The sequence below is a fragment of the Periophthalmus magnuspinnatus genome, chromosome 11 (genome assembly GCF_009829125.3).
Source record: "Periophthalmus magnuspinnatus isolate fPerMag1 chromosome 11, fPerMag1.2.pri, whole genome shotgun sequence".
Classification (NCBI taxonomy): domain Eukaryota; kingdom Metazoa; phylum Chordata; class Actinopteri; order Gobiiformes; family Gobiidae; genus Periophthalmus; species Periophthalmus magnuspinnatus.
Window position 1 is genome coordinate 16,034,393 of NC_047136.2, and position 72,089 is coordinate 16,106,481.

Here is a 72,089-nt window from a genome sequence, read left to right on the forward strand (position 1 = left end):
AGTTGCACAATGCCCCTTTAAGGTTGACTCAATACAACCCACTCACACATTGTCCACATGTTTTTGAAGGCATCTCCACAGCGTTGCTTTGGTAACCACCTCCATCATGCCTGGTTGTTTACTGGAGCACAGAGCAGAACAAAGACGTCACATTCATTATCCTAGACTCTCTCCTGCCACCGCCAGAGCACCCACCAAATCTGCTCCCTACACACTCCCCGCACACTCCACACATAGAGTGCTCCCTCCATCTCCCTTCACCTCCCTCCACCCCTCACGCAGAGCTGCACATGAAATTGCTTACATTATCTGTTGCAATGTTTTGGCAATGGCCTGAAACATATTAAGTCGAAAATGAATGGTGTGGTCTGGCCTTCGGTTCCTCTTGCCCGAGTGCTTCAGTATGCTACAGCTGGTACCAGGCTTGGTGCTGATGGGAGTATTTTGGTGGAAGGGGGGTGTCATATGTGTGGGACAGGAGGAGAGTGGGCAACAGGGTGCCCTAACAAAAGATCACCAAGCATGCCCTGTGTGGGCGGGGGTGGTCCATGAAGGTGAAAGGCCAATTCAGTCAAGAGGTATTTAAAAGTCATGTTATGCTTTACTGTATTTATTTATTATCATTTCAGACATATAAACTATGATATGGCACACTAATAATTCCCTGATGATGGAGCCGAGGAGGCTACATGAAAATATTATTGTTTCCTAGAATGTTCCACAATAGTGCATTAAATTTAAACAACCATATATAGGTCTGATTTGTCATTGTCGTGCGGGAAGAATGCAGCATTTGGGGCACTAAAGATGCGTTTAAAGCCATAATGCACAATACTCCAGGTAATGAATAAACATCTCCATCAGGAAAGTTATGCAATGCGCCTTTAAATACTATATTATGCAATGATAGTAATTTGTTTTTGACTTTCCATTTCAAAGTTTGGATTGTTTGATGCCCTCTACTGGAAGTGAAGTTTTCTGAAGATATTTGGACTTAAAAAATGCAGAGGAGCACATTCTGGTTGTTACATAATAAAGTAAATATCTATGTTTTGGTTTGAAACAGCTTTTAAATATTGCTGACTCAAAGTCTGAAAGTCATATTTTTGTTAGGCAATGTCAAAAAGGCATACCTCATTAGGACATTTTTAAGGTGATTCTGTTGGATGTTACCTGTATTTAGTATTTATACAATTATGGTAATACTTTGTCTCTACATTTACATTTGTCGTTGGGGCAAATTGTCTCCAGATCTTGGTCAGAACTACCTTAGCTGGAGCATTTGACCTATTGTCCATGTTTTGGGTTGATGGGGGAAAATGGAGAGCCCAGAGAAAACCCACCCAGACACAGGGAGAACATACAAACTCACACAAAGGCCCAGGCAGTCGAACTTGTGAAATTCTTGTTGTAGCTGAGTACTAACCACTCAGGCATCATGCAGACTATTCGTCAAAGTAACTCCTGTGCATGTGTGCCTGGCATCATAGGCTCTGGGAGTCACACAGTTTACATGTTAGCGAGCTGTGATGATCATAAACAGACATGTTGCCAAGGTAACAGCAGGTGAACAATGCAGCAGAATGTGCACTGTTTGTGTATGTGCTTATTTACATATTCTGTTCCATTGGTATGCCAGTATGGCAGTGTAGTGCATGTGTGTCGTGGGGAGGGGGAGGGGGGGTTACTCTCCCTCACTCTCTGTCTCTCACACACATGCGCACGCACACCCCCACACACACCCCCCCACACACACACACCACACACACACACACACACACACACACACCCCATCTCTCTCTTTTTCATACTCTCTCTCCCTCTCTCCCACTCTGTTCTTTTTCCTCATTGGTGTATCCCTTAATAGGTGTGTGTAGGTAGTATTTGGATGGGGGGTATAGGTGTGTGTATTGGGGGCTCTCTCACTCCATCTCCCTCTCTTTTACTCCCCCCTCCTCTCTCTCACTCCCCCCTCCCCTCTCTCTCTCTCTCATTGGTATGCCAGTGTGTCTTTTCCCCATGGAGCCGAGGATGGGAAGCATCTGTCACCTCTGCACACATCCACACTTAACCCTTACCATGCCACACAGCTTATAACCACGTGAAAAGGTTCACATCCAAAACATAGACAGAGATATATTTTATACACATTAGCAAACACAGATACATTTTCCAAATCCATTCAAGGTTATTTATATAGCACATTTAGACCAACTTCAGCTGATCAAAGTCCTTCACATAAAAGTAAAAAAGTACACACGATACATAGGAAAAGAACAATAAAACACCAAGATATCTTGTTTAGCTAGTTTTAATTCCTAGAGAGAAATGGTGGGTTTTCGGTTTAGTCTTTAAAGCAGTTTAAAGAAAAGGGGCTATCACCCCTGGTCTTAAGTCTGGCTTTGGGCTCAGCAGCAGGAGCTGGTCAGCTGATGTCAGGGCTCTGGGTGGAGTATAGGGCTGCAGTAACTCCCTCAAATAAAGTGGACCCATAAAGGGCAGACATTTAAATAGAATCAATTAAACTGTCTCTTAGCTTTTGTCAGCAGACGTGCTGCAATATTCTGGACATTCTGTAAACACTGTCAGCAGCCCTGGTTGACCTCCGCATACAAAGAACTACAGTAATCCAAACACAACATTACAAATGTGTGGATTTCTTTACACAATCCGCCTCTGGAAGGTAGAGTCTTATGTTAGCAAGCAGCCGCAACTGAAAGAAGCTGGACTTTATGACACAGCTACTGTGCTTGCCCAGTTTGAGCATGGAGTCCACAATCACCCAAAATCCCTCACTGGAGAGTAACAATAACAGGCCAGAGGACCAATCACACTGTCATGCCCAAGCTGTGGTTATATTTTGATTCAAGTTCAGGAAGTTTTTGCTCAGCCAAGTCTGCACATCCCCGAGACAGTCCTGCAGAGCTTTGATTGTGGTCTGGCTGACACTGACATTGGCTGACACTGGCAGAACAATGAAATGCAACATAGTGATTTCTAAAAGCATCACCAAGGGGAAGAATGTACAGAGCGAAGAGAGCCGGTGCTAATGTGGAACCCTGGGGTACACCATACTCTGAGGGACACACAGAAGAAATACTGTCCTAGGTTCACAGAAAAAACTTCTATCTGACAGATAGGATTGAAACCAACAGAGTGCTGTACCCTTAATGCCCACATATGCCTCCAGGCAGGACAGAAGGATGCTGTGATCCACTGTGTAAGTCTATTAGCAAAAGAAATGCAGATTTCCCAGAGTAAACAGTTAAAAGCAGGTCATTAAAAACTTTTTAAAGAGCTGTTTCAGTACTGTGCTCGGATTTGAAACCAGATTGGAATGTTTCACCAAGTTCATTCGATTAAGGTAAGGTAAGTCTATACTTGGTTATATGCAATCTTCTCTAAAACCAAAAAGGGCAATTTTTAGACAGGTCTAAAGTTAGAAAGAATATTTGGGTCAAGATTGGGTCTTTCTGATGAACAAAGCATGCACCACAGCAAGTTTCAGGGCAGTAGGAAAACAATCAGATATCAGAGACAAGTTTACAACATTAGCAATTTAATGTCCAAAAAAAAAAAAAAACTTCCGTGAACAGAGCTTTAAACAAGGCACTGTCTCTACCTAGTTTCACCTCCAAGGGAATGTTGGCCATACGGACTCCCACAGTCTTTATGTGTTCTCATGACCTGGCAATCCAGACAATAGACATTTCAACAACATGAATATAGTCTTAGTGGTTGAAATGAGTTTCCTCTGCAGGGTGGCTGGGTCCCTTAGAGACAGGGTGAGGAGCTCAGTCACACGCGAGGAGCTTGGAGTAGAGCTGCTGCTCCTCCACGTCGAGAGCCAGCTGATATGTGTCACACACATTAGTAGATGCTGCCTTCGATAGTCATGTTCATCATCCACTTAGCAACTCGGCTAGTCTGGGAAGATTTCAGAAGTACCCTTTTATTTTTTACTGTACCGTTAGCTTTAACCCTCAGAAACCTAGCCATTTATAGAAAAACAAGAACCATTTCAAACTTCATTTAAAAAAAAAAAAAAAAAAAAAAAATATAGGCAAGATTTTTTTTTTGGGGGGGGGGGGGATCTAAAACATGATTACATGCACTATGTTTCAGTGAAATGAGCAGTCTAATCTGTCATATGGATTGTAAGAGTCTTCCATTACCCCCTCCTCCTTCCTCCCCCACGTCCTCACACAGAGCTGGGTGCCCTGCCTGCCTGCGGTGCCCTGCCTGTGCCCTGCTTACATGGGTAAATAAATGGGGGCTCCTGGCAGTGGGTAAATAGCGCTCTTGAGGCCCTGGGACCCAGATGGCACACAACACTGATTTACCTTGCTCTGTTTAATTACTACAATCAACTCTGCCTTCCCTCAATGAATCACCAGCGACCTGTTCCACCAGCGCAGGTCTGCAGAAGGACTGGAGATGTATGGAGCAGCACAGGGGAGGTTATTTATGTCATTGTTATATCAATGACATATAGGAACAAATGAAGCTAATGAATTTAACCAGGAAGACAGTATTTACTCGTGCTACCCAATCACAGCCTGCTACCCTTGCATCTCAACCAATCACCTCTAAAGAAATTCACATTCTTGGAGGGCAAGGGCCTTTATGCCTCTAATAAACATTCACTGTTTTTGGAAGAAATATTTAAAATAGCAATCCACAAGGAATTGTATGTGATTATAATCACAACTGAACCTGGGTTGCCAGTGCCTTAACTTGCAGATAAAGGACACATGCAAGTTTTCTTCATTCTTAGTATTAGGACAGGCCATGCCTGTGGAAGCTCAGAACGTCCAGAATTCACTCACTGAGCTGCAGAGGCTGCACTAGCACTGGTTAATGATTGGGTGAAAGTGCTGGTATTTAGGTAGTGAGGAATCAGATCAGAATCAGAATCAGAAGACTTTTATTGCCATAGTCTGTGAACACAGTTCACAAACTAGGAACTTGCTTCGGTGAAGAAGTGCAACATAAACACACTGAATAAATACAAATACAAATAAGGGCATGCACAAAGTTAAAAAGATATGCTTAAAAAATCAAATGAAACACTTAAAGAGAGAAAATATATACAACAGCAGCATCAGAACAACAGTGCAAACATGACTTATTAAAGTGACCGGTATTATAAAGTGACACAGAGAGAGTAACAGAGAGAGTCCTTTTAGGTTTAAACCAACTGGATTTCAGTATTGAAACTGGAGGGTTGAATGGGGCCTAGGAGAGATCACTAGATTATTCGAACATGCATGTATGACATACAAACCCTCTTCAGGCATGTTTTTGATGAGGTAATAATGTTTTAACATGGTAGAAAGCTCCAAAAGTCGATTTTTATAATATTATTCCCACTTTTGTTGTGGGGGTCCTGGTTTGGTTGCAAAGTTAGGTATAGGTATAAATGTACAATAAACTCTTTGTATTTTCAGCTCACACTTGTCCATAAACCTGAGCAGACAGTGAAGTGGACAGTAGCAGTGTGTTAGACAGTAAAATAGTGATGGCAATGCGTTTACTGCCCGCTGCAGCGTGGTTAATGGGGGCGTTTATTGTCCTGTGATCTGCCTGGGACCGAGGCATCCATCCTGCTGCTGTCAGGAGGACAAGGGCCTTATGGAGAACAGAAGACCCTAGAGGGATTCCACTCACATGCATTTTTCTATTAACATGAACCGCTCGAGGTCCCCAGGATAATACGGTATGACCTAAGCTTTTAATTTATTCATTTATTAGCCTGACAACAAATGTTGTAAGGGCTGCGTACTATAAGAACATTATGAAGAATAAATAGTAAATATGGTATTTCTAGGATTTGGCAGATTTTCTTGTTTACAATGTGAGATGTTTGTTGTAAACTGTTAATAAAATTTTTTTTTTGATAACACTGTTAATCATTAATCAAAAGGCCAACTGAATATACTTGTTACTATGCTACTATGAATACAGGCGGATTTTTTTAAATACAATTTTTGAATAATAATGTAAAATGTTGTATGCTACTGTAAATGAATGCTGGATAATATAAGTGGTAAATGGTAGCGCTTTTTCAGCTTCAAGGCACAGAAAGCGCTTTACATCAAGGCAAGGCAAGTTTATTTGTATAGCACAATTCATACAGAAAGTAATTCAAAGTGCTTTACAGAATAAGAAAGGATACAAACATACAAACTTAATCAAAACATAAATAATCACCATAAAATTAATTTTCTAAGAGAAGATTGCAGAGAGATATGCACAGCTAAACAGAACCATTTTGAGCCTGGATTTAAACATTGTCAAAGTAGAGGCCTGTTTCAGTGGCTCATCTGCAGAGTTGTGGTAGGACATATTATTGCTGCGTATTAACTGGTCTAACGGCAGATTGTACAAATTGAACCCAAGATTGACCCCTGGGGCACCCCACAGGTCAGGGACATTTCATCTGAGACACATTTTCCAGTCAGTACTAGTTCTTCCTGTCTTCTAGATAGGAACTGCTCACTCTTTCACACACACACATTCATACAGCAGGTTACACAGACAGGGGACGGGGTTAAGTATCTTGCCCAATGACACAACAACAGTATTTATCCGTGTGAGCTAAAGTGGACAAACAATACCAACTGAGCTACTGTTGCACCACGCACACTGCTAATGCTGTGTATACATGGTGGATAGTACTTTAAAAAAATGTTGAATTGCACTGTACATTTTTGGATAACTATGTAAATGTGATGTGGATGAACGATAGGTACTATATATATGAACACTGGTACTAGCACTATTGTGTATAAATGCTAGATAGAACTATACTATACAACATTTATTTACAGCATTATCCTGTGCTTATTTACAGTTTTACCCTTTGGTTTAGTTAGAGTAAAAAAAACTCAGGCCAGTAAATAATACACGTGATGATAATGCAAATAAATGCCTGATAATATATTGTTTCTAAATGCTAGGGTTAACGCTGCATTCAGGGCCATTACAACCGCTCTGAACCCAAAGGTCACCCATCTTTCTCTCTTCCTCCCTTTGGTTTTCTCTCCTCCTCGCTCTCTCTTTCTCTCTCCTTTTATATGCTCTCTCTTTCCTTCTCTTGCCAATTCTGTCGTTCTCCTGTTCTTTCTCTCTCTCTTCTTCACATTCCTTATCCTCTCCTTCTCTTTCTCTCTCTCTCTCTTCTCCCCCTCTCACTGCGGCAGGCTGAGGGGCCATATGCGCTCGTGTACTGACCCCTACTGGACACTATAAGCACCTCATCATACTGCACATGAGGAACACTACACTGGTACTCACAAATTTCATTTAAAACGTGATCATTCTATAAAAACTAAAGAAAGATTTTTTTTAATTTTTATTTTATTTTATTATTTTTATTTTTTTTAAGTGAGTGTGTGTTTATATAGAAACACAAAGATTCCATAATAATAATAATAATAATAATAATGTTCAAATCTATCTTTATAAAACAACAATGGAACTAATAGGGCTGTAGGCCTTTAGAGTAAGATTCTGTCAATGGAGTCTTGATGCAGTAAAATAATAATTTCATTTAGATTATAAGGTCTTATATCGGACGGACAAAAGCAGAAAGGAGATGAGAGTGAGCAAAAGAGTTATCTGAAGCTTTGTTATTTTTGATATTTAAAAAGCCAGATTGAACTCGTGATCCACAAGTTTAATCTGTCTTTATATAAATACATTCTTTGTTAGTACGTTCTTTCTGCGTAGAGTCATTTTTGCATGGACTCCCGTGCTGGTGTAGTCTTGTGAGTACAGTTGGGGTCAGATACATAGAGATGGGTAATAGTTTTGAGAGCTTTTACCATGGCCTCTTTTTAATCAGTAATCGATCGGCAGGACATTTTCTTTAGTCGATGAAGAATTGTTCAGTCAACTACAGCTCTAGAAAGAAACTATTATGGAATATACTTCAGCTTTAGAATTTCTGCACTTAACATATAGGCATTTATATTTTTCTCTTTGCATCAGTAAATTAATATGATGTACAAATAGTTTTTATTGTTTTCAATTTTTTTTTTTTGAATTGTTGTGTACTGTAAATGTAACTGTTTTTTGTTTTTTTTAACAACTTAATCAATCATTTAAATTTGATGTTTAAATTTTTATTTTGTGTGGCAAATTCTTTAATTTTGGCACAATCAGAACTGACGCAATGATACACTTATATTATCACGTATCTTGCTTAGATCATAACCCTGGGACAAAGAGAGCAGTGTGCCTCCCGTGTGACCTTTGACCCCTATATCACGCCACATTTCTGAGTAAATATTGACAGACTTATTCTTTACATAAAAACGCCATTATATGATGAGCACTCCTGCGGGCGATAAGAGCCAGGGGATTGTGGGTAATGTTGACACAATCCAGAAGTGTGCTGTAGTGCAAGCTCAGATCACTGATAACAGCTTGTGTGTGTCCAATATATATATATATATATATATATATATATATATATATATATATATATATATATATATATATATATATATATATATATATATGTATATATATATATGTATATATATATATATGTATATATGTATATATATATGTATATATATATGTATATATGTATATATGTATGTATATATGTATATATGTATGTATATATGTATATATGTATGTATATATGTATATATGTATATATGTATATATATATATATATATATATATATATATATATATATATATATATGTATATATATGTATATGTGTGTGTGAAGATTTGATCACCATCCCTCCACTGTACACTTTTGTTATGTCCTTGAGCGCTGTATAAATAATATGAATAACTCATGCTCATGATATAATAAAAGAAAATAAAACAACAAAATGTTAAAATGTGCCTTTAGCATCAGCTTATTTTATTTTTACTGCCTAAAAACGTGAAAAACAGCATCCTAATTATTCCCCAAGATGAGTTTATTAGTGCTACTTACAACTTTCAGAGACAAGAGTGGAGTTTTGTTGTCACAGTAATGCTAATTAATAACTAGCATGCTAACAGTTCACCTCCTGATTACCAGACAGTAAAATGCTTTTTAAATAGATGCAGACAGTACACAGTGAACTTATTTTGACCTTAAGAGCTGCTTATACAATACACGTAGTATTGGGACAAGACACAGTTTGCTCAGTACATGCAAAAAATGAGTACAGGGCCTCCATCAAAAACTAATATTACAATAGACATCTGTGAAAAAAAAGTATTTGAAGTGATAGTATGTAACTTTCTGCAGGTGGAAAGTTAACTGCGTGATTCCATGAAAAGTTAAAACCACACTTATATGATATATGCCCAATAAGAGTCAGGTTTGTGGAGATGCAAGCCTGTTAACAGTAAGGATGCATATTTTTGATGTTTTTCAGTCCAATAAAAATATCCATAATTTAAAAAAAAAAAGTTTTTCTTTCTGTCCATTTTCTGGCAAAATAGTTGCTAGTACTGCTTTAAAAAGTCCTCCAGAACCAAGCGCCCACATTTCCACTACAATGATATGCTATTCATTTAAGATATGTTTTATGGAAGATTTTGCATTGTTTTATAATTCTACATTTAATCATGTTTTTGATTAAGATTTGGTCTCGACTCACTCCACACAGCAGGGATGTGACCTTTCAGTGATGGAAACTCAACAAGGCAGAAATTACAAGAGTAACAAAAGCTATCAAAGTGGAACAAAACATTCTGCTCTTGTGAATATAAATTATTAGTTGTTTTTTTTTTCCTTTTTTGTTTATTTATTTATTCTGCTACATCCCTTTGCCATTCAATTTACTGGGAACGGAGTGTTTAATGTGAGGGAAGGCTCAGGGACACAATAAAAAAATGCATAGTATGTTCTGGTGAGGTTCAAACATGTGACTGTGTGGTTGATCGGCAAATTCTAAACCAACTACACCACAGTGGCTTCAAACTTATGGTTATAAAAATATATTAAAAATATATATATATTAGCACGCACACACACACAAATGTTAAATTCTATAAATAAATGAATTAAAATTTGACATTTTACAATATTTGATTTGAGTGACACCTTGTGACGTCATGTAGTGGCAGTTTTCAGCTACCTTTTATTTTTAGTTCAGTAGAGATGAGCAGTTTCATGGCTAAAATTATCTAAATGATTCTAGTGAAGGTGTATGAGTTTAAAAACAAAGTGGAGCACTTCCTATATTACAGCATGACATCACAAGGTGGAATAGAGTGTTTTCCGTTTGAGAGAAGAACTCAGGATAAATACGCAGGGTTTGTGTCTTGAATGTGTATGAATCAAGCAAGACACAAATACAGGTATGTTTTTGATGAGGAAACAACAACATAGATCAGAAAATAGCATAATATGCGCCCTTTAAATATAATGATGTTAACATTGTTTTGTGCACTTGAAGTTACCAGTATAAACTTCTTCCAATTGCGTGTTAAAATCAGTTACCGTGGCTCCATATCTTTCTGGTGTGGGAGGAGGAATGTGATGTTTACTGATGACAAACAAGTATCCATGGGATCAGAGGCGCGGTGCGTTCAGGGACATGTGGGAAAGCTCGCCCTCTTAACATCTACTGTAAACACTGTCATGCCTTAGGGACTTTGCAGAACACCATAGCAGATAGTAAGAGGAATAAACTGAGTACAACTGTTTCCCCGATATATATGTTCTATTGTAAGATATTCTGGGTATTGTATGTGGCGTTACATTTGCACTGCGGTACTATTTAATCTTTTGGGTGGATGAGAAGTTGGCTGAGTTTTCTTTATGGTCTTTAAACCGGGAAGAGGGGGCTTTTTTACTTTCACACACCTGGGATACTGTCCCAAAAAAGGCGGACTGCAGATGGCGCTGTCGTCCATTTGTACTCCTTACCTCCATTTGTAGGCCGATCCACAGACCCACAGGTTGGCGGTGCGATTCCAGCTCCCACAGATAAATGTCATTGTATTCCTGGGCAAGACACTTTACCCCCCATGTGTGAATGGGTGAGTAGTTCCTTGATGTAAAGTGCTTTGAGTGCCTTGAAGGTGGAAACGCGCTGTATAAAAATATGACCAGATAAAATGTGTGTGTACGGGTGTATGCTGACTTTACAATATTTGGATGATAAGACCCTAAATCCCTTATTTGCGATTAGTTACTTGTTTCTGTATAAATTGAGTCTGTATTTCCAGTATTTACAGTATTTATCTGAAGGGACCAGAATCTTTCCTATGACTTTGTTTTGGCCATCGTATTGTTATGCGCTGTCCCTGTTTGAATAAACGTATATCAAAAATAAAAGGACTCTTCTGTGTACATATAACATCTTCTTAAGAACCTTAAACATAATTAGGTTTACACATATGCTTTAAAAATAACCGCAAAATGTCAAAGTCTGTGTATGTTTCAGTTAAAGAGGGCTTGTCCTCAGGCTAACCCAGAGTTCGGTGTCCTTGGCCCACATGTGGAGAGGGTGGAGTCAACAGTGTGTGCCCCTCCCCTTCTCCTCCCCTACCCCCAACCGCCACTGGCCCCTGCTCTCCTGTAAAAGTCCGGATGCGAGTTCAGTGCAGTAAAAGTACTTTGTTACTGTGTTATGACCTCCGGGCTGTACTTCCACACGCGTACATGATATGAGTGACCCGGTAATGAGAGTTAGAAGGTCATTATGGAGCAATAAGCGATGAAATATTAACATTGTTGCATATTAACAGACCTCATGTATAATCTCTTACGTTAGCCCAAAAAATTGAAATAAATAAATTAAACGCAAATACATAAAATAAATAAATAGTAAAAGGAAAACTAAAAAGTTTACTTATGCTAACTAATTCTTTTTATTGATCCAAAGTAAATTTCGGTTTATTTTTCAGTTAAGTGAATGTATATGTTAACTTTTCTGGTGGTGGCCAAATGCTAGTCTTTACAGAAATGTTAAGCTGTTAGCTGGGAAAGCTCCACACTATGGCTTTAAGCCTATCTATCTTCATGAAAACAAGCAGGTGGAGCCACCAATCCAAGTTACAGGTCAGATTTGTGGAGAGGCGACCACTCACAGTAAGAATGCATGTTTTCAAGGTTTAGAGCAATAAAAATTGTTTTAATTGAATCAACGCAAGATAGATAAGTATAATGCTATACTGTGGGACATCCAGAGCAACACTTTTGAGACAAGCATAAAAGTTACATAGTGTCTTAAACCACCACAAAAAATAAATAAATGAGATAAAATAAAAATTACAAACAAAAGCAAATATTGAGTTTATATTCTATGTAATTTGTTTTTGTTGATTCTAAGTAAATAAAGATTTTTTAAAATTGTATTTATTTTAAGGACATGCATATACTTGCACATACACAAAATAAGGAAAAATAAATTAAAAAAAATAAAAATAAATAATCCATCTTGGGGGCCACACTGCGAATATTTCAATTATTTTTATTTGTTTACATTTCTAAATCCTTTTGTTTGCGTATTAGCATTAGCCTCTCCAATGTACTCCAGGAAAGGTCCCCAGACTATAAAGAATTCACCTACATCTCCTTATAATATATATGTAAGTCTTTGCAGTGGGAATAGATGTAGAACATTTTTTTAATCAACCAGTGAAGTTTGGTCTTTGTTTTCATCACTGGAGAATTGTTAAACGGGCACAATCCCATAGCATACTTAAGAGTTTCTAGTTACTGTCTTTACGATTTGGCGAGGCATCGGTCCCAGTGAAGAGAATTAAGTTCAATACATTTTAAGATTTTTAAATTAAGTGAATGTATTTGTTAAATTAACTTAAAGTGGGATATTTAGGTCAAATAAATATTTCAAATTAACAACATTTCATAGTGTGCACAGGAGCTCAGTTATTTACCAAGCAGTGCGTTCACATCGCCACAGTGTCTACAAGTTCATGTCTCTTTATGTGGCTATAAACACTAAGATAAGGTTTTCTACTGTCATACAGCTACTCCCTACTGTAGCAAGCGTGTTTTGTGCAAATATAGTAGCATATGTCTCAGTTTAAAAAGTATTTAATTGAGTGCATGTGTGAATCTGAGTAGAACTAGTTTCCAGACTTACAATCTAGATTCAACCTAAAAAAATAAATACATAAAAAAATTATAATAATAATAAAAAAATAATAATAAAATAAAATAAAATAATAATAATGAGAAGAAAAAGAAGTAAAATAAATATCAAGACAATAACTCACTTCATATAGTTTTGATATTAATAACAAAAGTCCTCTAAAAAGACCACAAGAGCGTTTTAAACCTCACCTGAAACATCACGTCAGTTCCTCTAGTGGCCTGTAGATGGCACACTTGAATGACAAATCTTCTGGGCTGCACGTGCCTGGAGCCTGAAGTGAGTGAGCGCGCGCTGTCGACTCCTCTAAACTTTCCCGCCTCCCGTGTGTGTCCCGTGTGTGTCCCCCCCTTCCTCCTCTCCTCTCTCCTCTCTCCGCCTTGTTCCTCCAGCTCCGTGGGTCCTGGAGCAGCAGCAGAGCCGTGGCCGTGTCGTGTCCGGGTGAAGAGTTCATGTCTCGCGCTAATGTGATTTGGCGCACACGCACACTGTTCCACACGCTGTAGCCTGCGCCAGACAGGGAGAGGACAACTGGAGAAGAGACACACGGCTGTACGTACAACTTTAGTGGAGAGGTTAAACATGTTGAGCCCGGGTCTAGTCCTGGTTTATAAAAACGCGTTCACACTCCAATTTAAACTGGGATAAACCTGCTAAAATCGAGGCTAAACTGCGCCAAAAACAGGACCATACCAATGTGAACACTTCGGTTCATAAAGTGACAGAAAAAAATGGAAAGTCAACTGCATGATTTTGTGGAAATAAAAACCTAAAACCATACTTCTGGAACATTCTGGAAAGAAATGCCATAATGTTGAAAAAAGGAACATTTCCACGGAAACAAGCTGGAGGAGAACCGAGCAAGGACGCACGATTTAGTTTAGTCCTCGTATAGTCTTTTTCACACTATAAACATGAAATCTGGACCACTAAGACCTCATGGTGAGTACAGCCATGACCGCACATGAACAAAAGTATCACGCCCTTATCTTTTATAACTATTAAAACACTTACCTTTACAAAATGAGTACAGGCGGCATTTATCTCTCCTTTCCATTGTGAGATTGGATTGGAAAAATATGAGTGGGTTGTGTATTTGCACGGTTTACTGGTTTACTGTCTGCACACAGCTCAGGATAACATCACTATTTTGTAATGCGTGTGAAATCCTTGATATCCTTGATGTATTTAAAAAAAAGCTCAAACCAAACAAACGAATCACGTCCAAAAACAAGACTCTTAAGCACTTTGTTGAATCCAGATGTGTTCCTTTGTGCATTTAAAGCCATACAACAGCTAATATTTGTGGCCAGATACAGTATTTTCTTTACATATAGCTGACTTTATTTTAATTTATACAATTGGAACGGACACAAACCGTCTAAAAGTTCAGAATAAGACTTTTTATTGACTTTAGAAGAAGCATTATCAAACTACTTGTACTTGTGATGACTGCTACTAATAGTCATTGCAACTGTCCCAAAGTATTCTGCATTAATAGAAAAACACATCGTAATGTTTATCATAGCATTGATTTTTTCCAATGCCCTTGGTCACAACATTGTAATACCTTTTCTTTGTATATTTCTATAGCACATTTAGCCCATTCAGCATTCAACCCTCCATAGAACCTGTCTGGCATCTGGTTTACCGTTGTGTGTGTGTTCAGATAGTGGCCCCCAGCGCACTGCCCTTCAGCCAGATGCACTTGGACGCTAGTGGCCCCTGGGAGCCCGATCTGTAATGACTACTGCAGAGACTGTATCTGAGCAGGTGAAGCATGAGTTTGTAATATATGTCTGCATTATAGAGATAAGTCCAGTCTTTACCGTGCAACTGATAAGGGCAATGACTCCAGATATCACAGTGTAAGTGGAGATGTGCATTTAGGGACGCAGGTGAACAAATTAGAGGCAAAATAATCCAGAATTCTGTAGTGGAATGCTTCAATAATGGTCTGGGGTTATCTGGACTACACAGGGTCTAAGTCGAACACACATCCCAAAAGATACTTTATGACAAAGAAAGCAACATTAAAGCAAAATTACAAAAAATAAATAAACCATCTGAGAATTTTTAACAATGTCTAGTCAATAATAATAATGTATTTTAAATCCACAGTATGTAACTTTTTATCTAAAAAAAAATTGTTGAAAAAAATCACATTTTTCATTTTGTCTTGCAAAAAACATGTGCTTACTGTGAGTGGGCTTGCAGCTCCACAAACCTGACTCTTATTTAGCCAGGAGGAGGGACTCTTCCTGCCTGTTTCCATGGAGATATTGTTCCTTTGGCTATAATATCCCACAGGATGGCATGCAGCATAAATATCTCCATTGAAAATGTTCCAAAGTGTGGTTTTAACTTTCTATTTGGATGGAATCATGCTGGTGTTGTACCACCTCCAAAAAGTTACATACTGTATCTTTAAACATCATTGTGCCATAAAAATAATCTTTTGACTAGCTGACCAATAGAAAAAAAAATGCTGACTAGTCGACTACAAATCTTTAGTTGCAGCCCGACAAATCTGTACAACTTCTGTCTCTCCAGTTCACCACTTTTTAAAAATATTTTTTCGTATTTCAGAACAGCTCACATAAGTCATTAATCAAAAGTATTTAAATTAATTTGCAATAATTAATAAGCGTGATCTTGTGATGCAGGCGAGATAAATATGAACTATGAATAATGCAGGCTTTATGACTGGCTTTAGAGGTCAAAAGATAAATCCATCATTTGCATATTAGTTATTTTCTCTGTCTGTTAATAATAAAAATGTGGCCTTATTTTGGGACATACATCAAATAGCTGCTTTGATTAAGAATAGAAGATCACTTATTTTATTTAATGTATTCAGCTGTTAGTTTATTAGAGAAACTAATTTGTTTTTAAAATGAATGATTTCAATGTTAAACGTTGACATGTTTGGTTTATCTAATCTAATATGAAAAGCATTGTGGGTAGTACTGAGTTACATTTGCACATTTACATTCACTTGAGTATTTTTTTAAAGAAATTGCACTTTTCAGAGTACTTTTCTAGCAGCATACTTTCACTCCTACTTGAGTAATATTTTTTATTGAAGTAAGAGTACTCTTACTTGAGTAAATGTTTTGGTTCCTCTTCTCACTGTTAGTAAATGGACATGAGACTTTCTGTTGACGTGAAATTATTTGAACATTTGTGTTTCTTAATTTCTTCGACCACTTCTGTACTTCTACTTGACTAATATTATTTTGAAGTAACTCGTACTCTTGAGTATCATTTTTGGCTACTCTACCCACCTCTGAATATAAGCAATGGCAATTTTACAACATTAACAAAACCAGACAGGCAAACTAATTCATCTATTTATTTCAATGTGTTTAATTTGACTTTGGACTTCCCCAGCTCTGCCCCTCAGTCATTGTTCTGTTCTTTACTGTAGTATTATTCTAGGCCCAGTAGTTGGCAGTAGAAGACTAGCTCTGCGCTCCAGGCTCCACACTCACACATCTCACAGCTGAGACCTGACACCATAAGTAAATTTTAATCTAAATAATCAGATAATGTGTTTATTAGAACCACTGCACTCTCATTTACAAAGTGGAAACAATAGATCTGAGATGTTATCAATGTTTCTACGGCCTCCAGAGCATATTTAAAAGACAGAGGGAAAAACATTACAGATATTAAACTATGGACACACACTAAATGAAGAGCTATCATAGACTGTTGACTGATAAAAACATCCCTCCTGTGTACTGTTACATAAGATGAAAGAAATGGGAAACTCCAATGTCCAATGTATTAGCACAAGGTTATTTTTGTGGTATTTTTATGCAAGGTTGTGGTTAGTTATAGATAATACTTGAATGTCCCTGTAGTAGCAGATTTTGACCTTTGCATTTGACCCATGTTCAAGGCCACTGGGTCCCATCTCCAGATCTTGAGGTATTAGGACTACGTTAGCTGGAAGATTTTACCTATTGTGCATGTTTTGGGTTAATGGAGGAAACTGGAGTAACTGAAGGAAACTTATCCAGACACGGGGATAATGTGCAAACTGCATCGAAAGAGAGTGAAACTGTAAGTCAAGAGTGCTATCCACCATGCCACTGAACTCACCTATAATCACTGTACACCACATAATAGGAAAGACATGTCAGACCCTGAACTTTTGACCTTTGTGTTGGCAGACGAACGATCTAAACGCCTAACCACCCCATACTATTGCTGTCTTTCTTTGTCGTGCAATATCATTTAAAATTTGGAGAGAATTAATACTTCAGAATGAGAATCACTAATCAGGTGATATCTTTCTTTCTGTCTATAGTCCTTGTGTGTAATGAGAGAAGCAGGGGACACCACTAGACCACATTACAGATCAGATCAATGGAGAGGAGATAACGTTTGCAAGAATGCATAATATAGAAATTTAATGCCATACTGTGGAGCATTACAGGCAAGGAAATAACCAACAAGCAGGTGGTAGACTCCCAACCAGAGAAGTTATAGTACATTATTTAAACACCTTTGCACACACACACACGTATTTTTACCTTTATCTGGTACATAATAATTGACCATAAGATTTATTTTTTTATTTCTCATTGTACAGTAGCAATAATCATTTAACTGTGTTTTACTAGTAGAAAAAAAGTAATTGTTAACCAGCACACGACAAATTTAATCTTTATACTCGAGCCCCAAATGCGTAAATACAAAACAAACACAAAGACCAGAGAGTGAAAGCTGAACAAATGTTTTTTTTAGCCACCCTCCCTACATACTCACCTCCCTGTCCCCTCTTGTTCCAGTACTGCCGACATGACTCCTCCAGTACAGACGGTGGAAGCCGCTGACACAAACAGCTGATAACAGAGTCCCTTCTCCTGCTTCTCCTCCATTGTGATGGACCTCTCCCTGACACACTCCTCCACCCAGAGCCAGCCTATCTGTGCTCACCTGCCCCGAGCCTGTCCCCTTATCGGGCCCCTCGCGACAGCCCCGGAGCGCTCTAAGGGGCCAGGGAAGTGCAGACAGCTCGGGAGGGGGGCAGAGGGCAGCAGACAGGACAGTGCAGACAGAAGGGGAGGATGTGAGTGGTGATTGTAGAGGTGAAAGGGCCGATTTAGTCCTGGCGATTCCCTGTCCTCACTGTATCCTTCCTGTACTGTCCACCGCTGTGTGCTGTGCTGAGACTGACTCTGAAACTACAGACTGGACTCGAAGGTTAGTAAAAACAAGGAAGACTCATTTGTAATGTATCAAATTCACCATACTATCATGAATGTTGTTTTAAACATGTGCAAAATTTGAAGATCAAGAATCTTTTTTATAGTAAAAATGAAAGGCGCTGTACCCGATTTTTCTTAAAAACGTGAAAAACAGAACTAATTAAAGCCGCAAGCGGCGATGATGGCCCTCGCCCCCCATGCGACCGCCCCCCCCATGCAACCGCCCGGGGCTGGCCACTGCCCCCACACACCATTTTCCCCGCCCGGCCACCCCACGGCCGCAATCCGCCCCCCTTCACACAGTTTCTATATAAATATGTGTGACCAACACATTATAATGGAGGTCCACGGCGTTGAACCGGCAACCTCGTGCACAATACAGGTATGGTGTAATGGACTTTTTTGCCTCTTTTGAGGTCCACAATGATATCACCAACTTTCATGCCAATCGGACAAAGTTGAGTTTTTTACCTGTACAGTAGGGGGCGCTATGGAGGTCACTGGCCACATATTTATAATGGTTCTCTATTCACAGTTTTAATCCGCATCAGTGATTAGAATTTGAGCTTTTTAGTCTGATCCACGTGTCTGTGAGAGGGAATCAAATATGCAGGAAAGCAGTCATATTTTGACAGTGTGCTGTGCATAAACCAGAAAGAATATCCCCAAAACGTGGATGATTATTGACAATCGACATATGTACATGCTGTATGCAGAGTTTGATGTAATTCGGATGAAAAACCTAGGAGTAGATATGATTCATAGACATGCAAGTCAAAGTGCCAACTGCCAATTTCTTTTCAATTCATTGCGCCCCTGGTGGCCAACAGTGGAAAATAACCCATGGCCCTAATGTAATTTTTTGTTTCTTCTGAGACCATGAATTGATGCCCCAAATTTCATAGGAATTGGATAATGTTGGCATTTCACCCCTATGGTAGGGGGTGCTATAGTGTTCATTTTGATTAAAATTAATATTGCATTCCATTCAAGGCCCAATCTTGCATATGTGATGTGAATGTGAGCTCTGTAGGGCAATGCTTGTGGTCGTGAGAGGACATTGAAAAAACAGGAAACTAAGGCGTATTTCGGTGGCGGCGTACGGGCGAACCGTGTGGAATTCGGAGAAAACGTGGATAACTTTTGAAAACCCATGTGTCTGGATGTGGCATGTGAAATCTGAGCTCATTTGGACCAAAAACCTGAGACTAGTAGCGTTTTGAAAACACGCTGCGAATGAAGTGGCGAATTTTTGATCCAAAATGGCCGATTTCCTGTCCATCATACAGCAGTGCTTCAATTCATTTTTATGCTTGTTCCATGGTGCTCTATCACTGTTCCGAATTTTGTGCATGTATTCCAAAATTAAACAGGCTCCTCTCCCATAGGGGTGAAATTTTAGGTGGCGTTGTCGAGTCAGGGGGCATGGGACATTTTCCCGACACCAATTTTATGAAATTTTTCGCCGAGCCGGTCGATTCTATACCCCCATGTGAGACTTTTCGTGAATGTTCAGGGGGTGAAAAATGTGATTGTTTTGGCGGAAAAACGAAGAACAATGTTAATATGCAGTGTGGCCCTGGGCTGTGTGGCCCTGACTCTATATGAGAGGGGTCTGTGGCGTTGCACCGGCAACCACGTACATAATACAGGTATGGTGTAATGGACTTTTTTGACCCTTTTAATGCCCTCAATTATCTCCCCAAGTTTCATGCCAATCGGACAAAGTTGTATATTTTACTAATACTGTAGGGGGCGCTATAGTGTTCATTTAGATACTAATTAATAGTGCATTCTGTTAATACCCTCATATCACACGTGTGATGTGAATTTGAGCTGTGTAGACCAATGCATGTGCGTGTCAGACATTTGTAAATGATTTTATTTGGAGTCTTTGCACCCCTGGTGGCCAAGTGTGGAAAATGATTCATGGCCATAATGTAATTTTTTGTTTCTTCTGATGCTACTGATTTATTCCCCGAATTTCGTAGGAATCCGATAATGTTGGCATTTCACCCCTATGGTAGGGGGCGCTATAGTGTTCATTTTGATTAAAATTAATATTGCATTCCATTCAAGGCCCAATCTCGCATATGTGATGTGAATGTGAGCTCTTTAGGGCAATGCCTGTGGTCGTGAGAGGACATCGAAAAAACAGGAAATGAAGGCGTATTTCGGTGGCGGCGTACGGGCGAACCGTGTGGAATTCGGAGAAAACGTGGATAACTTCTGAAAACCCATGTGTCTGGATGTGGCATGTGAAATCTGAGCTCATTTGGACCAAAAACCTGAGACTAGTAGCGTTTTAAAAACACGCTGCGAATGAAGTGGCAAATTTTTGATCCAAAATGGCCGACTTCCTGTCTGTCATAGAGCAGTGCTTCAATTCATATTTATGCTTGTCCCCCCATTCTCTATCACTGTTCTGATTTTTGTGTGTGTTGTCCAAAATAAACCAGGCTCCTCTCCCATAGGGGTGAATTTTTAGGTGGCGCCGTCGAGTCAGGGGGCATGGGACATTTTGCCGACACCAATTTTATGAAATTTTTCGCAGAGCCGGTCGATTCTATACCCCCATGTGAGACTTTTCGTGAATGTTCAAGGGGGGAAAAATGCGATTGTTTTGGCAGAAAAACGAAGAACAATGTTAATATGCAGTGTGGCCCTGAGCTGTGTGGCCCTGACTCTATATGAGAGGGGTCTGTGGCTTTGTACCGGCAACTACGTACATAATACAGGTATGGTGTAATTGACTTTGTTGACCCTTTTAATGCCCCCAATTATCTCCCCAAGTTTCATGCCAATCGGACAAAGTTGTGTATTTTACCAATACTGTAGGGGGCGCTATAGTGTTCATTTAGATAACAATTAATAGTGCATTCTATTAATACCCTCACATCACACGTGTGATGTGAATTTGAGCTGTGTAGACCAATGCATGTGCGTGTCAGACATTTTAAAATGATTTTATTTGGAGTCTTTGCGCCCCTGGTGGCCAACCGTGGAAAATTACTCATGGCCATAATGTAATTTTTTGTTTCTTCTGATGCCCCTGATTTATTCCCCGAATTTCGTAGGAATCCGATAATATTGGCGTTTCACCCCTATGATAGGGGGCGCTATAGTGTTCATTTTTATTACAATTAATAATCCATTTTATTAATACCCTCATATCACACGTGTGATGTGAATTTGAGCTGTGTAGACCAATGCATGTGCGTGTCAGAAATTTTTAAATGATTTTTTTTGGAGTCTTTGCGCCCCTGGTGGCCAAGTGTGAAAAATGACCTATGCCCGTAATATTATTTTTTGGTCCACGTCATTCCCCCAATTTATTTCCCGAATTTCGTAGGAATCCGATAATGTTGGCGTTTCACCCCTATGGTAGGGGGCGCTATAGTGTTCATTTTGATTAAAATTAATATTGCATTCCATTCATGCCCCAATCTCGCATATGTGATGTGAATGTGAGCTCTGTAGGGCAATGCCTGTGGTAGTGAGAGGACATCGAAAAAACAGGAAACGAAGGCATATTTCGGTGGCGGCATACGGGCGAACCGTGTGGAATTCGGAGAAAACGTGGATAACTTTTGAAAACCCATGTGTCTGGATGTGGCATGTGAAATCTGAGCTCATTTGGACCAAAAACCTGAGACTAGTAGCGTTTTGAAAACACGCTGCGAATGAAGTGGCGAATTTTTGATCCAAAATGGCCGACTTCCTGTCTGTCATAGAGCAGTGCTTCAATTCATTTTTATGCTTGTCCCCCCATTCTCTATCACTGTTCTGCTTTTTGTGTGTGTTTTCCAAAATAAACCAGGCTCCTCTCCCATAGGGGTGAATTTTTAGGTGGCGCCCTCGAGTCAGGGGGCATGGGACATTTTCCCGACACCAATTTTATGAAATTTTTTGCCGAGCCGGTCGATTCTATACCCCCATGTGAGACTTTTTGTGACTGTTCAGGGGGTGAAAAATGCGATTGTTTTGGCGGAAAAACGAAGAACAATGTTAATATGCAGTGTGGCCCTGAGCTGTGTGGCTCTGACTCTATATGAGAGGGGTCTGTGGCTTTGCACCGGCAACCGTGTACATAATACAGGTATGGTGTAATGGACTTTTTTGACCCTTTTAATGCCCACAATTATCTCCCCAAGTTTCATGCCAATCGGACAAAGTTGTGTATTTTACCAATACTGTAGGGGGCGCTATAGTGTTCATTTAGATTAAAATTAATATTGCATTCTATTTATGCCCCAATCTCGCATATGTGATGTGAATGTGAGCTCTGTAGGGCAACGCCTGTGGTCGTGAGAGGACATCGAAAAAACAGGAAACGAAGGCGTATTTCGGTGGGGGCGTACGGGCGAATCGTGTGGAATTTGGAGAAAACGTGGATAACTTCTGAAAACCCATGTGTCTGGATGTGGCATGTGAAATATGAGCTCATTTGGACCAAAAACCTGAGACTAGTAGCGTTTTGAAAACACGCAGCGAAAAATTTGGCGAATTTTCGATTCAATATAGCCGACTTCCTGTCTGTCATAGAGCAGTGCTTCAATTCATATTTATGCTTGTCCCCCCATTCTCTATCACTGTTCTGATTTTTGTGTGTGTTTTCCAAAATAAACCAGGCTCCTCTGCCATAGGGGTGAAATTTTAGGTGGCGCCGTCGAGTCAGGGGACATGGGACATTTTGCCGAAACCAATTTTATTAAATTTTTCGCAGAGCCGGTCGATTCTATACCCCCATGTTAGACTTTTCGTGAATGTTCAAGGGGTGAAAAATGCGATTGTTTTGGCAGAAAAACGAAGAACAATGTTAATATGCAGTGTGGCCCTGAGCTGTGTGGCCCTGACTCTATATGAGAGGGGTCTGTGGCTTTGCACCGGCAAGCATGTACATAATACAGGTATGGTGTAATTGACTTTTTTGACCCTTTTAATGCCCCCAATTATCTCCCCAAGTTTCATGCCAATCGGACAAAGTTGTGTATTTTACCAATACTGTAGGGGGCGCTATAGTGTTCATTTACATAACAATTAATAGTGCATTCTATTAATACCCTGATATCACATGTGTGATGAGAATTTCAGCTGTCTAGAACCATGTATGTGCGTGTAAGAAATTTTTTTATGATTTTTTTTTAGTATTTGCGCCCCTGGTGGCCAACCGTGGAAAATGACTCATGGCCATAATGTAATTTTTTGTTTCTTCTGATGCCATTGATTTATTCCCCGAATTTCGTAGGAATACGATAATGTTGGCGTTTCACCCCTATGGTAGGGGGCGCTATAGTGTTCATTTTTATTACAATTAATAATCCATTTTATTAATACCCTCACATCACACGTGTGATGTGAATTTGAGCTGTGTAGACCAATGCATGTGCGTGTCAGAAATTTTTTTATGATTTTTTTTTTGTATTTGCGCCCCTGGTGGCCAACCGTGGAAAATGAGTCATGGCCATAATGTAATTTTTTGTTTCTTCTGATGCCACTGATTTATTCCCCGAATTTCGTAGGAATCCGATAATGTTGGCGTTTCACCCCTATGGTAGGGGGCGCTATAGTGTTCATTTTTATTACAATTAATAATCCATTTTATTAATACCCTCATATCACACGTGTGATGTGAATTTGAGCTGTGTAGACCAATGCATGTGCGTGTCAGGCATTTTTAAATGATTTTTTTTGGAGTCTTTGCGCCCCTGGTGGCCAAGTGTGAAAAATGGCCTATGCCCGTAATATTATTTTTTGGTCCACGTCATGCCCCCAATTTATTTCCCGAATTTCGTAGGAATCCGATAATGTTTGCGTTTCACCCCTATGATAGGGGGCGCTATAGTGTTCATTTTGATTAAAATTAATATTGCATTCCACTCATGCCACAATCTCGCATATGTGATGTGAATGTGAGCTCTGTAGGGCAATACCTGTGGTCGTGAGAGGACATCGAAAAAACAGGAAACGAAGGCATATTTCGGTGGCGGCGTACGGGCGAACCGTGTGGAATTTGGAGAAAACGTGGATAACTTTTGAAAACCCATGTGTCTGGATGCGGCATGTAAAATTTGAGCTCATTTGGACCAAAAACCTGAGACTAGTAGCGTTTTGAAAACACGCTGCGAAAAATTTGGCGAATTTTCGATTCAATATAGCCGACTTCCTGTCCGTCCTAGGGCCGCACTATGATTGGCTTTTTTGCTTGTCTCCATGAGCTCTATCACTGGTGTGAATTTCGTCAAGCTAGGGCGAAAAATGCGTGTCGGCTCCCAATTCATTTTAAAATTTTGAATTTTCTAGGTGGCGCTGTCGAGCCAGTGTGTGTGGGTCATTTTCGTGATGCATATTTTCTTGAATTTTTTGCGAAGCTGGTCGATTTGATACCCCCATGTGCGACTTTTCGTTGACGTTCAGGGGGTGAAAATTGCGATCCAAGGGGGGGAAAAAAAATAATAATAATTAAAGCCGCAAGCGGCGATGATGGCCCTCGCCCCCCATGCGACCGCCCCCCCATGCGACCGCCCGGGGCCGGCCACCGCCCCCACGCACCATTTTCCCCGCCTGGCCACCCCACGGCCGCAATCCGCCCCCCTTCACACAGTTTCTATATAAATATGTGTGACCAACACATTATAATGGAGGTCCACGGCATTGAACAGGCAACCTCGTGCACAATACAGGTATGGTGTAATGGACTTTTTTGCCTCTTTTGAGGTCCACAATGATATCACCAACTTTCATGCCAATCGGACAAAGTTGAGTTTTTTACCTGTACAGTAGGGGGCGCTATGGAGGTCACTGGCCACATGTTTATTATGGTTCTCTATTCACAGTTTTAATCCGCATCAGTGATTAGAATTTGAGCTTTTTAGTCTGATCCACGTGTCTGTGAGAGGGAATCAAATATGCAGGAAAGCAGTCATATTTTGACAGTGTGCTGTGCATAAACCAGAAAGAATATCCCCAAAACGTGGATGATTATTGACAATAATCATGTGTACATGCCGTATGTGGAGTTTGAGGAAATTTGGATGAAAAACCTAGGACTAGAGAGGTTTCATTTGCACTTAAGGAAAAGTCGTGTAGGAATTTAAATCCAATGACGAAGTCATATTTTGAGGGCATCCTACTCATGAACCATAAAGAATATCCCCAAAACGTGGATGATTATTGACAATCGACATATGTACATGGTGTATGTGGAGTTTGAAGTAATTCGGATGAAAAACCTAGGAGTAGATATGATTCATAGACATGCAAGTCAAAGTGCCAAGTGCCAATTTCTTTTCAATTCATTGCACCCCTGGTGGCCAACAGTGGAAAATAACCCATGGCCATAATGTAATTTTTTGTTTCTTTTGAGACCATGAATTGATGCCCCAAATTTCATAGGAATTGGATAATTGTTGCCTTTCACCCCTATGGTAGGGGGCGCTATAGTGTTCATTTTTATTACAATTAATAATCCATTTTATTAATACCCTCACATCTCTTGTGTGATGTGAATTTGAGCTGTGTAGACAAATGCATGTGCGTGTCAGACATTTTTAAATGATTTTTTTTGGAGTCTTTGCGCCCCTGGTGGCCAAGTGTGAAAAATGACTTATGCCCGTAATATTATTTTTTCGTCCACATCATGCCCCCAATTTATTCCCCGAATTTCGTAGGAATCCGATAATGTTTGCGTTTCACCCCTATGGTAGGGGGCGCTATAGTGTTCATTTTGATTAAAATTAATATTGCATTCCATTCATGCCCCAATCTCGCATATGTGATGTGAATGTGAGCTCTGTAGGGCAATGCCTGTGGTCGTGAGAGGACATCGAAAAAATAGGAAACGAAGGCATATTTCGATGGCGGCGTACGGGCGAATCGTGTGAAATTCTGAGAAAACGTGGATAACTTTTGAAAACCCATGTGTCTGGATGCGGCATGTGAAATCTGAGCTCATTTGGACCAAAAACCTGAGACTAGTAGCGTTTTGAAAACACGCTGCGAATGAAGTGGCGAATTTTTTATCCAAAATGGCCGACTTCCTGTCTGTCATAGAGCAGTGCTTCAATTCATTTTTATGCTTGTCCCCCCATTCTCTATCACTGTTCTGATTTTTGTGTGTGTTTTCCAAAATAAACCAGGCTCCTCTCCCATAGGGGTGAATTTTTAGGTGGTGCCGTCGAGTCAGGGGGCATGGGACATTTTCCCGACACCAATTTTATGAAATTTTTCGCAGAGCCGGTCGATTCTATACCCCCATGTGAGACTTTTCGTGAATGTTCAGGGGGTGAAAAATGCGATTGTTTTGGCGGAAAAACGAAGAACAATGTTAATATGCAGTGTGGCCCTGAGCTGTGTGGCTCTGACTCTATATGAGAGGGGTCTGTGGCTTTGCACCGGCAACCGTGTACATAATACAGGTATGGTGTAATTGACTTTTTTGACCCTTTTAATGCCCCCAATTATCTCCCCAAGTTTCATGCCAATCGGACAAAGTTGTGTATTTTACCAATACTGTAGGGGGCGCTATAGTGTTCATTTAGATAACAATTAATAGTGCATTCTATTAATACCCTGATATCACACGTGTGATGTGAATTTGAGCTGTGTAGACCAATGCATGTGCGTGTCAGAAATTTTTTAATGATTTTTTTTTTAGTATTTGCGCCCCTGGTGGCCAACCGTGGAAAATTACTCATAGCCATAATGTAATTTTTTGTGTCATCTGATGCCACCGATTTATTACCCGAATTTCGAAGGAATCCGATAATGTTGGCTTTCACCCCTATGGTAGGGGGCGCTATAGTGTTCATTTTTATTACAATTAATAATCCATTTTATTAATACCCTCACATCACACGTGTGATGTGAATTTGAGCTGTGTAGACCAATGCATGTGCGTGTCAGACATTTTTAAATGATTTTTTTTGGAGTCTTTGCGCCCCTGGTGGCCAAGTGTGAAAAATGACCTATGCCTGTAATATTATTTTTTGGTCCACGTCATGCCCCCAATTTATTCCCCGAATTTCGTAGGAATCCGATAATGTTTGCGTTTCACCCCTATGGTAGGGGGCGCTATAGTGTTCATTTTGATTAAAATTAATATTGCATTCCATTCATGTCCCAATCTCGCATATGTGATGTGAATGTGAGCTCTGTAGGGCAATGCCTGTGGTCGTGAGAGGACATCGAAAAAACAGGAAACGAAGGCGTATTTTGGCGGCGGCGTACGGGCGAACCGTGTGGAATTCGGAGAAAACGTGGATAACTTTTGAAAACCCATGTGTGTGGATGTGGCATGTGAAATCTGAGCTCATTTGGACCAAAAACCTGAGACTAGTAGCGTTTTGAAAACACGCTGCGAAGGAAGTGGCGAATTTTTGATCCAAAATGGCCGACTTCCTGTCTGTCATAGAGCAGTGCTTCAATTCATATTTATGCTTGTCCCCCCATCCTCTGTCACTGTTCTGATTTTTGTGTGTGTTTTCCAAAATAAACCAGGCTCCTCTCCCATAGGGGTGAATTTTTAGGTGGCGCTGTCGAGTCAGGGGGCATGGGACATTTTCCCGACACCAATTTTATGAAATTTTTCGCTGAGCCGGTCGATTCTATACCCCCATGTGAGACTTTTCGTGAATGTTCAGGGGGTGAAAAATGCGATTGTTTTGGCAGAAAAACGAAGAACAATGTTAATATGCAGTGTGGCCCTGAGCTGTGTGGCCCTGACTCTATATGAGAGGGGTCTGTGGCTTTGCACCGGCAACCACGTACATAATACAGGTATGGTGTAATGGACTTTTTTGACCCTTTTAATGCCCACAATTATCTCCCCAAGTTTCATGCCAATCGGACAAAGTTGTGTATTTTACCAATACTGTAGGGGGCGCTATAGTGTTCATTTAGATAACAATTAATAGTGCATTTTATTAATACCCTCACATCACACGTGTGATGTCAATTTGAGCTGTGTAGACCAATGCATGTGCGTGTCAGAAATTTTTTTATGATTTTTTTTTTTAGTATTTGCGCCCCTGGTGGCCAACCGTGGAAAATGACTCATGGCCATAATGTAATTTTTTGTTTCTTCTGATGCCCCTGATTTATTCCCCGAATTTTGTAGGAATCCGATAATATTGGCGTTTCACCCCTATGATAGGGGCCGCTATAGTGTTAATTTTTATTACAATTAATAATTTATTTTATTAATACCCTCATATCACACGTGTGATGTGAATTTGAGCTGTGTAGACCAATGCATGTGCGTGTCAGACATTTTTAAATGATTTTTTTTGGAGTCTTTGCGCCCCTGGTGGCCAAGTATGAAAAATGACCTATGCCCGTAATATTATTTTTTGGTCCACGTCATGCCCCCAATTTATTCCCCGAATTTCGTAGGAATCCGATAATGTTTGCGTTTCACCCCTATGGTAGGGGGCGCTATAGTGTTCATTTTGATTAAAATTAATACTGCATTCCATTTATGCCCCAATCTCACATATGTGATGTGAATGTGAGCTCTGTAGGGCAATGCCTGTGGTCGTGAGAGGACATCGAAAAAACAGGAAACGAAGGCGTATTTCGGTGGCGGCGTACGGGCGAACCGTGTGGAATTTGGAGAAAACGTGGATAACTTCTGAAAACCCATGTGTCTGGATGTGGCATGTGAAATCTGAGCTCATTTGGACCAAAAACCTGAGACTAGTAGCGTTTTGAAAATACACAACGAAAAATTTGGCGAATTTTCGATTCAATATAGCCGACTTCCTGTCCGTCCCAGGGCCGCACTATGATTGGCTTTTTTGCTTGTCTCCATGAGCTCTATCACTGGTGTGAATTTCGTCAAGCTAGGGCGAAAAATGCGTGTCGGCTCCCAATTCATTTTAAAATTTTGAATTTTCTAGGTGGCGCTGTCGAGCCAGTGTGTGTGGGTCATTTTCGTGATGCATATTTTCTTGAATTTTTTGCCAAGCCGGTCGATTTGATACCCCCATGTGAGACTTTTCGTTGACGTTCAGGGGGTGAAAATTGCGATCCCAGGGGGAGAAAAAAAATAATAATAATAAGAAGAAGAAACCCAGGAAGAACAATGCCCCTCGCCATCACTTCGTGAGTGGCGAGGGCCAATAATTAAAGCCGCAAGCGGCGATGATGGCCCTCGCCCCCCGCGCGACCGCCCACCCATGCGACCGCCCGGGGCCGGCCACCGCCCCCACGCACCATTTTCCCCGCCTGGCCACCCCACGGCCGCAATCCGCCCCCCTTCACACAGTTTCTATATAAATATGTGTGACCCACACATTATAATGGAGGTCCACGGCGTTGAACCGGCAACCTCGTGCACAATACAGGCATGGTGTAATGGACTTTTTTGCCTCTTTTGAGGTCCACAATGATCTCACCAACTTTCATGCCAATCGGACAAAGTTGAGTTTTTTACCTGTACAGTAGGGGGCGCTATGGAGGTCACTGGCCACATGTTTATAATGGTTCTCTATTCACAGTTTTAATCCGCATCAGTGATTAGAATTTGAGCTTTTTAGTCTGATCCATGTGTCTGTGAGAGGGAATCAAATATGCAGGAAAGCAGTCATATTTTGACAGTGTGCTGTGCATAAACCAGAAAGAATATCCCCAAAATGTGGATGGTTATTGACAATAATCATGTGTACATGCTGTATGTGGAGTTTGATGTAATTCGGATGAAAAACCTAGGAGTAGATATGATTCATAGACATGCAAGTCAAAGTGCCAAGTGCCAATTTCTTTTCAATTTATTGCGCCCCTGGTGGCCAACAGTGGAAAATAACCCATGGCCATAATGTAATTTTTTGTTTCTTCTGAGACCCTGAATTGATTCCAAGAATTTCAAAGGAATCCGATAATGTTGGCGATTCACCCCTATGGTAGGGGGCGCTATAGTGTTCATTTTGATTAAAACTAATATTGCATTCCACTCATGCCCCAATCTCGCATATGTGATGTGAATGTGAGCTCTGTAGGGCAATGCCTGTGGCCGTGAGAGGACATCGAAAAAACAGGAAACGAAGGCGTTTTTCGGTGGCGCCGTCCGGGCGAACCGTGTGGAAATTGGAGAAAATGTGGATAAGTTATGAAAACCCATGTGTCTGGATGTGGCATGTGAAATCTGAGCTCCTTTGGACCAAAAACCTGAGACTAGTAGCGTTTTGAAAACACGCTGCGAATGAAGTGGCGAATTTTCGATTCAATATAGCCGACTTCCTGTCCGTCCTAGGGCCGCACTATGATTGGCTTTTTTGCTTGTCTCCATGAGCTCTATCACTGGTGTGAATTTCGTCAAGCTAGGGCGAAAAATGCGTGTCGGCTCCCAATTCATTTTTAAATTTTGAATTTTCTAGGTGGCGCTGTCGAGCTGGTGTGCTTCGGACATTGTCGCAATGCCAATTTCATGAAATTTTTCGCCGAACCGGTCGATCCTATACCTATATGTGGGACTTTTCGTCGACGTTCAGGGGGTGAAAAATGCGATTGTTTTAGCTGAAAAACGAAGAACAATGTTAATATGCAGTGTGGGCCTGGGCTGTGTGGCCCTGACTCTATATGAGAGGGGTCTGTGGCTTTGTACCGGCAACCGTGTACATAATACAGGTATGGTGTAATGGACTTTTTTGCCCCTTTTAATGCCCACAATTATCTCCCCAAGTTTCATGCCAATCGGACAAAGTTGTGTATTTTACCAATACTGTAGGGGGCGCTATAGTGTTCATTTAGATAACAATTAATAGTGCATTCTATTAATACCCTCACATCACACGTGTGATGAGAATTTCAGCTGTCTAGAACCATGTATGTGCGTGTAAGACATTTTTTAATGATTTTTTTTGTAGTATTTGCACCCCTGGTGGCCAACCGTGGAAAATGACTAATGGCCATAATGTAATTTTTTGTTTCTTGTGATGCCACTGATTTATTCCCCGAATTTCGTAAGAATCCGATAATGTTTCCCTTTCACCCCTATGGTAGGGGGCGCTATAGTGTTCATTTTGATTAAAATTAATATTGCATTCCATTCATGCCCCAATCTCGCATATGTGATGTGAATGTGAGGTCTGTAGGGCAATGCCTGTGGTCGTGAGAGGACATCGAAAAAACAGGAAACAAAGGCGTATTTCGGCGCCGGCGTACGGGCGAACCGTGTGGAATTTGGAGAAAACGTGGATAACTTTTGAAAACCCATGTGTCTGGATGGGGCATGTGAAATCTGAGCTCATTTGGACCAAAAACCTGAGACTAGTAGCGTTTTGAAAACACGCTGCGAATGAAGTGGCGAATTTTTGATCCAAAATGGCCGACTTCCTGTCTGTCATAGAGCAGTGCTTCAATTCATTTTTATGCTTGTCCCCCCATTCTCTATCACTGTTCTGCTTTTTGTGTGTGTTTTCCAAAATAAACCAGGCTCCTCTCCCATAGGGGTGAATTTTTAGGTGGCGCCGTCGAGTCAGGGGGCATGGGACATTTTCCCGACACCAATTTTATGACATTTTTTGCCGAGCCGGTCGATTCTATACCCCCATGTGAGACTTTTCGTGAATGTTCAGGGGGTGAAAAATGCGATTGTTTTGGCGGAAAAACGAAGAACAATGTTAATATGCAGTGTGGCCCTGAGCTGTGTGGCCCTGACTCTATATGAGAGGGGTCTGTGGCTTTGCACCGGCAACCACGTACATAATACAGGTATGGTGTAATTGACTTTTTTGACCCTTTTAATGCCCCCAATTATCTCCCCAAGTTTCATGCCAATCGGACAAAGTTGTGTATTTTACCAATACTGTAGGGGGCGCTATAGTGTTCATTTAGATAACAATTAATAGTGCAATCTATTAATACCCTCATATCACACGTGTGATGTGAATTTGAGCTGTGTAGACCAATGCATGTGCGTGTCAGACATTTTTAAATGATTTTTTTTGGAGTCTTTGCGCCCCTGGCGGCCAAGTGTGAAAAATGGCCTATGCCCGTAATATTATTTTTTGGTCCACGTCATGCCCCCAATTTATTCCCCGAATTTCATAGGAATCCGATAATGTTTGCGTTTCACCCCTATGGTAGGGGGCGCTATAGTGTTCATTTTGATTAAAATTAATATTGCATTCCATTCATGCCCCAATCTCGCATATGTGATGTGAATTTGAGCTGTGTAGACCAATGCATGTGCGTGTCAGAAATTTTTTTATGATTTTTGTTTTGTATTTGCGCCCCTGGTGGCCAACCGTGGAAAATGACTCATGGCCATAATGTCATTTTTTGTTTCTTCTGATGCCACTGATTTATTCCCCGAATTTCGTAGGAATCCGATAATGTTGCCGTTTCACCCCTATTGTAGAGGGCGCTATAGTGTTCATTTTTATTACAATTAATAATCCATTTTATTAATACCCTCATATCACACGTGTGATGTGAATTTGAGCTGTGTAGACCAATGCATGTGCGTGTCAGACATTTTTAAATGATTTTTTTTGGAGTCTTTGCGCCCCTGGTGGCCAAGTGTGAAAAATGACCTATGCCTGTAATATTATTTTTTGGTCCACGTCATGCCCCCAATTTATTCCCCGAATTTCGTAGGAATCCGATAATGTTTGCGTTTCACCCCTATGGTAGGGGGCGCTATAGTGTTCATTTTGATTAAAATTAATATTGCATTCCATTCATGCCCCAATCACACATATGTGATGTGAATGTGAGCTCTGTAGGGCAATGCCTGTGGTCGTGAGAGGACATCGAAAAAACAGGAAACGAAGGCGTATTTCGGTGGCGGCGTACGGGCGAACCGTGTGGAATTTGGAGAAAACGTGGATAACTTTTGAAAACCCATGTGTCTGGATGTGGCATGTGAAATCTGAGCTCATTTGGACCAAAAACCTGAGACTAGTAGCGTTTTGAAAACACGCTGCGAAAAATTTGGCGAATTTTCGATTCAATATAGCCGACTTCCTGTCTGTCCTAGGGCTGCACTATGATTGGCTTTTTTGCTTGTCTCCATGAGCTCTATCACTGGAGTGAATTTCCTCAAGCTAGGGCGAAAAATGCGTGTCGGCTCCCAATTCATTTTAAAATTTTGAATTTTCTGGGTGGCGCTGTCGAGTCAGGGGACATGGAACATTTTCCCGACACCAATTTTATGAAATTTTTCAACAAGCCGGTCGATTCTATACCCCCATGTGAGACTTTTCGTGAATGTTCAGGGGGTGAAAAATGCGATTGTTTTGGCGGAAAAACGAAGAACAATGTTAATATGCAGTGTGGCCCTGGGCTGTGTGGCCCTGACTCTATATGAGAGGGGTCTGTGGCTTTGCACCGGCAACCACGTACATAATACAGGTATGGTGTAATTGACTTTTTTGACCCTTTTAATGCCCACAATTATCTCCCCAAGTTTCATGCCAATCGGACAAAGTTGTGTATTTTACCAATACTGTAGGGGGCGCTATAGTGTTCATTTAGATAACAATTAATAGTGCATTCTATTAATACCCTCACATCACATTCTGATGCCATTGATTTATTCCCCGAATTTCGTAGGAATCCGATAATGTTGGCGTTTCACCCCTATGGTAGGGGGCGCTATAGTGTTCATTTTTATTACAATTAATAATCCATTTTATTAATACCCTCATATCACACGTGTGATGTGAATTTGAGCTGTGTAGACCAATGCATGTGCGTGTCAGACATTTTTTTATGATTTTTTTTTTGTATTTGCGCCCCTGGTGGCCAACCGTGGAAAATGAGTCATGGCCATAATGTAATTTTTTGTTTCTTGTGATGCCACTGATTTATTCCCCGAATTTCGTAGGAATCCGATAATGTTGGCGTTTCACCCCTATGGTAGGGGGCGCTATAGTGTTCATTTTTATTACAATTAATAATCCATTTTATTAATTCCCTCATATCACACGTGTGATGTGAATTTGAGCTGTGTAGACCAATGCATGTGCGTGTCAGACATTTTTCAATTATTTTTTTTGGAGTCTTTGCGCCCCTGGTGGCCAAGTGTGAAAAATGACCTATGCCCGTAATATTATTTTTTGGTCCACGTCATGCCCCCAATTTATTTCCCGAATTTCGTAGGAATCCGATAATGTTTGCGTTTCACCCCTATGGTAGGGGGCGCTATAGTGTTCATTTTGATTAAAATTAATATTGCATTCCACTCATGCCACAATCTCGCATATGTGATGTGAATGTGAGCTCTGTAGGGCAATGCCTGTGGTCGTGAGAGGACATCGAAAAAACAGGAAACGAAGGCATATTTCGGTGGCGGCGTACGGGCGAACCGTGTGGAATTCGGAGAAAACGTGGATAACTTTTGAAAACCCATGTGTCTGGATGTGGCATGTGAAATCTGAGCTCATTTGGACCAAAAACCTGAGACTAGTAGCGTTTTGAAAACACGCTGCGAAAAATTTGGCGAATTTTCGATTCAATATAGCCGACTTCCTGTCCGTCCTAGGGCCACACTATGATTGGCTTTTTTGCTTGTCTCCACGAGCTCTATCACTGGTGTGAATTTCGTCAAGCTAGGGCGAAAAATGCGTGTCGGCTCCCAATTCATTTTAAAATTTTGAATTTTCTAGGTGGCGCTGTCGAGCCAGTGTGTGTGGGTCATTTTCGTGATGCATATTTTCTTGAATTTTTTGCCAAGCCGGTCGATTTGATACCCCCATGTGAGACTTTTCGTTGACGTTCAGGGGGTGAAAATTGCGATCCCAGGGGGGGAAAAAAAATAATAATAATTAAAGCCGCAAGCGGCGATGATGGCCCTCGCCCCCCGCGCGACCGCCTCCCCGCACGACCGCCTCCCCGCACGACCGCCTCCCTGCACGACCGCCTCCCCACGCGACCGCCCGGGGCCGGCCACCGCCCCCCCACGCACCATTTCCCCCGCCACCCCACGGCCGCAATCCGCCCCCCTTCACACAGTTTCTATATAAATATGTGTGACCCACACATTATAATGGAGGTACACGCCGTTGAACCGGCAACCTCGTGCACAATACAGGTATAGTGGAATGGACTTTTTTGCCTCTTTTGAGGTCCACAATGATCTCACCAACTTTCATGCCAATCGGACAAAGTTGTGTTTTTTACCATTACTGTAGGGGGCGCTATGGAGGTCACTGGCCACATGTTTATTATGGTTCTCTATTCACAGTTTTAATCCGCATCAGTGATTAGAGCTTTTTAGGCTGATCCATGTGTCTGTGAGAAGGAATCAAATATGCAGGAAAGCAGTCATATTTTGACAGTGTGGTGTGCATAAACCAGAAAGAATATCCCCAAAACGTGGATGATTATTGACAATAATCATGTGTACATGCTGTATGTGGAGTTTGAGGAAATTTGGATGAAAAACCTAGGACTAGATAGGTTTCATTTGCACTTAAGGAAAAGTCGTGTAGGAATTTAAATCCAATGACGAAGTCATATTTTGAGGGCATCCTACTCATGAACCATAAAGAATATCCCCAAAACGTGGATGATTATTGACAATCGACATATGTACATGCTGTATGTGGAGTTTGATGTAATTCGCATGAAAAACCTAGGAGTAGATATAATTCATAGACATGCAAGTCAAAGTGCCAAGTGCCAATTTCTTTTCAATTCATTGCGCCCCTGGTGGCCAACAGTGGAAAATAACCCATGGCCATAATGTAATTTTTTGTTTCTTCTGATGCCACCGATTTATTCCCCGAATTTCGTAGGAATCCGATAATGTTGGCGTTTCACCCCTATGGTAGGGGGCGCTATAGTGTTCATTTTTACTACAATTAATACTCCATTTTATTAATACCCTCATATCACATGGGTGATTTTAATTTGAGCTGTGTAGACCAATGCATGTGCGTGTCAGACATTTTTCAATGATTTTATTTGGAGTCTTTGCGCCCCTGGTGGCCAAGTGTGAAAAATGACCTATGCCCGTAATATTATTTTTTGGTCCACGTCATGCCCCCAATTTATTCCCCGAATTTCGTAGGAATCCGATAATGTTTGCGTTTCACCCCTATGGTAGGGGGCGCTATAGTGTTCATTTTGATTAAAATTAATATTGCATTCCACTCATGCCACAATCTCGCATATGTGATGTGAGTGTGAGCTCTGTAGGGCAATGCCTGTGGTCGTGAGAGGACATCGAAAAAACAGGAAACGAAGGCATATTTCGGTGGCAGCGTACGGGCGAACCGTGTGGAACTTGGAGAAAACGTGGATAACTTTTGAAAACCCATGTGTCTGGATGTGGCATGTGAAATCTGAGCTCATTTGGACCAAAAACCTGAGACTAGTAGCGTTTTGAAAACACGCTGCGAATGAAGTGGCAAATTTTTGATCCAAAATGGCCGACTTCCTGTCTGTCATAGAGCAGTGCTTCAATTCATTTTTATGCTTGTCCCCCCATTCTCTATCACTGTTCTGATTTTTGTGTGTGTTTTCCAAAATAAACCAGGCTCCTCTCCCATAGGGGTGAATTTTTAGGTGGCGCTGTCGAGTCAGGGGGCGTGGAACATTTTGCCGACACCAATTTTATGAAATTTTTCGCCGAGCCGGTCGATTCTATACCCCCATGTGAGACTTTTCGTGAATGTTCAGGGGGTGAAAAATGCGATTGTATTGGCGGAAAAACGAAGAACAATGTTAATATGCAGTGTGGCCCTGGGCTGTGTGGCCCTGACTCTATATGAGGGGGTCTGTGGCTTTGCACCGGCAACCACGTACATAATACAGGTATAGTGTAATTGACTTTTTTGACCCTTTTAATGCCCACAATTATCTCCCCAAGTTTCATACCAATCGGACAAAGTTGTGTATTTTACCAATACTGTAGGGGGCGCTATAGTGTTCATTTAGATAACAATTAACAGTGCATTCTATTAATACACTAATATCACACGTGTGATGTGAATTTGAGCTGTGTAGACCAATGCATGTGCGTGTCAGAAATTTTTTTATGATTTTTTTTTTAGTATTTGCGCCCCTGGTGGCCAACCGTGAAAAATTACTCATGGCCATAATGTAATTTTTTGTTTCTTCTGATGCCACTGCTATATTCCCTGAATTTCGTAGGAATCCGATAATATTCGCGTTTCACCCCTATGATAGGGGGCGCTATAGTGTTCATTTTTATTACAATTAATAATCCATTTTATTAATACCCTCATATCACACGTGTGATGTGAATTTGAGCTGTGTAGACCAATGCATGTGCGTGTCAGAAATTTTTTAATGATTTTTTTTTTTAGTATTTGCGCCCCTGGTGGCCAACCGTGGAAAATTACTCATAGCCATAATGTAATTTTTTGTTTCTTGTGATGCCACTGATTTATTCCCCGAATTTCGTAGGAATCCGATAATGTTGGCGTTTCACCCCTATGGTAGGGGGCGCTATAGTGTTCATTTTTATTACAATTAATAATCCATTTTATTAATACCCTCATATCACACGTGTGATGTGAATTTGAGCTGTGTAGACCAATGCATGTGCGTGTCAGGCATTTTTAAATGATTTTTTTTGGAGTCTTTGCGCCCCTGGTGGCCAAGTGTGAAAAATGACCTATGCCCGTAATATTATTTTTTGGTCCACGTCATGCCCCCAATTTATTTCCCGAATTTCGTAGGAATCCGATAATGTTTGCGTTTCACCCCTATGGTAGGGGGCGCTATAGTGTTCATTTTGACTAAAATTAATATTGCATTCCACTCATGCCACAATCTCGCATATGTGATGTGAATGTGAGCTCTGTAGGGCAATGCCTGTGGTCGTGAGAGGACATTGAAAAAACAGGAAACGAAGGCATATTTCGGTGGCGGCGTACGGGCGAACCGTGTGGAATTTGGAGAAAACGTGGATAACTTTTGAAAACCCATGTGTCTGGATGTGGCATGTGAAATCTGAGCTCATTTGGACCAAAAACCTGAGACTAGTAGCGTTTTGAAAACACGCTGCGAAAAATTTGGCGAATTTTCGATTCAATATAGCCGACTTCCTGTCCGTCCTAGGGCCGCACTATGATTGGCTTTTTTGCTTGTCTCCATGAGCTCTATCACTGGTGTGAATTTCGTCAAGCTAGGGCGAAAAATGCGTGTCGGCTCCCAATTCATTTTAAAATTTTGAATTTTCTAGGTGGCGCTGTCGAGCCAGTGTGCGTGGGTCATTTTCGTGATGCATATTTTCTTGAATTTTTTGCCAAGCCGGTCGATTTGATACCCCCATGTGAGACTTTTCGTTGACGTTCAGGGGGTGAAAATTGCGATCCCAGGGGGGGAAAAAAAATAATAATAATAAGAAGAAGAAACCCAGGAAGAACAATGCCCCTCGCCATCACTTCGTGAGTGGCGAGGGCCAATAATAAGAAGAAGAAGAAACCCAGGAAGAACAATGCCCCTCGCCATCACTTCGTGAGTGGCGAGGGCCAATAATAAGAAGAAGAAACCCAGGAAGAACAATGCCCCTCGCCATCACTTCGTGAGTGGCGAGGGCCAATTAATTTTAAACTGTGTACAGCGAAACCTTTTACAATGTTAAGAGGCTACCATGGTGTTTTGCCGTCACACCACTGCTAACAACTAGCACCCTAACACCTGGCGTACACTGACTGCAACTGCAGTGTGGTTCAGGACTCTTGGGGCTCATCTGCTCAAAGTGCGTTATCGGACCCGCTTTGCAGTCAGGATAAATCTGGTGTGCACCAGCGTTACTTCCTGGTTCGTGGAGGATAAAAACTGCTTTGCAATAAAAAAAAAAAAAGTAAAATTATGAGAATCTTCAAGTGAAATCTTCAACAAAAGTGTGTCTTAAAAGTGTATCTAAAAAGTGTCTCCTAAACATTAAGGGGCACATTCGAGCAAATTTTTGCTGGCTCCATATCATCTATCATAATGAAAATTATGAGATTATATTTTTGCATTCATCAAAAATGTGTTAAAACATGCTTTCAAATGTCTTAGTTCAGATTCATGTTGTGTAGAAAAAGTGAATGGAAATATCACTTCAAACCATAGTCTGATTGATTGTTTTATTCATAATTAGCTTTTTTGCAGCTGAACATAGTTTTGTTATACTGTTATACTTATATACTCACATTTTGCATAGCTTCAAATCTAAGATGTATACTTACCATGTAATCTAAAGTTTTAACTTGTTAGATTGTTTCCTCATCAAAACATACTGGAAGTTGTGTTTTGTTTCATTGTTATGCCAAGGAATCTTACTTTTCAGTTCAAAATGCTCTGCTCTACCTTGTGATGTCATTAGGTGGTTACCAGAAATAGATATTTTATTAGTTAATACATCTTCTCCAGTCTCACTTTAATCATACAGTGATAAATCTGGTTACAAAGATAAACAAATCAAACAGCAGGAATTTGGGAATGTGCAAATATGTGGTTTCTAGTTAGTAGCTGTGATGTATATTCAGTGAATGGAGGATCAACAAAATAGACTTGGACAAACTGCACGACTTAAATCTTGAGGAAACTATAAGTTAGTAACATGTGCCTTCACACTTGTCCTCTCCCTGACCACAGAACCTCCCTCTCACCTCACCTCTCTCTGACCATTTAGCTCTAACAAGTGCTCTCCGACTTAATGAAATTTCCCTGTCTGGAATCAAATTTCTGCGATTCATCTTACTGTCCCCTCTCCCACTCCTCGCGCTCTCACCTCTTAATAACATCTCCTTCGCTGCACTGCTCCCACCAAAGGCACCATTTATCCCTCCTTTCTTCAGGAGCACACACCTTTTTAATTTGTGTGTAATAGTAAGCACGGGGGGCTCGCACAACATTTGCCTAAGGCTCCTGCACGAAGATCGATCAGTGGTCTTAAGTTTATCTGATTTTTATCACTGGAGCCGACAGGGGGGCAGGTCGATGTGCCGTGCCCGCGTCAAGTTGACCTTTTCAGGGACGGCGGCATGCGATCTCCCCCCGGGACCCCCGCGGTCCCCTGTCAGCCGGTGAGTGGCACAAGTCTGTTGTGCTCAACGACAAAGTGTTTGGAGACGTCTATATCAGCGGAGCGTGTGGCTGACAAGGCCCGGCTGCTGTATTTAGAAACTGTCCTTTGGTTGTGACACTTTGCCAATGATCGCACCTAATTTATGCAGGCAAATCTCCGCGGTGCAAAAATGAAAGCTAATAGAGTCATTAGACGTTAATTCAAGCCAGGATTCTTTGTATAAATTGGCTTACTTTGTAAAGCCCTCCCTGGACACTGCAGCTTCACTCTGATCTCTCCCCAACACCCGTGTAAACACAGAGCATCCTACAATGCCTGTATTCAAATTAGTTTGGATTTCTGCTTTGAACCACACTATTTTGAGTTATTGGTTTGCATCAAAATCAAACCTTGTATTTGTTCTACATCACATACTCAAGATCTACCATCAAACACATACAAGTATAGGCTACATCAGAAGTCCAAGAGTCTCCATTGAGTTTAATGGCTTTTAATATTTACTATGATTCAGTATATTGATGATATATAAATGCAGATTAGTTGGACCTGTTATTTTACATAAGAGACTACTGAATTCCAAATGCCCAAAAGCAGGGTTCTCCAACATTTTCCCCCTGGAGAGCTCCTTTTACAAAACAAATGTAATGTAGGTACCTAAAGTGCACATGTACAATGGAGGTAGGCATATGATGAATCCACTTTGTATAATATGTATAATTCCTAAATCATTTGTTGAGCTACTTGTAGTGATCTCGAGAGCCACTAGAAGCCAATGTAAAACAATAAAATAGGCCTTTATACCACATCTTCCCTGTGGTACTGTTTTCTTTCAGTTTGCAGTATCAGTTTAATGCAATGCTTTAGAATAGATAGGGTAATCAGAATCAAAACACCCGGGTTGGGATGGTTGGTATACATACAATTGTGACAAGAGCACGTAACATTGTCCATTCTCGACTGATTTGTGGGTCAGTCATAATCTGAGAGACTTCTGTCAGGGCAACAGAGTGCATTTTTTGCCTTATGGTCATTTGGTCAAGCACAGTTGTATTTTAGTTTAACAAATTACAATATATACCTCCTTTACTGTTGAAAGGTATCAAATTGGTCAAAAATAGGGACACTTAGGACATGTCTTATATAAAACTGTGAAAAATCAATGGTTTTGGATAAATCTACTTGGACATAGGACAAAGGGCTCAAAACTGGGACTGTCTTGGGTAAATAGGGATGTCTGGTCACCCTAGATATGTAATCATTTAGACTAATATTTGTCTCATGTGTGAGCCGTGTATAGAAAAGTTCACTTGGGGTAGATTCATTTCTTGTCCATTCAAACGAAGCGACATGTAGTTTCCACTGAGGTCACATTAGATCCATAACTCTTCTGATTTGTGTTTACTTAGCATGCTAGCTCCGCAGTAAAGCATTAGCCGTTAGCGCGCTCTGCTTTAGCGGCTAATGCGTGATGGTGTGTGTTTGTTAAATGGCGTGTGAGGCCAGAATAAAATATACACGGTTAATGTAGCGCGGCAGTTCCACCCGCGCAGCAGCCGGCCCCGTGCTTTTGTGCTAACGCGGCCCGATTATGACATGAAATGTTTATGAGCATTGATCAGCGATAGCCCCGAACCGAGCGCGTTTTCATACCCTCGCAGGCCACGGCTTAACGACACTCTGATGGATGCTCAAAGATCTCCGATAGGACGCAGCGGGGGGAGATGTGCACACGCCCAAGCCCAGCACGTGCGCGTTCAAACAGGCATATTCATACAGTCCTGCTCATAAGCACATTAGAGCAGTCGTTACAGATGTGGTTAAATAGATGTAATGTGTGGTTATGACTTTGGAGAGGGGGAGAAAGACAGAGCGATATGATAAAACAACACAGTTAGAGCAGGAGCTGAATTGTTGTATAGTGGCTGTGGCTCAATGACAGTGTGTCCTCTTATTTAAAGGTTGACAGTTAGATTCCAGCATATGGCCACTGTGTCTTTTGGCAAGACTCTTCATCCACCTGGCCTCCGGTGTCTATATATGTTAGTGTTGTCATGATACTGACATTTCAAACTTGATCTCGATACTAAAGTATAGACTCGATACTCAATACTGATTCTGATACCATGATGATAAAAAAAAACAAAAAAAAAGCACACTTTCTTTAGACAATAGAATATTATTTCCAACATTAAATAGTTATACTTTCTTTTCTATTATGCTGTGGTCTTATATCTGTGTAATCCTTCAGCCGTTCATGTTGGTTCCATGGTAGTCTATGTGGTCAAGATCATTCTAAAGCTATTCTGTCCTGTGAATGTGGCTTTTTTAGTATTAATACTTGCTCAAACGAGTATCTAGTTTTGATACTAGTTTTAGTATTTTCAATACTTTTGCCAGTCCTGATGTACACTGTTGTATGAGTATGTGTATGTATATGAGTGAAGTGAACGCAGAACAATGCATAGAATTTTGGCCATGGAGACAAAATCAAACTCTTAAAGTGGCTGTACCCGAAGTTTTTCCATTTTGTTGTGGAAATTTGTTGTTTTATTATCTAGTTGTTTTTAGTTTTATTGTGATGGCAAAATGCCACTTTGTCCTCTGAAAGTTGGGAAAAGCACTAATTACTGATCGGTATGGGTTTTTTCATTGGCCGATGCCAATACCGATTGTTTAGAATCCAGTATTAATTAGGATGTCAAGAATGCATAAGGTAAGTGAGGAATGACTTTGGCTGCAAACTGTTAATGTTAAAAAATAAACTAGTTCTGTTTTTCACATTTTTAAGACAGAGACAGGATGGCACCTTTAACTCTTAGTTTGTGTTGTAAAGATTTGACCATTTAAGTGGACCTACAATAACTTTTTATATCTTATCTTAAATCTGGGCTCTGGCAGACTGGTTTATGTGAGTGCTATATGTTTGTGATTCATGCTATCACCAAGCCGTAGAGCCCACAAAATGATAACACCTTATCTTCTGGCTTCCCTTTATCTGATTTGTGATTGCCAATGTGAACCAGTCTTTATATTTATTTAATCTTTTGCCCTAAAAGAGTAATTCTTGAGGAAATACATTCATCGAATTGTGATCTTAACCATGTGAGAATTTGATACTTTACCTATCGTCATCCGCTATTTCTCCATGTAAATGTGCAGTATGTAACTTTCTGAAAGTGGTGTGTCACCTGCATGATTCCAAGAAATGGCAAGGCATGGCGTGTTTATTTGTATAGCACAATTCGTGATCACAAAGTAATTCAAAGTGCTTTACAGAATAAGAAAAATATTAAATTCACAATACAAACAAACAAACAAGCAATACAGTACAATACAAATCAAAACATAAATGATCATCATAAAATTAATATTAAAACAAAAGTTAAAACCATACATTCTCCATGGAGATAGGTAAGTTTTATGTCATACAATGAAAGATTATAGACAATGAAACATTGGCCAGGCCAAATAAGAGTCAGGTTTGTGGAGATGCAAGTCTGCTCCGAGTAGGCGCACGTGTTTTTTTTTTGTTTTTTTTGTGTGTGTGTAATAAATCCAACCAAAATGGTCTATAGTAGCCCTTGTACTGTACCAGAAGACATTGTTTCCTTACATCAGAATGCTAAGGCGGTGTCAGAAGTGATGAGCCAAACCTCCACAGTAAAGTTTCAGTGCTGAGCTACCAGTTGATGTTTTCATCCGTGCGACTGAAGATAAAACTGAGGAGGAGTTTGAATGCCCAGTTTGAATTGTTGGCCCAGGTTGCGAGATGGTCCATGGAAGAGAGAGCCCTCTAATTAGCCATGTGTCTCACTGGGAATGCTTGTCTTCACCTCCTGAGTCCTGAAGACAGATGCGACTACAGCGTTTTAGTTTTCACATTAGTAGGGCTTTGAAGAGAAGGTTCGGGTCCTGCTCCACCTCCGCTGTGCTTTGTTCAGAGCTGTGCAGCTGCCACTGTCGTCCTGTTGAACAACTCAAGACACTTGCACATACCACCTGCTACGAAGTCTGAGCTGGCCCAGGATCATTTTCTTACAGGCCCAGTTGCCATTTGACCTGCAGCTATAGACACTCCTGGCTCACCCTACATCACTACAAGAAGCACTGAGAGGGGGCTACCCCGATGGCTGTTTTGAAGGACCAAATGTAGGCAAATGTGACAAGTGTTCCAGAGGCCAACCCATCACAGAACTCTAAGCTGAGTGAGCTTATTCAGCTGGTGTTTGCTGTCAAACTGGGGAAGGAACAAAGACCCAGGCCGCAACGTCAAGTGATAGGCTGGAGCATTGAACAGCCAGGACCCATGGCCTGGACTGCTCCAGGGCTGGATCAGTTCAGGGAAACAAGCCGGGCACCACATAGATAGGACGATTCGGGGGCCAGGGCACTTTGTCCTGGGGTGAAACAGAACATGTTGCTGTTATCGTTGTGGTGGGTCACATCGGAGATGGGGATTGCTGGTACATACCAAAAACAATAGGGAAATGTCAGCTGTTCTGCATTAGTAGATCCCAGCTCCTCAGCTATCTTGCAGAGGCCAGACCTGCTGGCAGCTATTAGATGCCCCAAACTGGACAGTGACTGGGTTGGACCTTGCACATTCTTGGAAATACTGGGAGAGGTTGTGTAAAGGGTAGAGTTGCCACTTAGAGAACACAAAGGCGCTGCACCGTGATAGACTGGCCCCTTACTCTGACCCCAGCCCACTTAATGCTGTAAACACCGGTAGTTCCTCCAGTTACAACGTTTCCCCTCTCTCTGACACTGCTTGTTCACCAGCTCAGGCCCCATCACCTTCTCCGTCCTCTGAGAGGTGGTGGCCAATGAGAATGGGACTTTTGTGCCCCTCTCTTATCACGAGGGGCACAAATGTCTGATATTTTGTGGTGTTGTTAAGTTGTCAGTGTAACTGCTTTTATAGTCCTATGTGAACAAGTTTATGTAAAGTTTCCATTCGGCATGTTTCCTTACACCAGAACGCTACAGTACTGTGGGTATAATACAGCTGCCTGCTTAAAGGCTCCCACCCACTTCTTTTATTGGTTAGCTTCTGTAAGACTCTGAGTTAGTGACAAATTTAAGGCAATAAAAAATACATAGTGTGCATGAATTATGATAAAACTGAAATTCTCAGCTTTCACCCGTGACTCCGCTATTGGCAAAATTAAAGATGTACTCTACTGTTCCTCTGGAAGTTCTGTGAGACTGGTCAAGAGTGCACAGTCAGCACAGAATTGTAACAGAAGAGTAATCCAGACTTTTATTGGACTTTTAAATATAGAGCCAACAGTGGAGCCAGAGCAGTGATAAAAAGGTGTAGCTCTGCAGGCGGTAGATTTGCACACATTCTTTCTGTGTGTTATTAACCAAATGGGCCAAGAGCTCTAAATCTTCTGCTCTACTCAATCTGGCAAAGTCAACTGTGTGGGTGTGTGGGTGGACATTCATCACATTGTGGGAACTAAAATCTGTATAATTCATTGAGACTTGCCTTACTTATGGGGACAAAAATCAGATGACGTAAATTCTTTCTTATGAGATCAACAACATGGTCTAAAGTTCAGATATAGGTTAAAGTAGGCTCTTGTTTACATATATACACAAAATGAATTCTTGCTTTAAGCCTTAAATTTTAAGCCATGTTATAATGTTGTAGGAGTTGTGTTTTGTTTCATTGTTTCATTCACAGATGTTTGAGTAACCCTGTATGCCCTGTATGTCCTGCCTACAAAATAAAGCTCCAAATGCTCTATTCCACCTTGTGATGTCATGTAGCGGTAGTTTTCAAATTAACAGCTATATTTTACCTTTAGTTCACTAGAGATTGACAGTTCCAGTGTTGAAATGACCCAAATGATTCTACTTAAGGTGTATGATTTTAAAACACAGTGGAGCACTTGTATCACCAAGTTGTCTGTTGTGTCTCAGAGAATATGCCTCTGCAGCGCTGTTTGTGTACAAGTCTCTCCATGGTCTAGCACCAAAGTACATCTCTGACATGTTAGTGCCATATGAACCATCTCTTACTCTGTTTAGTGCTGGTTTAGTCCAGGCCTCCTGCTGGTGTACAGACTACAGAGCCAGGACGAAACATGGGGAATCAGCATTTCAGTTTTATGCATCTCAGATGTGGAACAGTCTGTGGAAGAGTCAAGATGTGATATAGGCCTCTGCTCTGACAATGTTTAACTCCAGGCTCAAAACAGTTCAGTGTAGCTGTGTCTGTCTTATTCTGTAAAGCACTTTGAATTCTTTGTGTACAAATTGTGCTATACATAATGTTTACATTTGCCTGACTAACTAGTCCCTTCTAGATTCTGTGCAAAATAAATCCTCCTTCCTAAATTTTGACCTGACTCATTTGTAGCTTGTCTCTCAAATGTGGAACACATTATCTCTCATATACTGTATTATTCAAAACAAACTGTATACTTATATATACATAACTTGTACCTGGGATCAATAAGAGTTTGGTGCTTCGGTTGCTGATTCTGCAGAAATTCACACTGTGTGTCAGTCCTCTGTGTTATTTATTTTTATTTTTTTTGTGTAAGCCAACCAACATAGTCTATTTTCATCCAAACAGACCCTGTTGGTTGGTTAATTCACTTGCCAATCAAGCCTGACATCAGGGACACAGAACAGTCTTGTAAAGTATTATGAAAGCGTGTGGTTTTGTCTGGTCCTTGGCTGAAACAGAACTACAGCAGGACTCTACATCAGGACACACTTCCACAAATCTTACAGCCTGTGGTCTATCCTGCTGCTTGATAAATGCGTAAGAATCTCTGGTCTATTGACTCTTCCTTGAACCTCACGTGAAGAGGTTACAGTTCAAAGCATGACTAGCCTAAACCTTAGCGTAGGATCTTCCACAGTAGAGCACTTTAAAGCTCACTTAAAATATGAACGCAATTTCAAGGTATTTTTAAGCAGTCAAAACATATGTAATTGAATGAATGAAAGATTGATATGTTTAATGCCATAATCAGAAACAAGATGGCAATAACATCTCCACAAGAAGATGGTGCGTTCTAAAGAAAGAAAGGAAGAAATGATCTGACTAGGGATATCTGTCAAAACATAATCAGGAAAAACAGTTTTGGACATCTCCCACCTGACCAATGTATTTTTTTTGTGTGTGTCATTTTTACTTAATTTTTGACTTGGTTAATCCACCTGCCAATCAGGAACACAGGACAGTCTTGAAAAATATTATCAAAGCGTGTGGTTTTGTCAGATCCTTGGTGAAACAGGACTACAACAGGAGTCTACATCAGTACACACTCACAATAATCCTACAGCCCGTACAGCTACTTGATAAACGCTTAAGACTCCCTGGTCTACTGACTCTGCACTGAACCTCATGCGAAGAGGTTGCAATTCAAAGCATGACATGTTGGAACAATCTGTCAAATATTTAAAGAGGCCCGCGATGACGCCATGTTTTCTCTGGCTCTCACCACTGATGGTAACATCCCCCTATCTGTGCAGGGAGGGGATCGGTAACTCTGCCTCCTCAGACCACACGCTACATTAGCACAGTTAATCTTCTATGTTTTTAACGGCATGTGCATCTGAAACAATGCGCTTCAAAGTCAGAGAGACCAGGACTGTCCATTAATCTGACTATACAAATAACCGGAGAGACTGTGGCGATTTATCATGTGAAAAGTGTGGGGGACCTCGTGTTACATGCTGAAATATTGCTCCGTGTGGAACCGTGGTGAAGTTGTTTGGATATTTGATATTCAACATATTCGCCATATTTGCTCACACGGAAAGCAGTGCGTCATCCATGCCAAACCAGAAGCAGGGAGTTTGCCAGAGGTGGCGGCAAATATTCCGGGTGATATTTAAAGACTGTCAGCAAACTGCCCTACTGGAAAATAAATTAATAAAAAATAAATAAATTCATTAATAAATAAAATTTAAACAGTAAATAAAAATACTATATATATATATATATATATATATATATATATATATATATATTTTATTTTTTAATAACTATAAATATATTTATGAAATATATGTTTATAAATAATAATTAACATAATAAATACAGTTTGTCTTTAATAGCTTTTAGGTTTTGTGAACTACTGACACCTTATGAATGCAAGGAAGATCGGGTATGGCATTTGTTTTATGAAAATCTGCATTTTCAAATTTTTATAAATATATTCTACTGCAAAAAAATTTGTTTTCTTAAATAACTTTACAATTATTCGACATCCTCATGTAGAATAATTCAACACAATGAGGACGATCGGGTAAAGCAATTGATTTTTGATGTATATATTTTTTTCCCTTAAATATTGAGGTTTTTCTTCAGTAGCTTTTAGGTTTTGTGAACCACTGACTCCAAACTATGCAGAATAATTGTACACGATGAGGAGGATTGGGTATGGCAAAAAGAAAATTTAGTTTTTTCTTTTTTCATACCTTTTGGAATGTTTCCTTTGCTGTGCCTAGTGTCCCATAGCAGCCTTCAGGATTCCGATTTTACACCAAAGAAGAGCAAACCTGGAGCCCTCTAGGTGCTCTAGACTAGTGCATCTATCTGTTGGAGAAAAGGCAGAATTAATGAGCTCCCTGGGAATAACTTTGTCTGGTGAATTTATCGCATTCATATTTTACTGTGCATGTCTGCTAAGGTAGCTCTCATCGTGGTGCCACTCATTGGTCCGGCTGGTGCAATAAGAGAGAGTAGGGAGAGAGCTCTGATTGGTTGAGTGCACAGAGTAGACCCAACTGCGGATCTGCATAGACCATATTAAGAACTGTGCCCTTAAGCTAACCAAAAAATGCTCAGCTCTAGCTAGGTAATCCTGACCAAGCACAGGAGCATGATCATGGAGATGGGTCCCTGGGCACTGTGCTGCGGTGCTTCGTGCTCCTGAGGAGATGCTCCAGTGGCAGGATGGGTAAAATGCAGAGGACAAATTTCCCTATGGGGACAAGAAAGTATACCTTAATCTTAACTTAAGATAGCCAATGTACTTAGTAGGGCTTGTATGTATATATATGTATGTATATGTATGAGCTGCAGTATAAGGATGAAATTGCGGTATGCGGCTCCAGAGCTGCAGGTTGCCAATCCCTGGTCTAGAACTATTATGCATGAGTTTGGAGTCAGTGGTTCATAAACCTAAAAGCTATTGAAGAAAAACTTCAATATTTATGTTTTTGTTTTTTTGTTTTTTGAAAAAGCATGTGAAAACAATCTATTGCCATACCTGATCTTTGTCATCATGTACAATTATGGTGCATTAATTTGGAAAGTTGAAGAAAAATCTACATTTTTAGAGAAAACATGTACTTTGAAAACTGAAAATGCAGATTCTCAAAACATTAATTGCTGTACCTGATCCTCTTCATCGTGTAGAATTTTTTGGCATTGATCTGGAGTCAGTGGTTCACAAAACCTAAAAGTTATTAAAGAAAACCCTATATTTTTCTGTAAAAAATATTTTCAAAAAATGGAAAATGCAAGTGACAAAAATCAATTGCCATACCCAGTCCTCTTAATCTGCATTGACCTGGAGTCAATGGTTCTCAAAACCTAAAAGCTGTTGAAGAAAAACTGTTTATCTATGTATTTATTATGGTAATTATTATTATTATTATTATTATTATTATTATTTATAAACATATATTTCATAAATAGATCTTATAAATGGTTTGTCTTATTTTAATGAATTCATTTTGTTTATATTTATTCATTGATTTATTTTAAATTTGCTAAATTTGTTGCAGTACGCAATTTGTTGACAGTTCCTAAATATCACCTGAAACATTTGTCGTCACCCCTGAGCGAAGTCAAGCTGCGTGCCATTGCGTCTGGTTGATCACATAGTTCTGTCCATGAGCACAAATATGTCGAATATCAAATATCCAAATAACTTCACCACGATCCATGAGGAATGAGGGATTCTTTGTACAGGCCTGTTTCTACACAGAGCAGCGATTTGGTTCAACTGACTGCGTAATAAGTTGCGCTTCTCTTTTTCTAAGGTTCAAGGCTCCACGCATACGCAGGTCTGTGTTTGTCTAGATAGAAGAACTTTGATTAGTTCACAACCTTTAAGGATTTAACTGCAGTAAAATGTATTCTCCCTAAAAATGTGTCTGCACTATTGTTTTCATGATGATAAAATGTCAAATTTGATTTCAGTATTCAATACCAGCTCATATAGTACATTGTCATTTTCAACATTAAATTGTAGCACTTTCTTTTATATTACCCTATAACCGTATATCTGTGTAATCTGTCAATTGTCCAGGTAGGTTCCATAGAGGTCCATGCATAAACTAGTCTGCATAAATTAGTGTCTAGTTTCAATACTAGTTTTAATATCGATTAGTATTAGTATCTTTTTGAAGACCTACCACCTGCTGATCTCCATGTAAATGAAATTGTTTAGCTTAGAAAGTTCCATAGTAAAGCATTAAAGTCCTCCTGTCCTTTGAGACAAGCAGATGACACCATCAGGTCAAGTTACAGATCAAATCTGTGGAGAAGCGAGCTCAGTATGAGTATGAAGTATGAATGCATGTTCTTAGACCCTTCACCACTAAAGTTGTTTAAAAAAATAAAAGAAAGAAAACATATCTGGACATGAGTTTTGGTGTTTCTGTTGGGAGCCTTGGGTGGCAGCCATGTAACTGTGGTCTAAAGAAAGAAAGAAAGGATCTGACTAGAATAACATAATCAGAAAAAGTTTTGTACCTTGCATTTTTTCATTTTTTAAATCATCTAGTAGTTTGAGAAGGTTTATTATATCAAGTCTCCTGGGTCTTTGTGCACTTGAAGGAATGGCCAAAGGCTATACAAGGCTAGGGACCTACGTACTGTCATCCTTAAAACCCTCAGCAGCCTGACTCATGACCCCTAACACAAACACTACAAAACAATTATAAATTTCAACTAATTTCCACTATTAAAATGAGATACAACTTTGCCCTGAAAGTTTGACACTATATACAGATGATCCAAAGCCTAATTTCACTCTTAACTATGCTGCGTGTGCACTTTGCCTTTTTCACTTTTAGTTCCAGTAGACTTTTCTCCCTTCTGACTGTAAAAGCAGTTTATGTGGGGAGAGCCGACATCACCATCACTCCCACTCACTCGGAGCTGCACCAGAGAATCCTGACAGAACACCCCACACCTCATTGCACCTGCTGATTCGAACACAGACTCAAACTTTTCCCCTGACTTTTTCCCCAAGATTGTAAAATAAATAATTTAGCGGGGGCCAATTACTAAATTAATTATTTCATTAATCACTGGCTCTGATTTGGCTGCCGTCCATTTGTCACGCGGCTCAATGGCTCCATTACAGATCAGTGTGGAGCTGTCCCCGTCAGGAGGCGCCCTGTCATCCTCCAGATTAATCTAGATGTTTCCTGCATGTGCAATGGGCCTCAGCACCATCGTCATGGCAACGTGGTGTTTGCGGGTACAGAAGTGACAATGCTGTAATGTTAAAGTGCCCATGGTGTTTGTGTAGATGAGAGGCTGTTCAACAAGTGGCATTTAAACCCCATGTACCCTATTTTGTCCATGTATTTGAACAAAGTTTGTCTCACCCCAGATAGGCAATATTGTATAAGGAGCTCTTGAGATCAAAATAAATCCACTGTGTGCTGTTTACATTTAATTATAAAGCCTTTTATCATCAGGAAGAGTGAAGTTACTATGCTAGTTGCTGTTAGCTTGTTACCTTGATCACAAATCTCTGCTCCGGTCTCTGAAAGTTGTGAAAAGTGCTTATAAACTCATCGCAGTGAACAAGTAGGATGTTCTAAGTTCATAAGATAAATGAAGATTAAGTTTGATCGAAACAATTTTAAATTAACTAGTTCTGAAGTAAATCAGATATGGTGCCTTAAAAGCTGGGATACCTCACTTTTTTCTTAAAGACAAGTAGCCTACATAGAGCTCAGGATAAAACTGTAAAATCATGGCAAGATGTGCCAGATGTCCCTACAGCTACATATCAAAAACAAAACAAAAGAATCATAAAGTACCCTGATAAACAGCTGGTACAGTATTGGTAAATACTTCCCACTGTAATGTCAGAATGAACACTAACTTTATTATTTAGCATCTTAAAGGAGCGGAATGTAACGTGTGCTCTTACTAGAAGACACTCACTGAGCTGCAAAGTACTAGGACTGATTATGATTGGCTGCTGGTGCGGGGCTTTATGTTGCATTTTAGGTTTAAACCAACTGGCTGTCAGGATTTGAACAAGTTTGTTTCCGGGGACACAGATCACATTTGGCTAACAGAAAATTCAATAACCAGAGTTCTACAAGTAGCATTTTGTAGCAAAATCAACTGCTGCTTGCCTTTTTTTTTTAATTTATTTTTATTTTTTAGCATTTTATAGATTGTAAAGCTGATAGACACCTATGTTATATTTTGGAATGAGAGCTGGTTTACTAGACGAGAATGGTCAACCAAGGCTTTGATTTGCCAGCAAAACACTTCAAATTAGGGGTGGGCAATATGGCAAAAAAAATACTGTAAAGATTCATGAATTTCTCAGAACCAGATCACAGTTTCAGTTTCATCATGTACAACTTTTTTGATTGTCTTTAAAAGGTAAATATTATTCCTTAATGTTCTGAAAGTTCACTGTAATTGGTTAAATCCATCTGCCACTCACTCAGAGCCTTACAGAAACTAACCAATAGGAGAAGGGGGTGGGAAACAGTGTAGATTTTTGGGCAAAAAGTTGAACAAAATAGGGTTGTCCAATGACATTATAAATCTAGCATATTGTATTTGGACAATATAAGAACAGGCCTGGCTAACTAAATGTAGCTTCAAATCCCAGGGCCTGTAGAACTGCTCCCTGTTTAAGAGTAAATTGCGGGTTTATTTGTTTGATTCATTTGCAGATGTGGTGCGGTGACCCTGTTCTGTCACTCCTCCTTCACTGGGGTGCACTTTAGCGAGGCAGAGCGCGGCCCCATAATGTCAGCGTAGTACTGGGTCAGGTGGATGGGACGAAGGCTGCCATCAAAACACAGGGAGGGGGGTCGTACATCTTCTACAGTCAGGAGCAAAACACCTGGTCTGACTGCTCACTGTGGGGGGCCCAACTCTCTGCTGTCAGCAACTGTCATCCAGGCCAGCTGACTTTCTCATGAGCTGGTATGAACAGAATTTGAAATCAGACCTATCTGGCACAGAGTAAACTGTGTGTTTATCTTAAACCCAACCCCGCACTGTGTTTGGTCAGGGCAGAGTGATCTGGAGAAGAGCAAACCTTTTACGGAGCAGCGTCAAAAATTTCTTTGCCGTGGGCACGGTTCACTTAGGGCCTCGTTGAGACAGGTCTGTTTGGCGTGGCTCCCTCCAGCCGAGTTGCGTCTACATACTACGAGCACGACGCCTGGTCCCGGTCTAAAAATGGCTGCCCGTTGAAGTGAATGGGCCGAGCTCAATGGCGCATGTCTCTAGATTATCCTTTAGAGGCTAGGTACGTCCACTGACTCTCCTACGCACCGACTGAAAAAATAGATACAAACATGCATTGACAAAGAAGGAAACCGCTGTTGTTAACTTGCGGTAGACACTTTGGAACTGCACCAATCTACTCCAAAGTAAACCAGCTTTATAGTTTCAGGAGAAGTCAATTCAAAGATATCTCTAGAAACCTGCTTCTCCAAATCAGCTAAAGGAGCTTCTCATGTCCCAGAGAAGGCAAAACAATAGAAAAAAGTGATGATCAGGGGCAACCCTCACCCACATCTTTGTGTGAAGAAGCATAGAGAACCCAGAGGAAACCCCAAACAGAAAGGGCAGCACACTGCCCAAGAATCAAACCCACAATGTAGAATAGTATAGGTACTGCAGCGCAATTACCACATTACTTGAGAGAAAACGTGCAATAATTGTAACCAGCCTTTGGTTAGTAACCCTTTATGAACAGAATGAATTGTGGACTGTGCACACACACCCAGTGCTCTGATTGCAAAGTGCTGTTGGGGACTTGAACTCCCGGGGCCTCATCTGTCAGCCTCATGCATATCACTGCATATCACTGAAGTGGCGCCTGCAGTGCCGCGCTGTGCTTCCATATATTTTGGCGAGTGCAAATTGCCTGTGAGTGTATGCTGTGGAGGTAACCATGACAGCGGCTTTGGATGGAGCGCAAGCATCTTACATATTCAACGCTCCGTCGCCCGCTGTCATCAACAGACCCAGTGCTGAGGAGATAGGGAGCTAGTCAAATTACCGGCCGCGTGGATCCTGTCGCTGGGCTGACAACTCTGTCACAGATGGAACTTAATCTCTTAATAACCAACAGGACGCTACATCCGCTCACTCCCTTCCTCTGCCCATCTCCGATCACATCTGTTCGTGTCCACAAATCACACGCATCTTCAATCTTCAAAGAGAGGAATATCCATGTCTGCATATCTTATATTGGCCGCGTTCCTCCTCCTCGACATGCCTAATAAAAGCTGTCTGCTACATCATGATTGATCTGGGCCTTAGTGGCCAGCTCAGTGCTGTGGCTGGGATCAGATGCAGCATGAGCTGAGGAAGAGTAGTGATAGTGACACAGGCTCACAGATAGAGAGAGGAATAAGGAAGAGGACCATAGAATCACACCCACTCTCAATGTTTCACTTTTTGCAGTATATCTGCAGATTGTACAATGTATTCTTCCAGAATGAACAATAGAACTAAGGCAATCAGATTATTAGCTAATTTTAACAACTGAAACACAGGTTGTGTTGTAGTCTATATTTTTACAAGTCCCAGGGTCTTTGGGGAAATATCTTCAGGCTGGTTATAGGCTGGTTAGTTTTCATAATAAAGTCTCTGAAACAATAAAATTTTGCCTATGTCATTGCTAGCCGTTTTAAACCAGCCGTTTTTTTCTATGTTGAAGTGCCTGAACTGGATCCAGTCATTTAGTGACCTAACAGGCTATAGGCACTACCTAACCAGGTACAAGCGTAAAACAGTTTCCCTTCCTGACCAAGTATTTGGGATGTGTTTTACACAGCACCTTCTACTCTGAAGGCAAAACACTTCCAGTGCTTAATGGCTGTAAGTAGAAAGATTACATCTGTAAACGTTGTATAGTAGTATTAAATTGCTATTTTAAGCTCTTTGCACTTTACAGTGTTGCCAATCAACTTTGATGGTAATTCTACGCATTGGCTCTATAGCCCCATGTTGTTCTATAGTTTTCACCTATCCGAAACACAGTACCTCCTCACCCCGAGGACAGCCCCTCCCCTCAGTGATCCCGGACATAGTCACAGCAGCGACAGTTGTAACTCCTCTGATTAATGCCTCAGGAAATGAAAGTGTTGCCAGGACGATGTGGGAACAAGGTAACTTCCTATGATCCGCGGGGGCTGGAATGCTTTTGGTGTCCGACGCACAGCCTTTAGTTAATTAGCTAAATCAGCTCGCTGGGGCTTAATTAGAGGCAGTGCGCAGACACGGCTGAGTCCAGGGGCCGTTTAATTACCCCCAGGTTCGTTAGGAGAGGGGCCCTGAAGTTTAATTACCATTTCCATGTGCCAGTGTTGTTATGTGCGCAATAACAGCGTGTTTATCATCTGTACAAAAAGTAAAATGTAGCAGCCCACAGGGTATGCTAATAGATTGTTCAAGTGGGTTGCAAATATGGTAAACAGAGAAACTTTTCATTAGCACAAGGAGCAGATGAAGACTTACGAAGCTGTGTAATGAGAATGTTACAGGCTAAAGAAAGGAAGCGATCCAAACACAAACTAACAAACACTTTTGAGATATTAAGAGGAACCTTTTGTATGACCTATTTGCTTTTTCAGGAGATACAGAAAACCATGTGACACCTTGCAAAATGATGATCGTAGTGAATGTTAACTTAAAGAAAACCTGTATAAGTACATGGTGACATCCATACAACAGTGAAAGAACAATGATGGTTCAATTTGTATGGATTTTGTCAGAAAAGAAGTGGTCTTCACACTGAGAAGGAGCGTTACAGGCTAATTCCACCTTATGCCACTCCGCTCTGCTAGTGAGTGCGCACCTTCTGTAGTGAATGAGAGCCTTTCCACGGCTTGCGTATGCGCAGCACAGGGCTGCTCTGCCACTCCACCATCATCCTCGACAAAATTATGAACCAAGTCTATTTTCTTCTCGGACAGTGTCCAGCTGTATCACCCTCTACAGTTCAGAACACACCAGACAATGAGAACTACATCCAAATTTACAAAGTAAATACACTCCTCACAAACTTTATCAAATTACTTGTAATATATGTTTTTAACAGTTGTTGCTTTAATAGTTGAGTTCCATAGACCGTTAACTTTCATTTTATGTCACTGAAACACAGTGATGTGGAAACTTTATTGGACTCACTCACGCAGTTCAATGTGTAATTACCCTTATGGTGGAGAAAAAAACACATGTAAACTGATGTGACTAAAGAGCGATCTCTATAATATGGAGACTTTTATTTCACAAACTCAGGATTTCTGCCCATGCTCTTCTTGAGCTCCTCGGGGCTCGCAGCCCCACATGGCACAGCCGTGAGAAGATGAAATGCATCCAGTGCACGGGGGTCTGCAGGCTCAGTCAGAGATGATTCAGTGGCATTACACATATTTATGGAATATTGTTGAGCGGGAACATGGGTGACGTAGGCTTGTGGACCAAGTCTTGGACAGGATCATGCTGCTGACCTTAATGAGGGTTCTTTATGCAGAACAAATTAACTTTTATCTAGGATTTATAGAATTTAGTGCTTTGCTTGTTGATCTGTGCTGCTTCTTAGTCATCTGTGGTATTTTTATTTTATTTTTTACTCGTAAGCCGCCATGTTTGTTTTGACACAAACAGACTATGCCTTTCTCTGATTGGTTCCTTTGCTCTCCACGCTTAGTCACTCCCCATTTAGAGCACTATCACAACCAGGGCTGGGTATCCTTAAGAAGTTGCTGATACGATACATACCTCGATACATAGGCCACGATACAATACGAATCTCAATATAGTGCACTATCGATTTGATTGTATACAATATGTATGATTCCATATGATTCAGTGAAAAATAAAGGTTTTCGGGACACTTAATGATCAACCCCATTTTCACAAAAAATAAACATTATTATTATTATTATTATTATTATTTATTTTATTTTTTAAAATCTTCCATTTATTGAAGATAAATGAACATAACAAAGTACATTTTGTTTTGTGCATTTTACCAACTAGAAAAAACACATCAGACTGTTACATTTGTCAGTATTACTCATCCACAGCCATGAGCTCCACATTTACATGCACACAAAGACATGTGCAGTTTAACTGCTCTAAAGGATCACTAAATATCTACTAAATTGCAACTGTGATACTAAAAGTCTTTGTTAAACCAAAGTTAATGTGAAATAAACCTATTTTTATAAAAACAGTGAATCAAATGTCAAATGTTCTGCATAATCAAGTTTCTAAACAAGCGCTGTGACAGAATAATTTGGTAAAATATACAGAAACATTCTTGACATATCAATGCAGCACCCCATGATATTGATACTATATCATTAAATGAAATGATACGATGTATTGATATTTTGTTATTTTTTGCACACCACTAATCACAACACAAGCAGGATGAAAAAACTGCACATCGCATCAGGTTTATGAAGTTTTATAGCATGCTTATGGAAAACTGCAGTGCGGGAGCACAGTTGAAGTAGACGTATGGGCTGAGTCGTGGACAGGATTGTACTGCCAACTGTAAGGAGGGTCCAAGTACTCTCCGGGAGAGATCACGAGATTAGTCAAACATGTATGGATGGCATATAAAACCTCTTCCGGCATGTTTTTGATGAGGGAACCACGTTATAACATGGTAGAAAGCCCCAAAAAGTTGATTTAGCATAAACCTCTTTAATCCACCTGTCATTCACTCCCATTGGAAATTGTGGTGACAAGATATAGCTCTAGACACACGTTTTTGTAAGATATTGTGAAAGTGTCTTCTCAGGAGCGGCCAGGTATTAAAAGAACAACTAATCAACTTTCTATTCTGTTGTACTTTTTCATTACTTGAAACCTACCTGTGGCACCGTAGATGTGTGAGAATGAGAGACAGACTGGATAAGTGGAAGAGACCAGCGCTGCGGTGAGTGACAGCGGTGAACTGGAGCAGCAGACTGAAGCAGAGGGAGAGGAGATGATGAAGATGGAAGCCCAGAATCGTGAGCTCCGTGTGGGCAGGAGAAGTGTGTTATGCCCTGTCAGTCCTTCGTGCCTCCGACTGTCTCTGAGTGGACAAACACACAGGATTATGAAGGACGGCTGCTGGAGAGAGGGACCAGTCTGAGGTGGGTAGTACTCAGTTTACTCTCGTATATTTATTTGTCTAGCATTTGAATAGAATTGTACTCAAAAAACATAATTTTACTCCTAGGTCAATAAGTCAACAAGTGACAAGTTTTATGTTGACAGTATGAAGTGATTTGTGCTTCTTGTATTGCTCCTTCACATTGATGATTGATTGATGATTTTGCTTTGATTTTTTGTTTATTTCCATTTTTATGGCCTATTCTTGTATCTGTTTTGTATTTAAAATTACATTAACTTCAAATTATAAATATGTTTTACAGATGTCTAGATGAATACTCTTCCTTAAAGCCACAATACATAACTAGACTAAAATAAAAGCATATTATTTCCAGTATGGATGTGATTGCACTGAAAAACATAGAAAAACATGCAAACTTACTGTGGGCGGGCTTGCATCTCCACAAACCTGACTTTTTTTTGGCCTGGAAAAGGGCCTTCCCCTGCTTATTTTCATGGAAATGTTGTTCCTTTGACCATAGTATCCCACAGTATGGCATAAAACTTGTCTATCTCCATGGAGAATGTTCTGAAGTATGGTTTTAACTTTCTATTTCAATGGAATCGTGAAGTTTACTTTCTACCTCCATGAAAGAAACATTTTATCACTTATAGTTTTTCCCAAAATACTTAAACTCTTATTAGTTTCTTGGATCATTACTTTGTACTTCTATTTGAGTTATATTTTTTCAAAGTAACAGTACTCTTACTTGAGTATAATTTTGGCTACTCTCCTCTGAATCCAACAGAAACATATGCAAATCTAATGCAACACTACATCACAAATGTGAATGTTAAATGACTTGTGCATACATTCTCAAAGTAGTACAGTGGAAGTAGGCCACAGCTGAGTGTTTTGGGGACATGATGTATCTGCTCTCAGTGCAGTAAGTGTGGGAGCAGGTGGACTCCTGTGGTTTAGTGTGAAATTAAATACAAAACCATGACAAAGGAGAGGCAGGAACTTTCAGGCTAAATCTACTGCCTCAGAGCCAGACTGATGACTTTGTGTCCATACAAGTAGTTTAAATACCTTTTGCTTTACTATATGCTATATTGTGACAATTTTACAAATGATGGCAGCAGCAAAAGATTATTTTTTCAATGGCAAATAAATACCTATGTTATCACCTAAAATTGTACAAAAAGAGAGATAAGTTATTGAATGTGTTGAGACATGGAGGGACAGACTCGAGAAATTTAAGGAGAAGGTATTTTACTTTTATGGGGTAATAATAGTCAACACATAACATATTTAGATCACCACATGACCTTTAATTGTTTTGAAAATGCTATATTTGCTGAAAACAACATATTAGAATGTTTCTGAAGCTCTGAGACTCCCCTCCCTTTGCCCCCCGCTTACTCCCCCTTCAGAACACCATCACAACACAGTTGGCAGTGCATTTCACTAATGAAACTACGGCACATTGCATCAGGTTTGTTGTAGTTTATTGTTTTATATCCTGCTTTTGAATATTTATGGAAATTGCTGTATGGGAGCATGGGTAACATAGGCTTGTAGGCTGAGTATTGGACAGAAAGAATCTTACAGCTCACCATAAGGAGGGTTCGAATAGTGCTAGATTACTTAAACATGCATGGATGACATCAAAAACCTCTTCTGTTTGATGAGGGAACAACAGTATAATATGGTGGACAGCTCCGAAAAGTAACACACAGAGAGAGGTTGGAATAGAAGTAAGTGTCATCAAAAGTGCAATCCTGCAAAGCCAGTGCACAAAAAATGGCTTGATTTCTTATCAAGAGAAAGAAAAAGAAATTATGTATGTAAGTCATGGGGCATAAATATAAAAGGGGGACTTTCTTTAAAGAAGTTTGTCGAGGGACAGGGGCTTAAATAACTCAAACTCTTTGGCACATCACTAGTATTCCCTTGGAAACTGGAAATTTATGACCACATGTTTTAGAAAAGCTTTTTCAAATGGAGAAGAGAAGGGTGGGCCGACAATGCTCAGTCAATCCACTCTCAGCATCAGGGTTGTTGTTCACATTGGAGTTGAGGTGTTCTGTAGACATGAGCAGGTCTCTGAGCGATGTGTGCAAAGTGCTGCTGTGGTGTCACGTCAGGATCAGCTGTATGGATTCATTGACTGACAGCAGACTGGAGCTGCCAGCCTCAGCCATCGACGGCCCAGTCAATGTGTCCTTGGCTCTCACGGAGGATTGTGATGACACACTGCATAAACATGTTATCACAGCACCTCCTCATACGGTCCACAGAGACACTGTATATAGTAAGACTTATCCAACTTTCAGTTTTTCTTTACTTCCAAAAAGTAAACCTGTGCCATCATGTCATCTTCACATCTTTGCAGCATTTAATCTTAAGTTGAATCTTCAAATTTGTTTATCTTGCGTTTAAAGGCCTGCAAACTCTTCCATGGTTTCAAAAAAGGAACTATACAATCACAACTGAACCTGGGTTGCAAGGTGCAGACCTGCAGACGGAGGACATATAGAGTTTGTTTCCAGAATTCACTCACTGAGCTGCAGAGGCTGCAGTAGCACTGATTAATGAGTGGTTGAAAGTGCTGGGGTTTAGGTAGTGACGATTCAGATCAGAGAGAATTATCATTAATAAACCAACAAGATTTGGAATTCAAATTTGCAGAATCATGTGAGACTTGTTGTGCTTTTTGATTGGATAATCATCTTGAGAACAAAAACACCAAATTATAACACAGACATCTAGACCATCATGTCCAATGTTTTTAATCATAGGTCCAATGTTTTTGTAATTAAGAATAAATCTGCATTCCACTTGGCATTATCTTGTATCTAGGGACACTGATTGGTCATGTTTTCAAATTGACAAAACTCGGGCCCTTGCTTATTGGTTTTGGTCATCAGTCCTGGCTGTTATTTGAATAATAGTCCATATTAACCTCTACCAATAGTGATTGAATTGTTATTTTATGATTATGTGTTACATGCATTACCCAGCCCATCACCTGCCACAAACTCCTAGTATACACCTTTAGAAAAAAAAACAAAAAAACAAGTTGTGTGGTCTACACTTTTGCATCTACTTTACCAATTGTGACATATTTTCTTAGTTAACACATTTAGGTTTATGTTCATATTCTAATACTCCTGACCCTCACATAACCATATAAAATGAAGGTATTTTGTCCTGTACCACTCTAGTCTTCAAGAGTCCGTCAGCCATCCCTCTGCTCCTCTGACAGAACAGCCCATCACACATTCATCAGTGTCGCCCTGTCACCGCGGCGACGGCCCGGAGCTCGCCCGCAGCAGCGTCTTCATTACGCTCCCCACACTTCGGAAATAAAAGCGGCCGTGATTTATTAGCTTCAGACACCGTGGTGCTGCTTAGGGTGGCGGTCCGGAGAGACGTGGCTCTGAGTGGGACGACCCAAATGGGAAGTGACAGGGAGACGCTCCGTGATCATAGGTGTGTCGGATCAAAGCGGGACAGTGCGCTTTGGTGTAGGTATACTCACATAAAATGTCTCCAGAGTTATGTTGACAGTGGAACAGTAAGCATAGGGATTTGGGGTATGTTCTCAAAGAGTTTTGTTTTCCTTGGCATTATGGTTGGCAAAAGATAGGTGAAAGATGGGTCAATAATAACGTCACAATATTAAATATTCAAATTTGATTACTAAGGAAGAGACCTGATGCTCAATGCCGATTATGATATGATCATAATAATAAAAAAAGGCAATAGAATGTGATTTTCACTATTAAATAGCTGTGTTTTCTTTTATAATACCATGTAGTCTAATATCTGTGTAATCCTTCAGTCATCCAGGTAAGGTCCACAGTGGTCCATGGGCGTATACTAGTCTATAGGGTCTTATTGTTGAAACATGGACTTATTCATGATATTGTTAATTGTTGTGAATTGTTAATATACATTCTAAAACTTTTTAGTGGTATTGTCATTAATGGCATTTATTTTAGCCATATCTATGACACAAAATTTCAATATGCTTAGGCAGTACCAGATGTTTTATAAAGAGAAGCAACTTATTTTTCCACCTATTCATATGTTCTAAGTTTTCAGTACACAAGCCATCTTTGGAGGTGAGTTAGTACAAAAGTGAGTAAGAGTGAATCATTGATGAGATTTAGACACTGCTTAAGGGGTGTGTTGTGCTTTAATGACTGAAATTATCTTAACTGTGTGAGTTGCGTGTGAAAAAAATCATAAGCTAGTGAATGTGGCAGTTGTGGACTTTTGCAAACTTTGAGCACACTCCAGTCTGGTCAGCACACTATGGAAGCTATAGCCTTTGCTTGTCATTCTACTTGTCAGTCTCTAATTGTATTTCAGCCATGAAATACAAAGCTCAATGGTCTGAGATCTATATCCAGATATGCTGATTATTTTTGTCTTCCCAGATATTAAATCTGTCATTTTATCTGCTGTTCCTCCAAGAACAATGAGCCTACTCTCTCTACTCACTGATCCTGGCCTTGTTCTATTCATAGGTTTCAGCTTCCTGTTATATGTTGTCATTTTCAGGATTCTTGACTATTCAAAAGATATATTTTTGATTTAAATTGTTAATTGCTATGGCAATGGTCCTAACTTCATGGATAGGTCCAACTGACCACAGATTGGTCCAGCTGGCGGAGGTTTAGAGCAGCTGAGCCCTTTGAGTAGCCCGCAGATGTGACTGTGTCTTGTTTGTCACCGCTCACTCACACCTGTAACACAGGATAGGCCTAGGCAGAGGGGGCTGGAGTAAGGGCAAGTTCACACATGTGAAGGGAAGTCCTCCAGGCACAGAAAGGTTTGAGGCATTGGAAAGACAAAAATAGCAAAGGTGCAGATAGAAATAGAGAAATTTGTCCTCTGCATTTGACCCATCCATCAGCACCTCTGGGGCACCTCATCAGGGGCAGTGAGCACCGCAGCTTTGTGCTTGGGGTCCATCTTCGTGATCTTGAGCTAGTCTTGGTCAGGACTACTTTAGCTGGTGGATTTGACCTGTGGTGCATGTTTTGATTTGATGAGAGAGTGTAACCATATTGTATTAGATTTTTTAGTGTCCATGACTGCATTGTAAAGAGTGATACCACATCTGATATTCAGTAGTTCATGCTTCAGCCTCACAGCAAGAGGGTCCTGGATTTGACTCCCAGGCAGTGTGAGGCCTTTCTTTGTGGAGTTTGCATGTTCTCCCCATTTCTGTGTAGGTTTCTTCTAGCACTAAAATCATGTACATTAGGCTCCCCTCTAGGGCCAGGACTTCCCTGAAAATAAAATTCCTCAGTGGGATTTCCTGGTTATATAAAGAATGAATAAACAATATCCGTTATTGATGTAGTCCAATGTATATGTATGTTTGTGTCTGTGTGTATTCTCACTCAGAATAGCAGGTCAGAGTGGTTCTTTGCTGTACAGTAATGTGCAGAAGCCTGTGTGAGGGGCTCTAATAATGAGGAGCACAAGGCTGATGTTCTCGGTGGGGACGTGTGCCCGAGCAGAGCCTGGAGCAGAGCCGGGTCAGCTGTGGTGTGAAGCATGGCAGGACCATCGCTCATCTGCCCTCCCTTTCCTTTCTCTCTCCCTCTCTCTCTTCTCTTTTCCCTTTTCTCTCCTTTCCCTCCTCTCCTTCTCTCCTCTTTCCTCAGAGCTGAGAGCCAAGGGCCTGGGGAACACTGACTGCATGAAGCTTTGTTTAGTTCTGACTTTCTCTCTTTATGGTAGCATTATAATATTCAACATAAACTATGACACACTCTTAAACCTCTTTTTGTTCATATGTCCAAACACCTTACATCATTTTGAGTAGCACAGCTTGAAAAAAAAAACTTTCAAAATGTTGAATTTTTTTGGAATATTCTCTAAGATTAACAAGAAATATGGCCAGAGGAGAGGATTAGATGTATTAGATAAAAATATGAAATTTGCTCTAGATGACCTTCTCCAGATTTGAACCTTAATCTTGCTCTTGTTGCTATTTTCATTAGATTATTAGAGCCTAAAATCCAATGTTAGTCAGTCACATTGTGCTTAGTGGCTGCTGCTGCTGCCTGCTGGGACATGTGGAGATGCTAATGGAGCAGTTAGCTCTTTCTCAAACCCGGTGCTAGCAGGTTCAGTGTGGGCTCAGACCATTGCCTCAGACCTCCAGGATGGTTCTGCTTGGTTAAATTCATCAGGTCACTTTGGGAGCGTGTTTTATGAGCAAAGTATCAGTTAAAATGAATAAAAAACTTTCCATATAATGTGAATCTCCTAATTTCCCGGTACCCCGCAAAACCTTAAAGTATATATAGTAAATAATGATTAAAAATAAAATGCTGATAGCAGTTATGATCCAAGCATTTGTGGTTTCTTTTCATAAGTAAATAGCAGTTAAAGTTTAAAATCTCTTTGTGAACGACAAGCCTTATTTGTTTTGATTGGCTAATCCACCTATCAATCACCTGGTATTCTGGAAAACCATACATCAAAACATTCTCCACAGAAATAGGTAAATTTTATGTTATAGTTATAGCTAAATGAATAGTGAATACGAGCAGGAAGAGGTCCTCCGCCAGATCAGATAAGAGTCAGGTTTGTGGATGCAAGCCTGCTCAGAGTTTCTCAACCAAAACCAAACCAACAAAAAAAAACATACTTTAATTTTAGTCTATTTTATGACTAAAAAGTTACATACTGTGGCTTTAATTAATGCATATATCTAATGTCATGTTGTGTTTTTTCTATATTCTCTCAAGAAAAGAAACTACAAAATCTGATATGTGCAATACAACAATATCTACCATTCTATTCACCAAAATCACAATTCCACCATTCCGTCCATTTCCACACATCAAATCCAAATCACCACGAGACCTGTGCTACTTTTACCCATAAACGCGCTGATCGAACCGACAGCCCCCAAACCGCGCACGTATAGTTGCTGAATTTGACAAAAACTAAAAAGTGCAGTGGAATCAGAAACCCGCTGACTCCACCTGCTCTATAATCATTAGGGGGGTGTCACGTGACCTACACCCCCCCACTTCCTCCCACAGAAGCTAAACGGGGGCTCACTGACAAACTCTGTGCGAATTGGCACCATGAGCTACAGCTGTGTGTGAGGCATTTAAGTCAAGAGGGAAGGTTGATCAGATATAGTTGGTGCATATGGCTTGAGAATGGAGTGTTATGGGTTATGGGGAGCCAGGAGGATAAGATTGGCCTGTGTGGTGGGGCAGAGAATGGTGAGCCATGGGGGGTTGCAGAGGTACAGAGGTAGAGGAAGGGCCCATGCTAGCGGCTAATAGGCAGAGGAGATAGGAGAACAAGATAAAGCTGAGAAATGGATGAACGCAGGAGGAGGAGGTGTGGGTTTAAACGATAAAAATCCACACAAAAAGATAAACTGAAACTAGATGCTCATTTGAGCAGGTATTGATATTAAAAAGTCACATTCACAGGACAGAAATTAAGCTTTCCTAAATAGATTTAGAACAGGTGTGTCTAAACTATGGCTCAGGGACAAAATGCAACCCTCAGACCAATTTTTATTGGCTCTGGATGCACCCATCTGAATCATCCGCTGTATGGATCACTCGTCTCTGGCCCTCCACTTTGAATATGTTTCAAGATGTAGCCCTTGGTGAAAAAAGTTTTCACACTGCCACTAGTTAAGTTGATGTAAAAGAGCATTCGCTCCGAGAGCAGTGTGTCTGGGCTGGTGTGAACCCTACAGTCGCACTCTGGACTGCAGTAAACGGCCAGTCCAAGAGTGCTTGAAACAGGAGGTCTCGGAGCGTTTCCACCCGCACTCTGAAGCGGGATGAGTACTGTGTGAACGCAGCCAGCCCTCGGGTCGACTTAGGCAGTCCACTGTGACAGTAAAAGTAGAAATAGCAATTATTAAGCACTCAAATCACATATATTTCAATGAATAGGCGCTGTCGAGCTGCTGTTTGCTACACGGTCGTCTGACGAGGCAAGTTGGATCAACTTAATATCAGTCTCCAGAAGGAGACTAGTCTCCTTCTGCCTCTGTAAGCCTGGGTCTGTCTGTGTGTTGTTCCAAAATCGTTTTCTCCTCTGCCACAACGCATCCTCCGTGTATAGTCCTCACAGCGTATTTAGCCACAGGTAAAAGAAAAGACTACCACCTATAGGGGAAGCGCATGTGTGCTCGCGTATTGGGGCTCTGTTGTCATAGAAATAAGATTGGTGATCAACTGATAGACTCTCATGTGGCTCATGGTGTGTGTTTGTGGTGAATGATGAGCAATGCAAGTGAAAATGGCCAACCCAAAAGTGTAGTAAACAGAGCAAAATTTAGTCCGCAGTGGGGTCGGTCCACAGAGCGTACTAATATGACCTTAAAATTATCTTGAGCTGTATCAAAACAGATATAAGACCACAAGACTATTGCACTGCCTGGCTAAAAAAAAAAGTCGCCACCTGGAGTTAACTAAGCAAATAGGTATGCACCTCCTCCAGTTGATCATGTCTAGGTTCAGCAACAGTAATGACAATGCCAGGACTCCTGGGGCTTAAATTGTGAAAGAGTTGTTCACAGAGCAGGAGACATCATTTTCACACATGGAATGACCACCAGAGTCCAGACCTTAACCCCATTGAGAATCTTTGGGATGTGCTGGAGAAGGATTTGTGCAGTGGTCAGACTCTACCATCATCAATGCAACATCTTGGTGAAAAAATTAATGGAACACTGGATGGAAATAAATCTTGTGACATTGCAGAAGCTTATCGAAATAATGCCACAGCCAAAGCTAAAGGTGGTCCAACCAAGTATTAGTGTGTGACCTTTTTTTGGTGGTGACTTTTGTTTTGGCCAGGCAGTGTATATCACCATGGACCACTATGGAACCTACCTGGAGGGATTACACAGCTATAAAGCCACATGGTAATATAAAAGAAAGTACTATTATGTATTATTTAATGTTGTAAATCACATACTATTGCCTTAAGAACGCGTGTTTTCAATTTTCATCATGGTATCAGAATCGGTACTGAGTATTGTGTCTATACCTCAAAATCAAGTTTGAAATTTTAGTACCATGACAACTTTAATGATAATTGGGGTATGCAACTGAGCAGTGTCTTTATGGTTATTAATTAAATTCTAACTAAATATTACAGTAAATAAAGAAATGAATCAACAATACTACTGAATAAAGAGAAAATAAACAAATACAATAATTTAAGGACAGGTTTGTAGAACTGGTTGAATGTGAGGCTGTACAGGTTTTTTTTTTACAATTATAAAATAACAATTGAGTGATGGCAAAAAGGGGAGGCTCACTCTGTACATTTACATGCATACATTAGTGCGCTAAACAACCAAATTCAAACCATCTTTGCCCCAAAACCTGTCAGATCTCTCTCCCAGTCTGAGTCTCCAGCAGGTCAAAGAACCAAATAGGTGCGAACAGGGGCCTGTGAGGCATTTGTTAATAAACACCGCTGTCAAACATATAACCATACTTTTGGCAGAAATAGATAAGTGACACCTCATTTATCTTGATCACTGCATTTTCAAACAGAATGCTTGCATGCTTACTCACAAGTTTGTTCTCCGTCACACAAATAAACACATTGAAGCTCCAGGTGGGTTTTGCTTTCACTTGAGACTGTAGTTTGTCATTGCTGCTGATCTAAAATACATGTCCAAACACATGTCTAATATTTTTCTGGGTGTTTCTTAACTCATGCAGTTGAATGCCATGCAGCGGACATCCAAGAATGTATCGGCATCTCCAGATGTATTTTTGAAATCTCTGAGATTTGATTCATGACACCTCAATCATTGTTCCCAGGTTTACATGCATTTTGACTAATCAGTTTAAATTGGACTAGGCCAGTTTTTGGTTTTCCTGGCGTGCATCTAAACATAGTGACCAAATCTACATATAAACTATTTGGTTTAAGAGTTGTCCATAGACTTTGCCTTATTTATAGCATTACCAAACACAGCCAAGTTGTACTTTTGATACTTTGCAGCTGATGTCATGAACATTCCCTGCGGGTGTAATGCTAACTATAGGCACTGCTTTGTGTGAAGCTCTCACATAAACGTGACCATGAACACTTGTATTGATCACAGGCACCTGAACGCCTATATGTAGACCACCCCCAGCGTGATGTCACTGCAAAGTATCAATTGAAAGTAGTATGTTAAACTGACTAGAGTTGTTCAGCACGCACCCATTCAGATATATCTATGACTGGTTGGTGGAGATACCTCCCCAAGTAGGAGGACTGATGGTGGTGAAGAGGAAGAGATACAGTGGCTGATGGTTCTGCTGCTGTAGTGGAGGGGAAGGAGTGGGAGCTGTCTTGGAAAGTAAAGGTAGCAGACTGGGAACTAAAAATAACAATCATTATGTTTGGTACTCACTAAATATCAGAACGAAGCATGATTTGTCTTCTTTTGTAAAAATGTGAAATTAGATCTCCTACAAAAGCAGTTATATTTGATTGAGCAGCATTCTTGAGGCGCCACAGCGGGTACGGTGAGGTTGGCTGGGGGTTCATCATGGGGGAGAGGGGGAATGGGGGGTACCGTGAGGTTGGCAGGGGGTACATTACTAGGGGGTATGGGGGTAGCAGGGAGCAGGGAGTGTGGGGTGCAGCAGTGGGCCACTGGTGGGCGAGGCCTGTGTCAGTACAGATGCTCTGTGACCGCGTGTCACCGCTCAGGCCAGGAAGCTCACTCCCACCATTAATCACGGGACCCTCCGCTGGTAATCAAACCAGGGCTGCTCATGATGTATGAGCCGTGTCGCCATCACCGACGCACACGGGCATGCACACACGGGCACACACACATCAGGTTTATATTCTGTGTAGGGACATTACAGTGACTTACATTCATTACCTGTAGACTAATCCTAATCTTAACCATAGTCACTGCTTGCCTAACCTTAACCTATTTTAACCCATATCTTAACTTTAAAACCATGTTGTTGATTCAATAATTTAAGAATTTACATCAAAAGGAAGTATTTTTGCCCCAGTAAGAGACAGGTCCCCATGATGTGAGCATGTGTACAGATTTTAGTCCCCACAATGTGAGAAATCCTCCCTCACACATACACTAAACACAAGCACTAACACGCCATGCTGCTCAGCTCAGGACTAATATAAATTCATGATCGACATAGATTTGAATATAATAAATTTACCATTGAAAAGTCAGATACATCCATTTGTTGGAGCATTCTGTCTATTTATGTGCGAGTTTCCTCCAGACTCACCAACAACCACATGCACAACAGGCTATTGACCAAGCTCCTGATTTTAAATCTGGAGTATGGCCACGCTGTCCTGTTCTGGTCCAAAGATATTAAGAATAGGTCATTTGAATTTTGGATTATTACTTTACATAGTTTAAGAATAAATCAGACCTACTACTACTAAGTAGATAGTTAATACTCTAACCCAAAGTCCTAACCCTAACACCTTCTTTAAGTAGACATCTGAATCCAAGGTAACACTTTATCCTAACTACACTTTGAATAACTTTAATAAAACATGAACAAAGACTTAAAGCAGAACTATTGTGCAAAGTTGACTTTTTAGAGCTTTTAACCATGTTATAATTGTTTTCCCTTCTAATTTCCACTCTCAAAGTTGTATTTTGAGTGATTCATAGATGTTTGAGTAATCTTTATTCTCCTGTACTCAAGGCGTCATTGTGCTGTCCTACCCTCGTTTCCATTGCCACGGCTACACACCCACTGTTCTGTACATACTTTGTTCTCCAATTTTATTTTCTTAATCAATGATACATGTATGATTTGGCAGCATTGCGTAGCCATTTTGTTACAAATGAAAAACAATCTGCAGCTCGCTAGTGTGATCTGCCGCTATCCAGAGGAGGTGCCAATAGCATGCAGCGCTTTGTTATGATGATGTTTACGCCAACGTCAACTCCCCTTGCTTTTTAAACTGTTCAAATTATAACATAATGATCCACAGGTGTCCTAGATTATAACGATATATAGCATACACAAGCACAATATGTCAACAATAATTGAGGTTAGTAACTACTTATTCAATACCTTAACTGTAACTCCTGACCTTAACACCTTAATTCTAATTTTTAAGCCCAGATCTCCTCTTAATTAATTATGAATTAAGTTTTTCGTTTTACTTTATTATGGCTAATTAAAGTACAGTCAGTGTAAAGTGGTATTGTGCTTTACGACTAAATGGCTGTGGTCTCTCTTCTCTCTATAGCAGTGCAGTTTTTTAAGCTTAGCTCTGCTTTGTCTGTGGCCTTGGACATATTCAAATGGTCAGTTTGTGGGACGACAGTGACCACAAGTACTCAGAGTCAAGAGGTCCGGAAGCTAAATGAGCCGATCTGATGAAGAAGACCAATAGACCGGTGAAGAGGGGCCGAAGTGCGGGAGAGTGTGTCAGAGAGGGAGGGTCTAATGAGCGGAGGGGGGAGGGAGAGAGAGAGAAAGGAAGGGGGGGGCCCTCCAGGGGATGGGTTAAAGCCTCACTCAGCTGTTTCCACGGCAATGCTGGACGAGCCGAGCTCTGACAGGATGAATAATTTAGGACGAGGTGTGGACATCGATCCCACGGAGCTCTGACCACTCTGTCTTCTGAACTGGACCTGGATCTGAACTGGACTGGACTGGACTGGACTGGACTGGACCTGGACTGGACCTGGACCGGACTTGATTTGGAGATCTGGACTGAACCTGGAGAGTTGGACCTGGACTGGACCAGAGAGTCTGGTACGAAATGTCCCACACATAAAAAAAACATCCAATTTTATGATGATCCAATCACAGACACTTTACCATGTGTCTCTCAAATCTCCTCTACTCTGGACAAATGATGGATTACACCGTCTGGTTATCTGCTCGGAATATTCTCGTATCGTTCAGAACAAAATCTATAACTTCTTTTACTTCAGATTTACAGTTTTGTTCTTCGCTCTGTGATTATGAAGAACCATGTGTTTCTCTTATTGGTTAATCAGCTTGTCAATTAAACCATACATCTCTGTAAAGTAGAATAAAAACAGTCTTGGCTGGTCAGGTAAGTCCTTGGTGCTGGTGTGCAGATCCTTTATTGTCCTCCCCCTCACTGTTCTTTTTCTTTGAGTTCTTTTTAAGGTTTCTTTTGACTTTCCTAAATGAACTATATGTAAGATTTTAAATTTCATAAACATTACAGTGGTCCCTCGTTTATCACCCAATTTTTTGAACCACCCATGGCTGGTGGTTCTAAAAATAACCTGCAATAGGCAAAATCCGCGAAGTAGTCAGCTTTATTTTTTACAATTATTACATATGTTTTAAGGCTGTAATACCTCTCACTGCACACGTTATACACTTTTCTCAGACAGGCATTAACATTTTCTCACATTTCTCTCTTGTTTAAACACTCTCAAAGTTCAAA

The 72,089-nt window shown here is 40.6% G+C and overlaps 1 long non-coding RNA gene across 1 annotated transcript; it reads left to right on the forward strand.

Moving 5' to 3' along the window:
* Nucleotides 1–14,794: 14,794 nt before the first annotated feature.
* On the forward strand, nt 14,795–58,657 carry LOC129456656 (uncharacterized). Its single transcript, XR_008648885.1, has 3 exons — nt 14,795–14,862; nt 17,892–18,306; nt 58,416–58,657. It is a non-coding gene; the product is annotated as an uncharacterized LOC129456656 (long non-coding RNA).
* Nucleotides 58,658–72,089: the final 13,432 nt, after the last annotated feature.